This window comes from Vipera berus (genome assembly GCF_964194415.1).
Source record: "Vipera berus genome assembly, chromosome: 1".
Taxonomy (NCBI): Eukaryota; Metazoa; Chordata; class Lepidosauria; order Squamata; family Viperidae; genus Vipera; species Vipera berus.
In genome coordinates, this window is record NC_138202.1 from 114,260,631 (window position 1) to 114,321,578 (window position 60,948).

Here is a 60,948-nt window from a genome sequence, read left to right on the forward strand (position 1 = left end):
CCTCTGGAAACAGCCCTGATTTGCAATACAATCCATCACTGGGCCAGCAGTCAGATCTTGCTGCTGGTAGAACAAATTCAAACAGCGCCAACGACTTTTAACGGTCTCACCAACAGTTCCAAAACCACTAGAAACTCGCCAGGCCAGCAAAGATTGTCGGTCGTATGTCGAATGTTACCTTAGTTCCACCATGTTGCTCAAACACATTAAAATCTTCCTGATCATGTGGCCTATAGCCCTTACTATCCCTCCCAAAACTATTTGCCTTCAAGAGCCAATGCAGCCGCAGCCATTCCAGGCACCGCCATCTTAGATGCAGGAAGGAAGGAAGGAACAAGAATCAAATTTCAAAACAAATATATTAAAGAAGAATGAAAGGGTGAAGAGGAAGGAAAAGACTTACCAAGTTGTTAGATGGAGTTAATGAGCTCCTGAAAAAAGAAGCCCACATTTAAAAAAGAGGCAATGTATGAATCAGTATATGAGCATGGTTAAGAAAGAATGGCAATAAAATGATAAGGAGAAGTATAAGGAAAGTTTTTTTTAAAAAATATTAAATATTTTCACATAAGTAAAAAATAAATAGGAAATTATATAGAATGAAATTAAGAAAGAAAAAGAGAGAAAAGAAGTAGAAACAATATTACAGGTACCAGCAGAAAAAAGAAAAGATATATAGGTAGGTACTATTATAATATACAGCATTCCGTGCGCCTTTGGCGACTAGTCATGCCGGCCACATGACCACGGAGTCATCCTTGGACAAGCGCTGGCTCTTCGGCTTTGAAATGGAGATGAGCACCGGCCCCTAGAGTTGGAAACGACTAGCACACGTGTGCAGGGGAACCTTTACCTTTACCTATATATAATATATATATAGGATTCAGCTTTCATTTTTCTTTACAGTTACAAACAACTTCATTATCTTTCCTCCCTCTTTAAAGTTACAACATATCCCATATTCAACCCTTTTTAATCAGCAAATCCATAAATCACCAATTCATTGTTTTTCAATTTCAGCAAAAAGTCCATAAGAAGAAGTATAATCAATGATTTGATGCAAGCCAAATTTATTTGTATTTTCTTCTGTTTCTTATCTCATACTTTAATCTGTTCAGCTTACTATTTCTTGCTCTTTTTTTCCACTTTGCCTAACACTGCTTACCCTGAAAGGGAATGGCGTTTGGGGCATCAATGTTACAATAGAAATGCATTGTTAGAATCTTTCAGGCATACAGATTATTCAGTTCTTAAATGTTGGAAGGTTGTCTCCTTATCATATAACAGGTAGCTTGGCATCATACAAATTGTGTAGCATTGGACCCTTTGTATACACATACTCTCTTCGTCTTCCCAGCATTATTTAGTGGAGGAGCTCTTGTGTACAGTTCTTTACATTTTTGCTGCCTTTCTGTATCTTAAGGGGAATATATCAGTGTTATTTCAGTCAGAATCACTGCATGCATTGAATCTTACTACAGGAATCTTAATGCAGGGGTATAAATAATAGAATGATGATAAAAAATAATGCTTTTCATGCAGACTTGACAATCATCTCCAAATATTACTGATTTGTGTAGTTGTTTTATTATTATTTTTGCTTTTCCACTGCATCCAGGTAGATTTGCTGCCATGAAACTCACACACAGAATTCTTATTTTTTTTTACCAAACATGGAAAACTTCAAATCTTGTCTGTGAAAATAACGCCCATGAATTTTTGCCAGATGATATTTCTTGGAACAGAGCAGACAGCACAGATTCAAAAGCTATACTGCCTCCTGTATGTAATACAACAGAGCTGCAATATATCTTTCAGCTGCTAACAAGGAGGGATAAAAAATACTATGGGATAAAGTTTTTGTTATTCAGTAGTCCCGTTTCATTCACAGAATTTTATAACCAGAAAGGCAAACCTCATTTTCTATTGAACACCCTGCTGTTTCACCCACTATTTCCTTCTTCTTTGGAACAAAAATATCTGTTATCGAAGGAAAGACGGCATTCCCACTTTTTGATAGTAAAAATCCACCACCAAAAAGCACCTTTGATCACCAATGCATACCTTTTCTGTGGACCAGTTCTATAGCCCCAAATCTCCTCCTCCCAACACATAGACATTGGGAGAGAGAAAGAGACAGCTGATGGGGGAATGATCATGGTATTATCTAAAGGTAAAAAGCTGATTGGTAGACAGATCAATCTTAGACCACGTGGTTGTAGTGATTTCTTTTGGAAGATTCCCTGCTGGCAAATTCCCCATAAATATAAGGAGTGACCAATTCTATGACCAACAACCCTATAAATTCTCTTATCAAGGCAGATAATTTGACATATATCTTCAAAAATGAAGGGTTCGTTTCAAAAATTATACAACACAAATCCATCTTCTTTTAAAACTTTCCTTTTTTTTCTTATAAGGCTACAGTCTACATTGACATTAAATACAGCCAATGTGGTAAAAACAGATTTTTCTGCTGACTCTTTGTACAGATTCTCCACATGAAATAGTGACTGCGATCCATATAGTATAATTTTTTATATATATACTGATAGGATGTTTCCCCCCCCCCCAAAATTTGGCAGTCTGTAACAAAGAACCATGATCTCAAGCAGAAGCTGTTAGATTCAAGTGTTTTATAGATCTTCTAGAACCAAGCCAACTGTAACTTTAAAATGATTATTTAGGTGCAGAAGGCAACAGCTCCAAAAGTTCAAAAGAATTCTTAATTTAATTAATTCAATATAGATATTTAATAAGAATGTTTATATTCTCGAGAACACTAATAATAATTGAAAATGCCAACGATTCATCAAACACAATAAAACAACACAAACTCTAGGTTCTCAGCAGGGTGACCAGGTACTCCAAAGTGATCCACTTTATACAAGGTTGCAGGATGAACATGAATGTGACAGCTGCAGTTTTACCAGTGCGAGCGGGACAGCTTGCTTTACTGACGCTCCCATCCCTTTTATGCATCCTGAAAAAATGCAGGATCTGCTCTGCCCCTTTCCCCTTATCTTCATTTCAAATTGTTTATTTTTCAAATCCCGCATCTCATAATAAGGAGCTGATTCACACAGAGTTCCTATTCCTCTCCTCTGTCGCAGATACATTTGTCCAAGTTATAAAAACACAGAAACTTCAAATAAGTTCTCCATAAAGAATAACCACAGAGGAGCTACTTACAATAACTTCTGTCCCCGCCCTTCAAAGCTGAGAAGATGGGCCTGATGTGGATTACAGCAAGGTTCTTTTGCAACACACTTAACACTCCACCTCTTCCCACCTCTGTGGCGTGTGGCTGATTGAACCTGACAGTGACCTGGTGCACTAAGAAGCCTGAAACCCACTTGGGAGCCACAGCTGGTCACCTGGTGTCTTAATCCCACTCCCATTACAAAAGGCACTCTGTGGTCTTTTGCTGTGCTCTTTCCTAATCTTCTGAGTAAGCCGTACGTGTTTACAGAGGCAGCAGCCTAGGAGAGGGGAAACAGGGGGTGGCCCTTCAGCTGGGGCTGCTCCTGTTGGCTGATTCCTGGCACAGCCATGGCCTCCACAAGAAGAAAGGCATTTATCACACTAATTCTTTCCTGTTTGGATCTTTCTGAAATGTCATGATTTTTAAGAAACCCCAGGGATTAAGTAGGGCTGGAATTTTCCACAATGTTTATAGGGAGTTTGTCATATTGGATGCAGCTCAACTCTCATGGGTGCAGACTGTGTCTTGCTGTGAGGTAGGACATTGTGGCCTCCAAGATCTTGAACCCAGGTGTAGGCTTATCTTGATGTGCCATCACTTGGTCAGTATTTGCCACGAGGATTCTACCCAATCATAGAATTGTAGCATTGGAAAGGACCTGAGAAGTCATCTAGCCAAAATCTGCTGTTCAAAGAGAGTTCTACTGTGTTAATTCTATAGCTATTCATAAACTTTTTCTTCACTACCTCGTGCAAAGGAGAGTATACCTTGGCAGCTTGTTCAACTATCAAACCCCTTACAGTGCTTTTTGGAAGTTTCTGTTTATATCTGTATGATTTCCAGCCATTTCTACCCAGTAGAGAGTAAATCTTCTTCACCTTGTATTTGAGAAGATGTGATAGAAGTCCTATCTGAGGAACTGGTTCTGTGAAATCTATTTTGCAAATGGAAGAATCTACATGTGTCTGTCTTTGTGATTATAGTATCAAAGAGAATATATGACATGCAGCCCAATCTTCTTGATGCTCTTTCCCCTTAAAAACTGTATTCTTTATACTGGCTAAAACATTATCCCCCCCCCATGGATTCTGCCATCTCCCGAGGAAGGAGGAGTGCATGTGGATTCAGCCTGCCTTAGGTTATTTCAAAGACCAAGGGAACCTTTTGAACTGGGGGAACAAAAGAGGGTTAGAGAAGAAGGCATCTGGTCTGTTTCTTCTTTTAATTCTGTAGAGGAAGAAGGCAATAACCATAAAGATTTGAAGTTCCTTTTTTCCCCCCACGAAAGGGATGACACGAAGTAAAATGATGGGGGCTGACCAAATGGGGTTGAGGGAAGGGGGGTTGAACCGGGTACCCTATATAAAATTTCAATTTGTAAAACAATACTAAGTCCTGTCTTGTATTTCCACAACCAAGCATGTCCTAGTAAAAATTCCTTTTGGACTGGAACTGACTCCAAGAATTTTTGTTTTCCTAAGACGTGGATTGGGGTGGGTCCTGACACTCAGCTTCAATACATGACATCAATAACTGAATCCTACTGTGATCTGATTGGCTCATTGCCAAAACAAGATGACACCTGATTGGCTCTCTAAACACTCATGCTCATTGGCTACAATCAGATGAAAGAAAGCTACCTGATATCAACCTAAGCAAGTTGTGCTTCCTTTTTCTGGTTATTTGGCTATAACCTTTCATAGAATACAGTACAGATAATTGAACAAACTTTGTTGCATTACATTCTTAATTAAATTATCTTTCCATTGATATATAATTTTATGGTACTACTCCAATAAAGTGATGTTATTAGCAATCAAACCTCAAAAATACACTTTTCCCAAAAGGTTTCCACAATTTTGGCCACTACTGTAAGGGTTGATGTTGTGATATTGTCATGCAAATGTTGAGATAGACTCCTAATCAACAGAGCAGATTCACAGAAACATGCTGACTCTCACAATGCATCTGAAACGGTTTAGATTTTTTTAAAAAAATAGTCTGTAACTGAAATACAGATATTTGCCTATCTTTTGGCTCAAAATCTGCTTCCTTTCATACTTTTTTTACATTTGGTAGCTGGGAACTGAACTACCTAAATCAGTGTTTTTCAAACCTGGCATCTTTAAAATGTATGGACTTCAACTCTCAGAATTCCCCACATCTTAAAGTTACCAAGCTTGATAGACACTTGACAGATGATGGTGGTGCTAGTGTAGACTGGGAAATCCTTTGCTCAAAGATGGCTGAAAATAGCCCTCGACCTTTAGTGGGTTAGGACACTGAGCTTGTCAATCAGAAGGTCGGCAGTTTGGCGGGTCGAATCCCGAGTGCTGCATAACAGAGTGAGCACCTGTTACTCGTCCCAGCTTCTGCCAACCTAGCAGTTCAAAAGCACATAAAAATGCAAGTAGAAAAATAGGGACCACTATGGTGGGAAGGTAACAGCGTTCCATGCGCCTTTGGCGTCTAGTCATGCCAGCCACATGACCACGGAGATGTCCTCGGACAAACGCTGGCTCTTCAGCTTTGAAACGGAGATGAGCACTGGCCCCTAGAGTTGGAAACGACTAGCATGCATGTGTGGGGGAACCTTTACCTTTACCTTACCTCATGCTCCACTAAGCAAAAGGTTATTGCTCAGAATACAAAATCACCAAACTTTCTTCAGGGAATTCCTTCTTTCCTGTCTATTTTAGCTTGACCACAAGGGGGCTCCAAAGACTGTTCATAGACAGTTTCAAGGGAAAAAAAAGATTATTGGGGGAGAGCAAAGGATACTGGCTTAACCCAGCCTAGTTTAGCAGACGCTGAGACTAGCCTATGATTTGTAGTGTGTTCAGAAAAAGCGCTATTGTGATTACCACCAACTCATATGGCTTTAGGAAGTTTTCAAACTCTCTAGATTAGTAGAGGAACAAGGGTGGGAGGGTGCTGTTGCTCTCCATTTGCTAGAAGAAGCATGCAAGCCTTTCGGCTGATTCAGCAGAATCAGTCTCGGGTGCCTCCTGTGCCCAGAGACCAGCATAGGTTTTAGCCTAATTAATGAGTGTCAAGATGGAAGAGGAGATATTCCATTATAGCTGCAGGTTTTTGGTCTTTGGCAGATGCAGAGATGCAGAGAAGATAACCATGTTCCTTGTATTTTCTTCCTGCCTTGTTGAACTTTTATCTCTAAAAAGATTTATTCTTCATAAGAGGCCTTTCCAAATAAGTAAGTAGGGTACTATTATCAGGCAAGAATGCCTGATAATCTTCTTTGTTTCCCTTGTGGACTATTTTTGGATATGTAAAACTCTGCTATGTTTGGCCCCATTTGTGAAATCTTGCATAGTACAGGAAATCTGGTGATGCTGAGAAAGCATGCCAAATAATGGGTTCAATGTGTAATTGTAAATAAAAAGATTTGAGTATAAGTCAAACTCAATCCCTGCTGTTGTTTTCTTGGCAATAACAGAGAAGTGATTTGCCTTTGCTTTCTTCCAGGATAATTTTTCAATTTCCAAGAGTAGTCTCATTCTCAGCCAACCTTTGGAGTCAGGGTTGGCTCAAGAAAGACTTCTGGTTTATTTTAAATACCTCACAAACAGCTGTATATACTTTAATACAGTACATGTCACCCAGACTCCTAACCATATTGTTCAACTCACACACAGAACAAAGCAATATTATTGTCTTGAGTTTCATGGATTTCTTGAGAAAAAGTCCTATTTCTGCCTTGCATAGGGGACGCACCCAGGACCAGATGACTAGAACTAGGCTGATGAGATTTCACCTAATCAGTTCTTGTTCAAACATGAAACTAATCTCATCTCACTTGCAGCTTCCATGCAACTTTTTCTTTCTCTTCCTTTCCTTCCTCAGTGACCTAAACCAGTGCAGTGAAATGCATTAGATTTGAACAAGGTCGATGTTTAAATGGTTCCCATTAATTCTGGGGACCTTGGCCAGCCATACTTTGCCAGTTTTCTTCAAAGGGATGTCATGGAGATAAAATGGGACAGAAAGAACCATGATTTGACATGCTTGCCCCTTTCTTTGCATACGGAGGACAGGGAGTTTTGGGAGGGCCATGTCTAGAAATCTTTGCTGAACATGTCTCCAAGAAGCATCTGATGTCCTCTGGCTCTAATCTTAAAAATAGGCTGAGTTGGGACTGTGCAAATACTTGGACATTTTTTTAATCTACTTTTATTTATATATAGTATTTTAAGAATATAAGCAGAAAAAGTACACCTAGATTCCTCTGCAAAGCTAACTCTATAGGGAGCTCATTGTAATTGGATTCCTGGAAGTGATCACTTTTATATGGCTAGCAGGGAGCACTGCAAACTCTACAAAGCCAGGAACCTCAGTGTGCAGACCCATCCCTCAAGGTTGACTCAGCCTTCCATCCTTCCGAGGTAGGTAAAATGAGGACCCAGATTGTTGGGGGCAATTAAGCTGACTTTGTAATAATGCCGCTTGGGGTGTGTGTGAAAGCCCTAATAAGCAGGCATATACATAGAATGAAGGCTACTGCTAAGCTTGTAAGCCGCCCTGAGTCTTCGGAGAAGAGCAGGATATAAATGGAATTAAAATAAAATAAAATAAATTATCTGTCAGTTAACTTTTAATTGCACCGTGATGCCTATAATTAAATGGGTTATGTTCTTCCTATGCACTTTATGGATGAAGGGAGAATTCTGAATTCAATTTGAGAATTCAAATCTAAGCATATCTCTTTTTCCTATTGTAGCATCTCAATTTGTCATGAAAGTATGGTAATTAATGCTGACTAGGGCAGTGATGGTGAACTTTTTAGAGACCGAGTGCCCAAACTGCAACCCAAAACCTACTTATGTATCGTTGTGTGCCGGATGGGTGTGGCCCATTGGGTTGGCGTGGCTCAATGGGTGGGCGTGGCCCATTGGATTGACATGGCTCATTGGGTGCGTATGGCTGAGGTGGTAATGGCAGACTGGGTGGGACTAAAAAGTTCAATCAATTCCAACTTTGCGAGATCTTTTTTTCCCCAGGAGAAGTTGAAATTGATTGATTGATTGAGACTTTGGGGGGGGGGCTTTGCACATGGCGGCGGAGGCCTAAAACGAACTGGGGCGATGGCGCACATGCCCACAGAGAGGGTTCTGCATGCCACCTGTGGCACACGTGCCATAGGTTCACCACCACGGGACTAGGGCATAATGCTGTGATTCTTCTTTCATACCCTCTCTTTGAAATGAGATCTTAGTTTCAAGGCTCTCAGGAGGATTCTTCATGAAACATTTCCAACCAATTGGGTAAACGTTCAGAATTGGATCAGGAGATGTTTGAGGGAGTAAGTGCTTCTATTTCCAAGTCCTTTATTTTTATTTTATTCTCTCTCTCTCTCTCTCTCTCTCCCTCCACCCCTCCACCTCTCTTGACAACTATACCCTTGCTGAAAATTCTTTTCTAAATAATGTTGAGATATAATTTACAAGACTCAAAGTATGACCAATTATAGCAATCTTCCTTGCTATGGGAAAGATGAAGTACGGTACCCGTTCTTACCCACTGCCTCCCTCTTGTGACAAACATATCTGTCCTTGGTTTTGGCTTCAGTTTTTAAGGCTGGTGAGCCAGCTGCATGAGATGGTGGGGAGAGATAGTGGGCGACAGTATCCTCTTGGGTTCCATGACCTTTCATTTCTGCTGGAAGATAACAGTTATGAATGATGTCTGATTTACTCTGGGCTCCGTAGACTGGCTGTTTGCCTTTTGGGGGAGAACACTGTCTCTTTATCAGAGCTGAAGAAACATTCAGAGCTGATTTGGTCACCTCTTACAAACTGGGGGAGCGGAGAGGAGGAGTATCATGCCATCTACTTCTTTGCCATGAGAGCAAACTAAATCGTACTGATCCTCCAAGCAGCAAAGAGCAAAAGGTTCTAGTCCTGCCTTGGTCAGGAAAGCTAACTGGGTGACTTTGGGCCGGTCACTCTCTTTCAGCCCAACTCGTCTCACAGGATTGTTGTTGTGGGAAAAATAGGAGGAGGGAGGAAGGGTAGGTGCATTTGCTGCCTTGACTTATTTATAAAAAGAATAAAGGCAGGAAATTAAATAAATAAATAAATAAATAACTGCCAAATACACATTGCAAAATAAGCACATATATAGCATCCCTTCCAGTTAGCAGCATTTACTGTGACTCAAAGACTTTGGCTTGATGCTACCACAGTTGTCCATCAAAGAGCTTAGGACTGGTGCTCTATCCTTGACTCTTGTCCTTTGCCTTTTGCCACTTAATGGCTAATGCGGTTAACTCATTCTGTACCATTGTCTCTGACACTGTTGGAATATCCCAGTCTTATGTCCTGTGGAACTACTCATGTTTCATTTAAGGTCAAGTCTGCTAGGCCATTTTTCATTTGGACAGGATGATTCAGGGTACGACACTTTCAGTGGGCATCTATTCTTTTGAATTCCTCCACCTCTTCCAACTTGCCTCCTCATTGCCACTAATTATCAGCTTGGGTCTGCTTTCCAGATCTTATTTATCAGCAGTTCAGTTCTCATGCACATAAAACTAAACTGGCTAACCATGTTTTGCCTTGATTTATGGAACTAATCCAGTGCACATTGCCCAGAATCACTTGATAGTGAGATGGGTGACATATACATTTAATTAATAGTAATAGTAGTAATAATAATAAATATCTGAGGTCCTTGGAAAGGATTTGATAGATGGGATGAAAATACCAAAATTCAATCTAAACATCTGGTTGAATGTGTGAATAATATTAATGATGATGATGATGATGATGATGATGATGATGATGATGATGGAGCAGCTTACATCCTGTGAGGATAACTTTAGCACCATCAAACAACAACATCTGCTTATCTCACATCCTTGGGAAGGACTCAATAGGTGGATAAAAATGTCAAATCCAGTTTAAACAGCTGTGCGACCAACCATGATAATAAGATAGGATTGAGGGATATCTAGAAAACTGGCCTACTTGATAGGCAAAGTGGCCATGCAAACACAACCAGTTGCATCTCCAACTCTTTTACCTTGTTTTACTCCCTGCAGATTAAAAGATAGGAGGAGCAGAAGCAGGAGAAGGAGAAGGATCAGAGGCAAGTCAGCCCTGGCAAAGTCCTATCATGCTGAGACCATAAAAACCTACACTGAAGCAATAGTAAAACTAACAAAAAATAACAATGTCCAGGACATTATCATATGCTAACAGACCTTGGCTAGTCATTATCATAATCCTTTCTTGAGAAATCCAACATGTTGAATGCTTTTCGGTAGATGCCCCATGATTTCCTATTAAACTACTTTAATTTTCACAATCACCTTTGTAGATGCCTTCGTAGAAATAATGGTCGCTAAAACTTCTTTTAGTAGCTGAAATGACTACACATGTCCTTAAACTCTTGCTTCTAGCTGAGTTTGCTAATTTTTAATTTGCTGGACTCCAAAGATCTAGGAAGTTGTACACCGATAACTAAGACTGGGAGTTACTTATTATACAGGCTAATAAATGACAGGAATGTCATTTATCTGGTGATTCATTCCTCATCTTTTTGACTAGTCCTTGAGGGAAGCAAAGACTGGAGTCATGTGCTCTGCTCGCTCAGAGGAGCTGTGTGGCTAAAGTGCAGGGGTTTATTGCATGTGGAAACATCAATGTGCATTAATATTTACACCAAGATCCTGGGTCCCATAGAACCTGAATGCATCTTTTGATGAGTCACCCTATTCAGTCCCATGAACTGATCTTTACCCTGAGAATAAACTGTTGCTTTGAGCAAGAGTTCCCCAGTTCTGTATTCTCCAGTTATATTGGAAGCTGGTTCCAAGAATGTTCAGCCAGGAGGGCCCCTGCCTGGCCAGGAAGGAATTCTGAGAGTTGCAGGCTAACATATCTGGAGAACAGCAGATTGGGAAATGCCATTAAATCATAATCAACCTAGAAAATGTTGAGGAGTATTCAAAGAAGAGAATTAAGCCAAACAATAGGTAGCATAGGAAAAGAGGGGTGTGCAAGATAATAATTGCAATACTGTACACATACACCTAAAAGTGGAGAAGGAAAAGGTTGTGAAAGGTTATGGGAGAGAAATACTCTTATCATTTCCAAATAGCTTTGTGTTGAATTGCATCAGATAAACATTTCCCAGCAAGGGTCCTGAGTATGTGACCTCAATGTACAACTCATCTCTCCAGCACTAACTCAACAAAATACTAGCGGTCAAGCTCTTTCCCACTAAAACACAAACACACACATCTTCCCATTAACCAAAGCTTTTCAAATTTAAGGCATCTCCTCAACTGCAATCAGGCAATATACTATCCTATTTGTTTTTCATCATTCAGCTCTTATGAAAATGTTGGGCAGGTCATTTCTCTCCCAGTCATTTTTGGAAAAGTATGTTGGCACACCTTTGTGGGCTGTCAGTTCTTCAAGGCAAGTAAAAAGCATAGTAAATAGCTGTGTTGATTTTTCTGGGCATCCACCTGTTCTTCAATGGCTTTGGAGAGGTGCAGGAATTGAGTTAAAAATGTACATTTAATCTGACCTAATCTAAAATGGTCTAAAATGAATCATGAGCCAAAGACAAAAAAATGTTTATAGAATGCGTCTTCCCCAGGAATAAGGGGAAATTTGAGGAATAAACAAATCTGAATGAATTTCGATCTCTATATTCATGGACATTTTTTTTTATGAAGTAGCACTGTTGCTCAGTTTTAGAAGTGGTAGAAGGATTTGATGGCTTTTGCTGTTATAGCAATTGCTATTTAACCTTTTGCATCAGAAACCTCTGAAAGCAATCTCTCATCCAGATTCTGTGTTCAGAGAAAACCAGCAGTTATCATGTGCGTGCAGAGTTTGGGGGTTTGGGATTATTGTCTTCTGTACATTGGGAAAGTTCTGACTAACCATCCAAGCCACGTAACGCATCTGTTTCCACCCTTAACCTACTGCCCATGAGCTTTCAGCCTCCAGAAAGTCTCAAATCCCTGCACTCTAACTTCCCTCATTTGAAGATTCCCATCCCCATCCCTGGACGCTGCTCTGCTCACTTCTGTGCCTCTAGACTCCAGTCTCTCCTTCTGAGCCAAGCTGAAGAAGCAATACAGCTGAGGGACTGTTGCATTCCAGATGGTGATGTATTTGAGAGAAGGAACCACAGTGCCTGGAACCAATTTAAATTCCACTCCTATGTTATTGCAGTTGGTGGGCTCCTCCAGCTGTACAGTTGTAACTGCTATGGAGTACATTTTTTAAAAAAATAAAGCGGCTTCCTCAGTAAAAAGAGCCCTTTGCCTTTTCTTCCTAATGTTTGCTAAGGATTTCTGCCTGGATAATTTAATAAATAATTTTAAGAAAACAAGTGAAGTTTATAAAATTAGATTGCTAGCCTGCCCCAGCTTTTTACCCTTCAGTTATGTTAGACGACAAGCTCCTGTCTGGGGATTATGGGGTTGGTAGGCTAACAGATCTGCAGAGCAACATAAGCGATTTAGGTCACAAAAAACATGTTAGACTTTAAGATCCCAAACACTGTTTCATTATTTTTTGCTAACCATCTGAAATATTTTTATCAGGATATTTTCTATCAGCTATTTTTCTATATCACAGAATTGTGTTTCCTGCTGCTATTTCTAGCTCTGCACAGTTGTATTTCATTGTAGTGTTTAGTTGTTATTGTAGCTATTTGTTGAGTGAGGGCAAAATAGATCTCTCCGGTACATTTCCACCAGATCTTAAAAATTTCCTGGGTCTATAAAGCAAATATAAAACAATTTTCTATCATAAATCAACAATATCTCTGACTTACTTGTTTCTTTTTCATTTACTCTTCTATTTGACTGCCCAGCATAGTCCATTCTGCCCCTGTTATTCCTCCAAAAGATAAATAGACTTCTACTGTATTCTGTTCTGTTCCGTTTTGTTCCATTCCACTCATTTACACATCCACAAACAATATAGTAAGAAGAGTTCTCTCTCTCTCTCTCTCTCTCTCTCTCTCTTTTAGTGTTGCAAATGGGTCTTCTCCTTTGCATTTCTACTGGGACTACTTTGTAACTGCTGTTATCATATTTCTCCATTTTAACATGATGCTATTGAGGGCTGTTTCAAACCTTACAATTCTATATACATAATTGCAATAACAACAAATTTGCCCATTTCTCTTTCTAAGTGAATTTTTTTTCTGTACTTTGTTCTAGTTTCATTCTTTTCAGTCTATTCCTCTAATCTTTCCAGATTATTTTGAACTTTATTACTGTCTTCTTGGGTCTTAGCTACTCCTCTTAATGTTATCTCTATTAATCATCTGGAATATAAACTTTCCCATCCTCCTCTTAATTAATATTTCTTTGATAATTATAAACCTAATAAATCTTAAAATTCATTGTGATGCATTCCTGATCCATCCTCCTGTTAGGCAGCATACTTAACTGATAGGTCTGGTCAACACATACTGTATATTTCCATTCCTCATAGTACTGAATCACAATTACTGTAACTGTTCTGTCTCCTTGCCGGATGCTGCTTCGTCCTTCAAGGAGGCACCATCTCATTTCCTGTTTGGCAACATCTTTTTTTCTTCTTTGAAAGCCCAGAGGCCTTTTCTTTTGGAAGACTATTAAATCTGTTTCCGAATTCCAGTAGTGCAGAGTATCTTTTATGCTGTTTCTGCATGGCACTCTTGTCCACTCATTAAACAAACACTCATTTGTTTTATGGAAAAAACTACTTCATTGTCAGTTCTTGTTGAATGTGTCTTTATTGGATCTATGCTATCTGATGAGTTGAAGTTTGTCTACTTCCTGCTCCAATTTCTGTACTTTTTTCTTCAGAGTCTGCTCCAAGCTTGGGCTTTCTACACATAAAGGTAAAGGTAAAGGTTCCCCCGCATATGCGTGCTAGTCGTTTCCAACTCTAGCGGCCGGTGCTCATCTCTGTTTCAAAGCCAAAGAGCCAGCGCTTGTCCGAGGGCGTCTCCGTGGTCATGTGGCCGGCATGACTAGATGCCAAAGGCGCACGGAACGCTGTTACCTTCCCACCGTAGTGGTCCCTATTTTTCTACTTGCATTTTTACATGCTTTCGAACTGCTAGTTTGGCAGAAGCTGGGATGAGTAGCAGGCGCTCACTCTGTTACGCGGCACTCGGGATTCAACCCGCCAAACTGCTGACCTTCTGATCGACAAGCTCAGCGTCCTAACCCACTGAGCCACCGTGTCCCTTTTCAACACATACTGAATATGATAATTTATTTTCAGGAGAGCATCTAAACATCTCACGTGCATGGCAAGTCACGTTCATTCATCTCCACTGCTGTCTCTCCATTAATACAGATATCTTTTTATTTTCTCAGGCAGTCAAGTCAACTAAGGACCAGCTGCCCATTGGAAATTAACTTTCTTATGGACTCCTTAAACTTCACGCTCATATTCTTATTGCTGTTTGTCTTTCTGTTACTTTGCTCAGATATTGGTTCCAGAAAGTGCCATATCACAAAACATTTGGTGCTTTGGGGAAGAGGCCTCTGGCTTCTGTGTACAGAAATCTCCTATCCAGGGTAGGAGGAGCAGCAAGTGAAACCAAAAAAAATGTGTTCTGTGGGTTGGAAATTTGATGGAACCATTATGGGCAGAGTCACAGTTAAGGCAAATGAAACCTGGTCCCCTTTGGCTGAAATAAAAAGTCTGTCTGACTTATGGAGAGAACAGAGCAAGGCTTGTTCCTCTTATTCCTCTCTTACCTCCTCTTTAGCATTGAGAGCCAGCCCACATTCAATCTTCCCTCTGTGTTCCTTCTCTTTCCCTTCCATGCTTGAATTCAACAAAGGCATACCCAATGTTCATTCTCCAATTTTCCCGGTACCTCAGTCCTTTCCCCTTGCGTCTCATTAGTTGCCATCCTCGAATTCAAGTCTAATGCATCCAATTCTGCCCCTGCCCCTTTCCCTCCAAAAAAAGATACATTCAGCAAGAACTGACAATGAAGCAGTTTTGCATAAACTTTTCTCCAGCCACCTCAGTGGCTTGGCCTTTTCCCATCTCCCACCCTAGAACATCTCTGACACACACATTTTGAATTCATGCCTAGATTAAACATATATTTCAATCCAGGCATGGATCACCCGCTGCCTTTCCTGTGCATAGAAGAGATTGTACAGAGAACTTCTAAATGGTCTTATCTGCTAGGATAAATTATTAGTCTAAGGATGCCCTCAAGTTCTGAGCATGAGACGTTCACGGCCAGGTTTGTGAGAAAGGTCAGAGACAGCTCAGAGCAATATTTGATAATTCCAGTTTCAGGAATAATTCAAGAGGAAAGTTGACAGATCAAAAAAGAGTGTGGGCAGAGCTACAAGGATAATAAAAAATCTGCAAGGCAAATCATATTACCAGAAGTTGCGTAAACTTTGCATGTTTTGCTTGCTAGAAGAAATCCTAGGAGATGTAAGTTTACAGCTTTCAAAATATTTATGATGTCAAAAATGAAAAAGGAGAAACATTTGTTCACTCTATCTACTGCTGCTGGAATAAAAAACAGAAAAGAGCAAGGGTAGTTTTGCAAATAAGCAGTTATTTCTCTATTTTAGAGATTCTTCCATTGAGAGCAGTTTGGAAAGGAAAGGTTAAAAACATTTCTATAGTTTCATGCACTGAGCACACACATTTATCTGTGAATATAAAAGATTTGGCTGAAATATAGTTAGTTATTTATCAAATTTATATGGCCACCCATCTCACCAGAAGTGACTCTGTGTGGTGTATAATGGGCAATGTACAATCATGATTTAAAATATAAAAAGGTAAAGGTAAAGGTTCCCCCGCACATGCGTGCTAGTCGTTTCCGACTTTAGGGGCCGGTGCTCATCTCCGTTTCAAAGCCGAAGAGCCAGCATAAATAGTAGTGGCGAAAAGTGTGGAAACCTTTTGGGAAAAGTGTATTTTTGAGGTTTGATGGCTAATAACACCACTTTTTTTGGAGTAGTACCATAAAATTATATATCAATGGAAAGATAATTTAATCAAGAATGTAATGCAACAAAGTTTGTTCAATTATCTGTACTGTATTCTATGAAAAGTTATAGCCAAATAACCAGAAAAAGGAAGCACAACTTGCTTAGGTTGATATCAGGTAGCTTTCCTTCATCTGATTGTAGCCAATGAGCTTGAGTGTTTAGAGAGCCAATCAGGTGTCATCTTGTTTTGGCAATGAGCCAATCAGATCACAGTAGGATTCAGTTATTGATGTCATGTATTGAAGCTGAGAGGAAGACATTTGTCAGTGTTATGTGATCGCTATCAAGTTGATTGGGGTTTTTTGTGTTCTTTCATTTAGTGAGCTTGTAAAACATAATAAAATTAAAAAGTAATGGTGCAAAGAGTTGACTGGTTACCCAGAAAGCAATGTAAAATAGTATTATTAAGTGAACAAAGCTACAGTTATAAAAGAAATTAGAAGAAAAATTTGTGGTAACTTAACCAAAGACACGGCATTTCTACTGTACACTTTTCCCAAAAGGTTTCCACAATTTTGGGCACTACTGTAAAGGTAGTCCTCAACTTACAATTGTAAAGGAGTTTGACAAGTACTGTTGTTAAGTTATGATAGTCATAAAGCAGGACATCATGTGGCCAGACCTGATTTTACAACCTTTTTGCAGCGATCATTAGGTGAACACCACAGTCATTAAGCAAAGCTATTGTTCTTTCACTATGGTCATTTTTTCCCCTGGAAACTGAAAGCAAAAGCCAGTTTTTGGAAAAAACATAATAAATTGTAGTCATGTGACTGTGGGGTGTTGTAAATGGCCTTAAACGCAGGCTGGTTGCCAACATCCAAAATGCGGCCAAATAAGTCAAAGATCACCTATAAAATCTTTCATTCTATACTTCATTTACATAGGGAGGAAAAATCTCATTGTACTCGATACAGCTTTATTCTAAATCCCAGAAACAAAACTATTGCTATTTTATTTGCACATTTTGATGGAAATAAATACCACTGACTTCAATATGGCTTACTGAAGATGCTCAGGGAATTTCCAGGTTTGAAACATAAAATCTGAAAATGCTAAAGCTGTTGAGATGCTAGTCTAGGAAACATATGAATGCATCCTAAACTAAGTTAAGAATGATTTGTGAGGGTAAGAGGGAACCTAACAAAGGGGCAGTCCACATTCCCCTGTAAATCTCAGATGGAAATAATAGAACAAATAAATAATTATGACCCCTGGGTTCTTATTTCTGTCCTTACTAATTAGCAAATTGACTGCCATGACTTTAATGTTTGTTCAAAGGCAATCTGAATCTTGTTCAAGAGGAGAATTTAGGAGTGAGGGTACTGGTAATAAACCTTGTGTTTAACATTTCTTAAAAGATAGATTCATGAACATGACATGGAAGTTACAGTATTATGTTAATTCCATGATAAATGTTCAAAGAAATGCAAGGCTTCCTTGCCTTAATAGCCAGCTCAATGTTTTTATTTGCTTGTGTTTCATGGAATGACATTTGGCAAAAAGACTTTCAAGGACATCTTGATATGTGTCTTCCACCAAGCCTTTGCATGTAGACTCATATCTCTCTTTTCTGCTTATGACTGTTTATTATCCCATATTACAACATTCAAGAGCAAAAGAAAGATTATGCCACGTTATCTTCAATCTAATTATTATTAATACAGCATAATTGGGAGTATATGGCACTTTCCAGTTACGTAGCAAAATAAATAGATCTTGTTACAATTGGGAAGGAGAGGAAAATAATCCTCTTGGAATTCAAATGCCTTAAAAGTGAATGATATGTTTTTGCTACAGTACAATCACATTACTACTGGAAGCTGGTTTCAGCAGTAGGGCAATCACCAAAGAATTGTGGCACTCTTTTATGTATGTCATGAGTTTATGAGGGCAACAATCTTCAAATTATGCAATTTCTTTTCTTGGGTGCTGGTCATAGCCCTAATGGAGACAGGTCTCAGCTCTGGGACATGTTCCATTTTATTTTGCAGTATCAGGGCTCAGCAACTGAACACATGCAGGCCAATGACACAAGATAAATGCATGAGCAGAGTCCTTCCCTTCCCCCCACCCGTTTGAATCAAGGTTCGGATGTCTAGGAGAGTTAATACCAGAACTTGCAAACACACGCTGGAACTCCTGCATGCTTCTGATAAATTAGAAGTTTGCTCTCAACTTCCAAGTAGGGATGGGGAGATAATCTTCAGAATACAGGCCTGAACTTTGAATTCCAATATTTAAGCCAATTAATGTTGACTTAAAATGCAATTGCAAGGTGGTTGATTTAGACGTACACATGTTAAGAAACGTGTCAAGTGGAGCTGATTAATCTGCTAGTTTGGAAAGGTCCAAGGTATTTTAAAGCAGTTTATGCTGATTAAAAGTGCTCCAATTAGGAAAAGGAAGGACACTCCTCATTTTGTGGTGGCATTTGTAGCTAACTTTTAACATGTTTTTTTTCTAAATATGGCTTAAGGAAACACTTAATTTTAGCCTCCTCTCTGCCCCTACTATTTCAATGTTCAAAGGCACCAAATCCAACTTCACCCCCTTCCAATTTATTTAAGTAGCAAGGGAAGAACGGTGCGGCTTTTCAAAAATTTTGACTGAGTTCCACACAAACGTACGGATATAACAATAAATATCGTATCGATCCGGGCCGATCTACCATCAACGTGGCCCGACCTCTTTTCTCATTAGCTGTTGAATTTATTATATTTTTGTCCCGCCGTATTCCAGAAAAAAAAACTTCTAACATTAGATCTTCCCACCGGGTATTTCCTAAACCTAAGAAGGCATGAGGAGTGGCTTCGCCAGAAGGTAGAATCCCTATCCTCCGATCTAAGGGAAAACTAGCGGCAGCGGCCACGCAAAGGCAAAAAAGAGAATCGCCGGCACTCCGGCAGAGCCTCAAGCTCTGGCCGAAGAACTGCATGGAAGTGAATAGGGTTGGGGTCATGTGACTCGCCGCCGCGCCGGGATGTGCACGTGCATCCTTGCGATGGGCAAAGGGAGGGAGGAGAGGTTTCGGTGGGATCACGTGTCTTTCCCGGCTCTCCTCCCCCTCCTCCTCCTCCCAGCTGCGGAGCAAGCCAAGCAGCTGGCTGGGAGGGCTTCCACCAGAGTCCAGCGACTGCCGCAGCGCAGCTGGGAAGAAAAGGGGGAAGGGACAGGCCGCCAGCTTAGGATCGATCGCCGGGTTCAAGCACCACCTCGGAGGGGGCGATGGATACCCTGTCCTACTTGTGAGGCACGCGGCGCGCTGGCGCCTTTGGAAGTGCCGCGAAGCCAGCATGTGGACTGGGTAGGAAGTCTCGAGTCTGCAGTGAATGTCCGACTGGGGTGGCGATGATGATCGCAGTGGTACTTTACGTGCCTTTTGTCCTGTCGGTCTTCTTTCCCCCCCCCTCGGGGGGGGGATTGAATTCCCGTAATCTGCTTTTGCAGCTCATCCGCGGAAGAGCCTCCGCTCTAGGTTCAGGGAGCCCCGGCTGAACAGTGCGGAGGCAGGGGCGGAATCCAGAGGCGAGAATCCCCCGAGCGGCGGCTGGGAAAAGCTGACTAGAGGAGAGGGGATGCGTTGTTGGCTAGCGGTAGCTTGCATTTTACGGATAAGAACTTGTGTGAGTCTGGTTACGGGGATTAGTCCCTCCCTCCAAGACAGTTCCGTGGCTGATGTGTAAATTGGAATAATTGTGCGCCGTGCTCAGCGAGGGGTCTAGATTCGAACTGGTGTAAGGTACAGTTGGAATGATCCAATTTTACCCCGTAAAGCAGAATAGTCTGGAGAATGCCAGAGGTGCTTCGACTCTTAACACCCAGAACTGGTACATGCAGTCCCAGTAATAAGCTTTAGGTTTGAAGTGTTGCATTCTGAAATTCCGTAAATTCCCTGCAAATATACCCAAACATATACCTGCAGGTATATGAAATACCTGTCCAAGGACTGATAACAGCAAGATGGGTTCAAATGTGTGTGTGTGTGTGTGAGAGAGAGAGAGAGAGAGAGAGAGTATGGAAAACATTTGGAAAGCCTTCAAACCTGATTGTCTGCTATAGTCCCTCTGCTTTTTCCTCTTCCTTGTCCCCAATACCTCACAGCCACTATTGGCTTCCTATTCTTTGTACCAACTAGCCACCCACCCAGGAATCAACCTGGAAAGTAAGTGCTCTGCTGGACATCCACCTATTGCTGTACAACAATTTAAAGTGCTTGTCTGCGGTTCTTTTGTGGAGCCCCAGAAGTACACCTCAGAGTAAGATGTACTACACCTTACTGATGCTTCCGTGCGTTAGAACTGATAATTATCACTTTAGATCCAAAATGACTCCCCCCCCCCCAGATCCAGTTCTGCAGAAGGGTACAGTGCTTCTTTTCAGCTTGTTTGCTAAAGGTTATTCCTATGAACTGGAAAAAAGGGGGAAAGTGGAGATGAAAGGTGGGCTGATGATATTGTCTGGATGCATAATAAAAGTCTGGTGTCTTTATGGAGCAGAGCTTAATTGCTAGCTTCCAGAAACAAACAGCTTTGACATATTCATACCTTTGTGCTCAGGACTGTAAAGGAAGAATTAACGCCAGGGTGAAACCTTTTGGGGTAAAGACTAGGAAGACTGATTCTAAATCTAGCACTTTTGGCTCCTCATCTACTTTTGTCTACTTACTGTCTTTGAAAGGGCAAAGGGCCGATTCAGATGTGATGCAGAAAGATAAGTAGTAGGCAATTGTACTCTTCTTTTTCTTGCAATAACATTTTGGTGTTTGAGTGGGCAGTGGGCACATCAAAACTATACATTTGGTAAAGGTTCCCCTGCACATGCGTGCTAGTCGTTTCCGACTCTAGGGGCCGGTGCTCATCTCCGTTTCAAAGCCGAAGAGCCAGCGCTTGTCCGAGGACGTCTTTGTGTTCATGTGGCCGGCATGGCTAGACACCAAAGGCGCACAGAACGCTGTTACCTTCCCACCGTAGTGGTCCCTATTTCTCTACTTGCATTTTTACGTGCTTTCGAACTGCTAGGTTGGCAGAAGCTAGGACGAGTAACAGGCGCTCACTCTGTTATGCGGCACTCGGGATTTGACCCGCCAAACTGCCGACCTTCTGATCGACAAGCTCAGCGTCCTAACCCACTGAGCCACAGCGTCCCTTTTTTACATTTGGTTAACTTGGTTCAATTGTTGCTGTTCCTTTGAAGTCCCAAGAACATGAGTGATATGTGTATAGATGTTGAGTCAGCCAGTGATTATAGGCTCTCCTGCCAAGGAACATATATGTTATTTCAGAAATCCCTGCTAAAGTGATTGTGTGTAAACATTTTTATATATACTGCCCAGCACTTTAGATTTTGTTCCCAAAGGCTTTCTAGTTTTAGTTAAGATGTCGGTGGATTTTCCATTCAGCATTGTGGTATCAGGCTGATGATGTGGTGTAGCAATGAGTGAAATATTAATGGAAATCAAAGAGAACTTCATGAAGTGGCTTGATTCTCTCATTAAAGCAATGTAGAATGCCAGGAGCATAATAGCCTTATGGGTGTTATTTCTGTGCTAATAGCCAGTGTTGTTTCTGTTATATGTTTATGTATTCAGAGAGCTCTAACTAGCCTGTGTGAAAGCAACAAAAAGAAAAATGATGAAGTTGTCTTGCAGTCGCTCAGTTAATAATTTCTCTCCAGGTTTACAGTATGTAGAAGGAAAATTCACTGCACATTGGAACATAGATTTCATCTCTTTATTCTGGTGTCAGAGGAGATTTCTTTCATTGAAGAGAGAATTCCTGCAGATTTCTTTGTTGGGCATATTCCTTGCAGAACTCTACCAAAAGTCATCTGAAGGCATTTCATACAGGAAATTGCTCCGTCAGACCAGCTCTGCAGGGAACTCACTGGGCCTTTTGCAAAAAGTGCAGATCTGGCACATTTCCCTCTCCCCTCCTCCTGTTTTGGCAGAATTAGATTTTTAAAAAGATCTTGCTAACAACTTCCCATTGTGAAGAGCCTTTATGAGACAAGATGTTGGTCTCCCTCACTAAATTGATGGAATGAGCAGCCCCTTAGTTGGGCTAGGATCAGTGTTGCAGGGAAGAGCATCTGTAACCTTGAAGTCTGGATTGAGGGCTACCTCTTCAAATGCTTCAAATTAAAAGACTGCTAAGAAAATGTCTCATGATATCCCAATACTTTTTGTATCATATTGCCCTCTTAATCCATTTGATTTAAATTTGGGTTTCTCCCCCCCCCCCTTCACAAGAGCTTTTTCTTGAAAAGAGCAGCTACATTGGATTACTATATAGCAACTGATCTTGAAAATGAGAACCAGATTGCAACTTTAATCCGGACTAACAGTGGCAACTGCACTGATTAATGGTTCTGAAATTTACCCTCAGTGTGGTTGCTTCCAAATAATTCAAATAAACATAAGGTGCTCGAGTTGAGCAAAATTACTGGACAGTGTAATATTCCTAGATATTGATATGGCTGAAAGCCTATTTAACTCCATGCAGGTCAGAAGTGAAATCTGCAAAGTAGGAAGAAAACCGGAAGGACTATTATGTAAGCTATGGCAAGAAATGGACAACAGACAGCAAAGAGTCCTTAGGGAGAAGGGCGGCATATAAATTTAATAAAATAAAAATAAAAAATAAAGACCAGAGAAAAGAGTTCTGGCCATTTTTTTACATTGTTAAAGTTGTGGGTAAGTATTTAAACCTGGAGTGTTACCTATATGGGTAATATAGAAGGTTAGAGTTCTAGACTTTGGAGAAACTGGTCTTTGCCAGGACTAAAGTAATGCCAGATCTGCAATAATAATTATTTACCTGTTCAAGGTCTTGTCTTTGATTTCCCAGGAATGCTCTTGTGGGTGGGCTGTAGTTGGGGAATGAGGTTTATTGCAAAGGCCCAAATGTATTCTAGATGATGTATTTTGAAAGGCAGTACATGAGGGCATGCATTCAGGATGTGGCAGCATTTAATGCACACGTTCATTTATCCCTGCTACATCCTGCTAGCTGTATTATGACTACAGCTGATAGGTATTATATAAAGGCAATTTTTTTTCCACTTGCCTAATGCTGGTAGACTACCTCAAAGGTGTTTTTACAAAAGGCAGCTGAGCTTTCTTTGTTTTTCTTGAAGATGTTTTGCTTCTCATCCAAGAAGCTTCATCAGCTCTGACTGGATGGTGGGAGGGATGGAAAGATAAAAGAGTTTGAGGTCAGAATTAATTCTTCCATTACACACACACACACACACACACACACACACACACACACACACACACACACACACACACACAAACACCCATATAGTCAGAACTGATGAAGTTTCTTGGATGAGAAGCGAAACATCTTCAAGGGAAAACAAAGAAAGTCCAGTTGCCTTTTGAAAAAGCACCTTTGAGGCAACCATGACCTGGATCAGGGCTTTTCAACCTTTTCACCTATTGTACCACTTTTAGGATATGGCAACATCCGAGAACCACCAGTCACCTAGCAAGGTGTCAAAAACTTGATGACCAAAAAAAAAGAGGAAAAAAGTGATGAAGTACAGGTAGTCTTCGACTTACAACAGTTCGCTTAGTGACTGTTTGAAGTTACAATGGCACTGAAAAAAGTGCCCACCAAGCCACAACTGAGCAAGACACCTGCCTGCCTGCCCGGCGGCGCTCTTCCTCCTGTCCGAGGTTTTCATGGTTGTGAGCATTTCTGTTGAGAATTGGTAACGGGGGTGGGGTGGGGGGGTGTTTGGTTGTTATTCCCCCCCCATCTGCTGGGTGGTTGCAGCAGGTTTTGGTCACTTCACATGACCCTGGGACACTGTGACTGTCATAAATATGAATCAGTTGCCAAGCATCTGAATGTAAATCAAAAGACCCTGGAGATGCTGCAACATTCCAGCTGATTGACGCTTCTTCTGGGCTCAGAAGCGGCAGGATCAGCGCTGAGCTCCACTGAGCCCTGACAGCCCCGAAGAAGTGCTGATCGTGGCATTTTCGCTGAGCCCTGACAGCCCTGCAGCTCCAGCCATCTCTCGCTCAGGCTTGTGCGGTGCTGCCACCGGTTCAGCTCATTCCCTAACCCTCCCCTGCTACCACTTTTCTAGGATGGTCACGTATCATCTGCCAGGTGCCAATGTACCACAGGTGGTACCTGTACCACTGGTTGAAAAGCCCTGACCTGGATGACTGAGAATCTCCATAGACAGTTAGTAGACCATGTCCCAAGCTTATTTCTCAGCATCTCCAGAAAGAACTATAGAAAGTAAGGAAGTTGGAGATTCATTCCTATATGTTGAAATCCCCATGCATTTGAGGAGAATCTGGTTTTGGGCAGGGAGTGATACTGATACTGAACTAGATTGATCAATAATGAATTGTTCAATCTGAAGTTTGAGCTAAGCATAAAAGGCAAAACTAGAAAAACATTGTTTTCTTTTGTTCCGTTATGTTTGATTCAGAGATTGCCTTGGGACAAGTCCCTGTCATTTTCTTGGCAAAGTTTTTCAGAAGTAGTTTGCTCTTACCTCCTTCCTCGGACTGAGAGAAAGTGTCTGGCCCAAGATCACCCAACTTAGGTTTTGGGCCTAAGGCAGGACTAGAACTCATGGTCTCCTGGTTTCTAGCCTGATGCATTAAACACTTCACCAGACTGGGTGTAGGGAGAGGGAAAGTGGCATGGAAAATGAAAAAAAAATGAAAGAAAATCAATGAAAGGAAAAACACAGGAGCACTTCAATAATAATAATAATAATAATAATAATAATAATAATAATAATAATAATAATAATAATAATAATAATAATAATAATAATAATAATAATAATAAAATGCGCAAACTGATTACAAAGCTAGACAATCCACTGGGCATTGTAAAATATGACTTGTCTGTGTCCTAATAGTCGTGGGAACATAGGGTGGGAAAAGTTGATATCGCAGTTGTAGAGAACCAAAGCGGACAGCTGATTGATATCGCTGTACCAGGAGATGCCAGAGTCGAAGAAGAAGAACTGGAAAAAATTACGAAATATCATAACCTGGCCATTGAAACTGTGTGATTATGGATGAAATGTGTAACAGTGATACCCATTGTCATCGGGGCACTGGAAACTATGTCCAAAAACTTTGCAAAACACATCAAGAAACTGCAGCTTCCTGCAATAACTCCAGCAATGCTACAAAAAACTGCGCTACTTGGAACATCTTACATTTTAAGAAGATACCTGGTTGATACCTAGGATGCTGTCAGCAACCCGTGTCAACCATCAGCGCCAGTCAATTAGAATGTTCAGTTGACTGAGGTTCATGTGTTCAGTTGACTGAGGTTCATGTATAATAATAACAATAATCTTATTACCGGTAATTTATTAAATTTATTACATAAATTTATTACTTTTTGTTACATAAAGGTTTTCCTACTTCCTCCTGTCTTCCAAGGATTTGTGAAAATTTTTGCATTCCCAGAATTTTCATAAATAAGCTATCCAAAATAGGAAACCTTCAGTTTGCTGCCTTAAATAAAATAAAGTTCATACTTTACATTTTATTAAGGCTCAGTAAACCTGAAATTTTCTGATTCCTGCTCATTTATCTTTGCTGAGTTGTCACTAAACAACTCTTTCTAACAGAACCCCAGCCTTGAAATATTTGTAAATGTCTTGTTTTCCTCATGAAAGCATTCAAGTGTAGTTACAATTTCTAAAGATTAGGTAAGAAGCAATTCATAAGCATTTCCAGAGAACTGGCAGTAAAGAAGTGCTTGTGGGAATGAAAGACTTTTACTGTAATTCATCCCTTTCTTCCTCTGTTCTAGGAAATGATTTAGGACCTGAAATATTTTGCTCAATTGACAGTTGTTTTTAAAGAAATTCTTGCTGACTGAGCTCCTTTAAAACTAGGCAAGCAGAAGTTTAGATGTTTCTGTTTATGAATGAATGGTTGCCTTCTTCTGCATGTAAACTGTATATGTCAAACGTGAGTGAAATGTCATTGCGAGCACATCATGCTGCATTAAGTTTTTAATTAACTGTTATATATGGAAACAGAACAGCCAAGTGGTATGTCCATCTTACAGAATGTGTGATGATAGAAAGAGAGAATCAGCAGTTTTGGAAAGATTTGGGATCTCTTAAACTTGAGAAGCCAAGATATTGTGCCATGGGCTAAATGATACATTTTCCCCCATGTTCTCCTATGGCCTATGCTAGCCCTAGAATAATAATTACCTAAGGATGTTTTCAAATGTGCTGTAAATGCTGACTCAGTATGTTTGATATCTCTTAACCACACAGGAACCAAGACTTGCTGATTCATTTCTACTTTTTCAACTGGCAGACCGGACTCTGCCAGGATCACCTGTTATCCTAATGGAATACAGGGGCAGTTGCATAAATAACATAAGTTATTTGGTACTTTTCTGTTCAATTTTCTGTTTGCTTTTAATGCAGCACATTAAACTGATCATAATGAAATTTCTTGGACAAATATTACTTTGCAGAATCTTCTGAAACATAAAAAATATGTTTTTCCTGCAATTATTTAAAGAGACAGTCTTTTGACCACTAGTGATAGATGACCATCTAGTAAACTTCCAATAAATTTAAAAGGAAGTAATGTTTGTTTTTCTCAAAGAAGCTCTATTAAGTCACTTCTTTTAAATAATATAATTCTTCTTTTAAAAGATCATCTATTTTACTCTAGACATTTATATTCAATCTATGCTACAGAGAGTGCTAGATGGCTCACAGCAATTAAATTCAACTCCCAGCTTCAAAAACAAAATAAGTCCCTACCATTCTTCATCTTCAGTGGGGTTTTTTTTAAATGTTATTTCAGTTATTGGTAGATTTATATCCTGTTTTTCCCCGAGGACCTCAAGGCAGTGTACATAACATTCCCTCCCTTTCCCACAACAACCACCCTGTGGGGTAAGTATATTTATTTATTGAAATTCCCACATTGTGGCTGCTGCAGAATTTCTCAAAACCTTTCAAAGCTTTAACTAAATAAGACAGTAATAGGCAGAGATTATTGGTTTGGTTCCAGAGAAGTATTGATAGAAAGCAATTTCTCACTTCTCTCTTCTTTCCACAGTCACCCAAATCCTCTCTTGAGAATTGGTAATCCCTCAGTGGTGACATAGGAGCAGTGGATGGATTCAGCCAGTTTGCACCAGTTCAGCAGAACTGGTAGCTAACTTTTTGTTGCCCAGAATGGACTTCCGGGAGCGGCATCCACACAGAGAACCAGTTGTTCACATATTTGAATCCCACCACTGCATAGGAGATTGAAGAGTGCGTACAAGGAATTGGTGGGGTATTATCTATTCTATTAGTGACATCTAGCCTGCCACATCCCCTTTGGGGCCCCAGCCCAGTAGGCACAACCATGTCTTCAACACCTTTCTAAAAGTCAAAAGAGTGGGAGCAGATCTCACCTGGGGGCATGATGTTCCAGAGCCTGGGAGCCATGGCGGAAAAGACTCTTCTTCTGGACCTAACGGGATCTGGAGCATGTCCCTTCTGCCAGAGTGGGTAGGATGGGCTAATGGGTTAATCTTTCCAATAAAATATCCAAATACTTTTTATATGTTAGTTTATCTTGGTTCTACAGGTTGATGAATATTTTAATTCCGACAATAAAGTCTACACTGCACTCATAAAAGATTATTATTTTAAGTCCAAGACAAAATCTAGTATGAAACAAAAGTGTCTCCAGTTAAGTCCCATATTTCTACTACCTGTGTTTCCCCAAAAATAAGACTGGGTCTTATATTAAGTTTTGCTCCAAAAGATGCATTAGGGCTTATTTTCCCGTTAGGTCTTATTTTCAGGGAAATATGGTATTAAATGCTTCCATCTGGCTGACATTCCTAACTGGGGCTTATTTCTGTGGGAGAGCTTATATTATAAGCATTCTGAAAAATCATGCTAGGGCTTATTTTCCGGTTGAGAAATGAGATGGAGTAATTTTGTCCCACATTCTCTCCTTTCCCCACTTTACTGAATTCTAAAAGGGCTTTCTAATGGATTCTTAATATCTTGTTTAATTAATTTTTGAATCAAGGGTTTCATTGATCATTATTAAACAAGGCCCTTAACTCTGCTAATTGGGTGGCTTCATAACCCAATTTAAGATTTGGGATTGCTAATATCTCATTAGTCTTTTCTGTTCTTGTTCATGATCGGCTAATTTATTCCAAGTCCTCTATAGCAAATAAAAGTATTTAGCCATTTTCTATCTTCCTATTAGCACACTTCTATTAATCAGAAATTGGATATAATAATTCTTTTAATAATTCCTTGCATTAAAGTAAATGCACATTGTTGTCCCTGTTAATTCTCTCTGGCAACTAAAAACATATGAAAATGTTTAATGTTTGCAATCTGCAATATTGTACAGGTTGGGGGTTATCTTTTTTGTTATCCAACAGATGATGATTAGTTAAGGATATTTGTAGTAGTTATTTATAGCATCATCAAAGCATCACTTTGTTAATAAAGAAAAGATAGCTGGACAGTGTGAATAGTGTGAATAGCCTGTTTTACTCTACTCTGCCACAGTGCAGGTGGGATTTGATTCTTTATATTAAAAAGATCTCTGCATATAGAAAAATAGGTGTCAGGCAAGTCAAGTATCCTTTCTCATCAATATACAGTTTGCTGCAGTGATATGGGGGATTAGGGAACTGTCTGCATAGCAGCATCAAGATTGTCTTGATTGCCTAATGCTCCTGCACTGATTTTCTTTTCTTTTCTTTTTGCCTAATCCTATAATGTTTTCCAAATCTGTGACATCTGTCTGGGTTGGGTTTAGCTTTTTCCGGTGGTATTAGTTTAAGTCTTCCTGAGAGACTTGTTTATTTATTAACCATTTTCCCCACCATGCTTAATTATTTTCTTAGCTAAAATGTTAAATAGTCCCTGGTTTATTTAAGTTTCAGGGGGAAAAAGTTGTACTATTGAGTTTTTTGCAGTGCTGGCACTTTCTTAAAAAAAAAAGGATTGGTTTGGATATGCCTGCCCTGTATTTTACTTTTTCAGATTATTTGGCCAAGTTATAAGTCAGTGTGGAAGCCGAAGTTGGGATCTAGATTAAAACAGGGAATGAAGTGCTAAGATTTGGGGAGAAGATCTTTCTTGATCATGTGAAAATCTTTTGGGATTTTTGTTACTCGGTTTCTCAAACTAGGTTTAAAAGAGATGGTACAGGTAGTCCTTGACTTGTGACCAATTGCTTAGTGACTGTTCAAAGTTCCAGTGGACCTACCTTGGGGTGGGGTACTTAAGATCTGGATTCAAAATTCCAATGGTTTCCACCTCCCTTGATGTCACATGATCTACACTTTGGGCACTTAGCAACTGGGCCGCATTTTATTTATTTATTAAAATTATATGCCACCCATCTCACTATCAAAGATTTACAGCTGTTTGCAGCATCCTGCAGTCACCTGACTTGTTTTGTATTGATTTTACTGAAAACTGGCATTTACTTCTGGTTTTCAGCAAAAACTGCACCATAACAAACCACTGTGTCGCTTAACAATTACCATGTTTGCTTAATGACGGCTGCAAAAATATCATAAAGTCGGGTTGGTTATATGACCAGCCTGCTTTACTACCTATGTGAGCTATAACTGATGGGCAGGCTCTATTTCAGTCATAACATGAGGGCAACCTGTATTGCTATTCACCCATCTGCATTTCAGTTCCGTCTGGTCAGTTTTAAGAGTTGTACCTTGATAAAGAACTTTTTTTTCTGGACACTAAAGTTTCCCCTAACTTCTTTCTTTTTGATAATTGTTTTTTTTACAGACTTTGTTAGAGAGACCCATTTTCTCCCTCCAGAAGTGATTGATTGTCTCTACAATCCTTTTCGATATGATTTATTAAAAAACAAACAAACACCACCTGTTCTGGAATGGATGTGCAATCGGACCTCTAAAGCTGAAGAACTTGAGGGCTTTCATCCCAACCACAGAATTTCATAGAGCCCTTTGTTTTCCCTTTTTTCTAGATCACTGACCAAAGAACAATATAAAGTCAGGTACAGGACGTGTCAGTAGCTTCCCAGCTTTTGCTGCACATTGTTTTTGATGCTGAGAGGGACTTTCCTTGATTCCAGGAATGGTAATTCACATTTAACAATAGACAGCTGATATACGGTTGGTGCAGGGGTGGGGAATATTTTTGTGAGCTAGGCTTCCTCCTCCTTTTCGCAATAGTTTGGAGGAAGCATGGGAATCATATCATCAGCGGGCGTGGGGCTAAACTATGCCTAGTGGGGGCTCGAAGCATTTTCAGAAAGTAAATTGGCAAACTGCTCTGCTGGAAATTGGAAAATTGCCTGCAAATTTCATTTGTTTAGTTTTTGGCAGGAGCTTAGGGGCTGAAAAATGGGCCAGTAGGTACTTACACGTGGTGGAATGAGTTTGATATCAATAGCTGTGTGAAATAAAAATAGACATTTGGGCACTTGCAAAATTCAGGCAAGCTGATTGCGTGAGACAACAATGAGCAGGACCTGATTAGTACTCCAGCTCTTAACTTTGGTATTGATATTGATATTGATATTCCTTTTAGCAGCCTTCAAGGTGGGGAGAGGAAGCTCCTGGCTCTTTAATCATAGCCAAAAGGCAGGTCCAATTAATAAATGCCATTTATTTATGTTCAGGATCAATATCCATCTCTTCACTTGTCCTTTTTAGAGACTTTGAGCCTAAGTGTCTCGGTGTGATGCAGGTGGCTTTCTTCAGGTTCCTAGACAGGCTGTTGGCTGCCTAGTGTGCTCTTTTACTTGGAACCAAAATTGAAGAGTAAGACAAGAACTGGCAAATTAAACATCTTACTCTTAATTTGCAAACTTCTTTGCAAAGATTCCTTTATTTGTTTCTTGCTTTACATGGACTTGAACCAGTCTGATTTAAGGAAACAATTGCCATTGCTTGATACATATATCGCATTTACTCCTGATCTTTTTTCCAAGTTTGATGTGATCAGATCTTGGCCATAGGCTAATTGCTGGCTAAAACTTGAGCAATTTCATTCCCAGGATTAACCCACAGGGATGTCTAAACAATGGGTACACTTCTGTGGTTTCCTGTTTGGATCTTTTCCATAGTAGTTTTTCTTCTCATGTGTGTCATATTTTCTTTGAAATAAAATATAGGCAAAAATTATAATGCTTAGGGCAGGGATCCCCAACCCCCAGTCCGTGGACTGGTCCCGGTCCGTGGTAGGTCCGGTCTGCACAAACAAGCAAAGCCCCATCCGTGGGATGCAGGCAGCACACAAAGCCATGCACTCTCTGGTCCGTGGAAAAATCTTTCTCCACGGAACCGGCCCCTGGTGCCCCAAAGGTTGGGGACCTCTGGCTTAGGGTCTTTATCCTCTTTAAATATACACAGGGATTTTCAGTGGTTCTGAGATGTTTTAGCAATAGCAATAGCACTTAGATTTATATACCACTTCATAGTGCTTTTCAACACTCTCTAAGTGGTTACAGAGTCAGCATATTTCCCCCAACAATCTGGATCCTCATTTTACCAACCTCAGAAGGATGGAAGGCTGAGTCAACCTTGAGCTGGTCAGGATCGAACTCTTGGCTGTGGGCAGAGTTAGCTTGCAATACTGCATTTTACCCACTGTACCGCCATGGCTCCATGATCTTTTTATTCATTATACAGTTGCTGGTCTCACATTTATGTGACTTTGGACTGCTTACAATAAAACAAATAAAATATATAAACTTTACAATATACAAAATAAAATGAGTCTGCTCTGCTGCTGGAGAGCAAGGGCAGGAATGTTGCCACTGTATGACCTAGGTTGGTGCATGGGTGTGCATCACTTGGTCTCCTTCATAAGCATGGCTGAAACTTTTATTTATTTATTTTTATTTATTTTAATTCCATTTATATCCCGCCCTTCTCCGAAGACTCAGGGCGGCTTACAAGCTTAGCAGTAGCCTTCATTCTATGTATATGCCTGCTTATTAGGGCTTTCACACACACCCCAAGCGGCATTATTACAAAGTCAGCTTATTGCCCCCAACAATCTGGGTCCTCATTTTACCTACCTCGGAAGGATGGAAGGCTGAGTCAACCTTGAGCCTGGTGGGATGCGAACCTGCACTAATTGCAGGCAGCTGGTGTTACTTAAGGAGGCATTAGCCCACTGCTAATATATCAAGACTACTATTGTTACCTATGTTGGAATGATTTGATTGATTTCTACGTTGTGGTTTGTGTGTGTGTATATATCTGTGTGCATGCTCTTGTATCCTGTTGATGTTGAGCTTCAGAATGTCTTTTCAAATAAGATAAAAGTTTTTTTTATGTCAAATGCCCTCTGATGTTCAACTTCAATAGGAGCCAAGAGTATGCATGGAATGCACGCAAAGCTAAGCTCAGTAATCTTACCAAGTCAGTCAAAAGTCTGAAGAGATCTCTGATTGGTTGATGGCTTTGTTGTGATTTTCCTCTTGTATCTTTTTAATGGTCAGCTGAAGAGTACATTGAAAATAAAAAGAATTCTGGGTTGATTTGATTGATTTGCTGAGCTTTGAGTACATTCTTCTAATGTTATTCTTGATGCTGAGTTTTCAGAGTGCTTTGAAATTCAGTCTTCATTGGCATTGCAAATATAGTTATTTGTGTGTACACACACGCACACACATACACACTGCATATGGTGTGTGTGTGTGTGTGAGAGAGAGAGAATGTTTGCTGTAATGTTCATGTAAGCTCTAAGCAACAGTGGGCCTGTTGTGAAAAACGAGAGAGTGATGCTTTTTTCCCAAAAAAATAGGTGCCGGAACTCTCATCTTGGCAGGCGGGGGGGTGGGGGGGCAGTGCTGCTGCAGTCACAGGTGCGAAGGGTGTTGGCGGCGGGCTCCCCTCCCTGGGGCCGGAGCTGGCGCGGCTGGTGCTGTGGGAGCAGCAGAGCCCACTCTATATGGCGGGGCTGCGCAATGCGGGCAGTTGAGGTGGTGCGCGCCAGGCGATGTTTTAATGTTATGATTTTAAAAATATATTTTTTCTATTGTACGTTTCCCTAAACCTCGCAATGTGGATTGCATACAAATATTATATAATTGGTAAATAAAGGTAGAACATATGTTAAATATACATCAAATGATAATATGCTTCCCTACAAAGTCAATTCTTGCTCAATGATACACCAAGGAGTTAACTCGGAAAGGCAAGAGGAAAATCTAGAAGAGGTCTGTGCAGCTCTTCAACATCTTCATCAACGATTTGGATGAGGGGATAGATGGGGAACTCATCAAATTTGCAAACAACACCAAGCTGGCAGGAATAGCCTATACTCCAGAAGATAGGCTTAAGATACAGGAGGATCTGGAGAGACTCGAACACTGGGCACTATCTAACAAAATGAAATTCAATTGTGAAAAAAGTAAGGTTCTACATTTAGGCAGGAAAAATCAAATGCACAGGTATAGTATAGGTGGTACCTTGCTCAATAGTAGTAACTGTGAGAGAGATCTCGGAGTCCTAGTGGACAATCACTTAAATATGAGCCAGCAGTGTGCTGCAGCTGCCAAAAAAGCCAACACAGTGATAGGCTGCATTAACAGAGGGATAGAATTAAGATCACGTGAAGTACTAATACCACTTTACAATGCCTTGGTAAGGCCACACCTGGAATATTGCATCCAGTTTTGGTCACCACGATGTAAAAAAGATGTTGAGACTCTAGAAAGAGTACAGAGAAGAGCAACAAAGATGATTAGGAGACTGGAGGCTAAAACATATAGGGAACGGTTGCTGGAATTGGGTATGTGTAGTTTAATGAAGAGAAGGGTGAGGGGTGACATGATAGCAGTGTTCCAATATCTCAGGGGCTGCCACAAAGAAGAGGGAGTCAAGCTATTCTCCAAAGCACCTGAAAGCAGGACAAGAAGCAACGGATGGAAACTAGTCAAGGAGAGAAGCAACCTAGAACTAAGGAGAAATTTCCTGACAGTTAGAACAACTAACCAGTGGAACAACCTGCCTCCAGAAGTGGTGAATGCTCCAACACTGGAAGTTTTTAAGAAGAGACTGGCCAGCCATTTGTCTGAAATGGTATAGGGTTTCCTGCCTTAGCAGGGGGTTGGACTAGATGACCTCCAAGTTGGATGTCCCTTCCAACTACTACTACTTCTTCTTCTTCTTCTTCTTCTTCTTCTTCTTCTTCTTCTTCTTCTTCTTCTTCTTCTTCTTCTTCTTCTTCTTCTTCTTCTTCTTCTTCTTCTTCTTCTTCTTCTTATTATTATTATTATTATTATTATTATTATTATTATTATTATTATTATCTTGTAGAAAGGAAAGGCCCACACTGATAAATTAAAAATCTTTGTGGTCTGCAAAGGAATGCTGGTGGGCTAATCAATGATTTGGTGACTAGAGGAGCATCTACAGTGTTGGAGCTTGTGGTCATGGTAAGCCATGGAGGCACTAGGCAACATGACTTTCAGGGCAGTGGTGGTGATTTTATTACTTTAAAAAAAAAGTCTGTGCTCTGTCCAAGGGTGCTTGGTAGGCTGCATGTACAGGCCTGGTCTAGAATTTATTTTGGAGCATTCAACTATCTAGAGCAGGCATGTCAAACTCATTTTGTTTGAGGCAACTTTTTATAAAAGAATTGCCATTAATTTGTTTTAATAAAATAATTTAAATCAATTTTCACTTGATTTCAAATTAAATGAATGAGATTATTTTTTTAGTACAATTGCCAAATGCAACAAACTGGTTTTAGGTATATGTTACTGGAAGGAAAAAGCAATCCCTGTTGCGTTACTGATCCCAGAGAAACATTTGCACGTATGCAGGTATCCTTAGGGTGCCATAGTTATGGATGAGAAATATTGGTTGCAAAGTTGGCATTTCTGGATGTAATACAGATATTTTGGACTTATTTTTGTTTCTTTGCATGTTTGATATTTTTAAAAAGGCATATGCTACTGACTACGCTTATGCACATATATAACATGATCACTGCTTGTCCAAAATTTTACTATACAGATAATACCCCCACAAATTATTTTAGCCTTTTTAATAAAATGTTGTTATTGATGTTAAGCTCACCAGGGAAAACATCATATATTGTTATGTATATACTAGGTTATTTATTTAAAGACTGAAGTGCAACATAACTAGATTCTAAATAATCTATTTTTCAAAACACACAACAGTCCAAACAGTAAAAGTAAAGTCCAAATTAAGAATATTTCATTCTTAAGAATTGTTTAGATTCAAAATAGTTTTCAAGAGTGTACAAAAGATACTATTTTTTTCTAGAATCAGCTAAACTAGACATATTACATTGAGAAAAATGTTTCTCATTTCTTTCCTGTTACCTTTGATTTCATTGCAGATTTTTTTTTATTTAAAAAGTTTTACAATACATTTTGACTTTAATGCCCCCCTCCCCCACCCCTATCCCTCTCCCCCACTCCCTCCCCCCCCCCGACTTCCCAGAGCTAAATACAGGGCATAAAATCAAAAAACAAACATAAACACCCCTATGTTATCAACAATAAACTATAAATTCTATCTCTCTCTAGCTCATATAAAATGAGTACAAACAGTATTAATATTACAAATAAAGTAGAAAAGAAAAAGAGGAAAACAGAAAAAGAGCTTTACTCAAAATAGATTTTTTTAATCCCAGTCCTTATTCATATTAATTTCAAAAAAAAAAAGGAAGAGAAAAAAAAACTTTCACCTGCTATTTGCATTCTACCACCTTTCTCTAATTTCCAAACAAATTCTCAGTTACGCGCCAAAAGCGCTTATCTCTATTAATCTTAATAATCTCCGACCAAACTAAACTATAATCAAAAATAGTTCTTGCATGTATCACGCCAAATGTCTCGCAGTTCCAAATCATCCTTAAGTTCAAATAAAAGTTCAAATAAAAAGAGTATATAAAAAAAAAATTTAGGCAATCTCTAAGACAACTTGTTGTTAATTAGGAGCTTACATACCCATTCTTAGTTCAACACATACTTTAAATCCATAACCCTAATATACTTTTCTAGCAAGCAAATAACATCAATCTTAAATTGTGTAAAATATTAAAAAAGAAAAAAAAACTTTCTTTCTCCTCTATAATAATTTTACTCCATTGACATTCTAATCTAAAAATTTAATCAGCAATCTTAACGCCCCAAAACTTTTGGAGCACCTCTGTCATGACCCCCAAAACTTCTTTAGACCGCTCTCCTGCCACATCTTCACTGTAAGTACACTTTGAAGATTCCATAACTTTCTGCTGGTCTTGCTCTTGCTCTCGTCTCGCTCTTCTTAGGGCGGCACGCGTCATCTTCTGGCCTCCTGCAGCAACCGATGAGACTGCTTCTGTCTTTTGGAAGGTAAAATTAGATAATAAAATAATCTATTTCTTATGTTAAAATCTCTGCAATGAATCTCGTCTCATTCATTGCAGAGATTTTAACATAAGAAATAGATTATTTTGTTATCTAATTTTACCTTCCAAAAGACAGAAGCAGATGAAAAATGTGAGGTTCTTTCCTGTTGGCTTTTCTGAATTAGCTGTTTTAGATTCTAAAGGTTTAGTTCCTAAAGAAGTAATCCTGTAAATAATTTTAATGTCCTCCTCTAGTGCAGGCTCTTTTATGACTCAAGGAGTTCAACTCCCAGAATTCCTGAGCCAGCATGGCTCAGCTTGGAAACCTCTCCCTTTCCCCTCAGCATGGCTGGCTCAGGATTTCTGGGAGTTGAAGTCCACGAGTCATAAAAAAGAGCCAAGATTGCTAGCCCTGCAGTAGGCTTAGGAAAACCAATAAGGGAGCTGGGTTGTTTTTTTGGGGGGGGGGCAAAAAAAAGGTTCTGGAACGCCGTTCTAAGCATTCTATGAGAAAAAAAGCCCTCTGTGTGTGTGTGTGTGTGTGTGTGTGTGTGTGTGTATCTGCATAAAAATGTTTGTGTACAATTTGAAAAGTTATTGTCACAAATATGGAAATAGATAAAAATGCATTACTATGCAAGAAAAAGGTTTCTTTGACCTATATATTAGTGCAATGTATCTTCCTTCTAGTGCAGGGGAAGGCAACCTTGGCTCTTTTATGACTCGTGGACTTCAACTCCCAGAAGTCATAAAAGAGCCAAGGTTGCCTACCCCTGTTCTAGTGGCAACTGTAGCAACTTCCACATCAACCTGGTTCCCTGTAATCTAGACCTCTCTTCTTCCTGGTTGAAGTGAGGAAGAGCTGTGTTTCAGTGATGATGGTGAACGAATCCTTGAGAGAGGAGGGGCTGCCTTCCTCTTTGATGTGCTCTTTCTTAATGTGCTCTTTCTTAAGGCATGACTCAGATATACTAAATAAACTACTGACTTGTCTCCAACTCTTTCTGAGGAAAGAGATAATTGTGGAGAAAATGCAAAAAGCCTTGAATGAAACAGATTATTTGGAACTGTTGCAATATATGGTATAGAGCCAGCACTGGGTTGCACTTGGAGGGACCTGGTTAGAGATAGGGCAGTCTGCTTCATCTCTCAACAGCTTTTGATACAATTGATTGCTGTATCCTTCTGCGTGGAGAATTTGATGTTTGCACTCATTTCCCCCCAAATTCTGTCAGTGCCGTCCAGATGCCTAGAAGCTGGATCTGGAAGGGGAGGAACGGGGAGAAAGTCACCATGACAGAATAACATTGGACTTGAAGGTCTGCTGATTCCAAAGAGATGCCATCTTTAGTTCTGAATGTGGTTTCATTTCCCATCATTGAACTGGTTTGTAATTTGGAGGTGCCAGGTCCTGCTTGCTTGACAAGCATCTTGTATAAGGAGCGAAGTGGGTTATATCCCTAAAATGCTGCTTTCTTTTGTGTTGACAAAATACTTACTCTGTGCTGCTGTACCAAGTTTATATTCTTTTGATGAGCATGAGTGTACCATAGCTAATTGTCATTACCCTTATTTATGTTCTCAGCCAAGGAAAATACATTGAAGAGATTGCTTCCTGGAGAAATATTTCTAACCCAGCCTTCTTGTCATGTGATAGCTAATTCCATTTGTAAAACTCATTGGCAGAAAAGAAGCCAATTTTAAGGCTTATTTTTAAAAAAGGAAGAAAACCTGCTTGATTCTGGATTTGCTTTCTCTCCCTTCCTCCCTCTCTCTGTGCAATTATGTAATGGAACTCATGTGGGACATTTTTGAAAAAAAAAAAAACAACACGAGGGGAAATAAGGGCCATATGGAGCCAGGGTGTCTCTCTGTGTAATCCTGAACATACTTTCTTACAGCCAGGCCCGTATTGAGGAAGCCAGGCCACAGCTCCAAAAGCAACTAGTGGTGGGTCAGTGGAAGCCTCTTGCAACAACTAACAGAGGACAAGAGTTACAGCCTCCAGAGACTTCTGTCAAGTGCCTGGCTGGTGGGGATGAGAACCAGTCGGTGGCACAACTGAACGTCTCCCGCTTGCGCAGCTCCTCGGTAGAAATCCGTGAGAAGGGCTCTGAATTCCTGAAGGAGGAGCTCCGTAGAGCTCAGAAGGTAAGCATGAGGTTAAGAAGAGATGGAGAATTTGACTACTAGCCTCAGACCCACCTGTCGGCAAGCATAAGGCCTAGGCTCAGATGTTGCATTTCAGTGGGTCCAAAAGCTTCATCTGAATTGCTCATCAAGTAATACTGAATTGTTGTCCATCTGCATTAGGAAATTGACATTTTGTCCTGCCACTCTGCTTTGTCTTTTGTGAGCTACATTGATTCCATTCTGTCGAAAGCTACTTCATATGAATTCATGAAGTAGACAGTTGATGAGCAGGTAAAACGCTAGAATACTATTGGGAAATTAAAAAAGAAAACCAGATAGTTTACGTTATTCCATCTTTGTTTCTGCTAGGTTTTTACTGCATAACATATAATTCCCTCCATACTCTGTAAGTTCATACATATATTATTCAAGCCCTTTCATATTCTGATTTTGGTGATTTTCTAAACAGAGCTTGGACAAATGTCTATTTCTTAACTTGGTTTTGCGAATCTTACACTTTTATAGAACCCTTACTGCTTCCTATTCATAAATGATAAGTTCCTTTTGAAACAGGGATCACTATATTCTACTGCTTCTAGATGCAGAACTGACTGACTACAGGACCAGAGTTTTCCATAACAAACTGAATCAGAACTGGAATTTGGGATGACACAGTTCCCACATTGCGCTGTCTCTGCAAACAAAAGTTCCAGTCTGTTGCTTCTCTAGATTCCAGACTCTGATTGACAGCTGGTTTTCTTTCACCTCTTTCCTGCTCATAGGATCTGGCTCTAGATCATAGCTGAGGACTTTGTATAGTCAGCTGAGAGTCTCATGTTGCCTTTGGTTGCCCATAAAGGTAAAGGTTCCCTCGCACATACGTGCTAGTCGTTTCCGACTCTAGGGGCCGGTGCTCATCTCCGTTTCAAAGCCGAAGAGCCAGTGCTTGTCCTAGGATGTCTCCGTGGTCATGTGGCCGGCATGCCTAGATGCCAAAGGCGCACGGAATGCTGTTACCTTCCCACCGTAGTGGTCCCTATTTTTCTAAGCCCAAATTAGGATATGCTATTTAGTGGGTTTATTTTCTTTATGCTCATATATTTGACAACCTGAAGTTGAAGTGGTAGGAAAGTGAATCCGGAGTTCCATACTTTCTAAGCCACGTGTCCATGTCCAGCTTTTGCCATTGCCTTCTTCAGTTAATATGATTTTTGGCAAAGCTGGCCCATTAAAATTTTTGGTTAAAGTTCGTAAAAATACTTTCAGGGGTGGACAGCTGTTGACAAGTTTCAGAGTATGGTAGATCTCTCTGTGTATGTGTGTGTTTGTATCTCTAAACTAGAATGATTCTCTAAACTAGAATGATTATGGAGAGTCATTATTTCTTGTGTTTTCCCTTTGCAGGAATTAAAGTTGAAAGATGAAGAATGTGAGAAACTTTCCAAAGTCAGGGAGCAGCTGGAACAGGAACTGGAAGAGCTGACAGCAAGCTTATTTGAGGTACTGGCACTTTCTTAACTTGAACTTGGCATCCAAATCCTGAAGATGGTAGTGTGGAACCTATAGAAACCAAGTCCAAAGCTGAGCTTAAGTAGTCAGTGTACCTCTTTGTAGACATCTCTTTGGTCTATAGAATCCATGCATCTCTTCTCACCCACAAAGTATGTTCTGATAACCTTTGAAAAAGCCATAGTTGTTGAAAGAACAGAATTCCATGTTGTGGTTTTTTTTGGACTGTATTATTTCAGATTGTGCACATTTTAATAATTTACCACAAATATATTGACACATGAGATTCCTGGAGTTGTACTTTATATGGTCAGGAAAACTTTACTGTGTAGAGCAGTGAAATTTGTATTCCACTGGAAGATGTTAAATCCAGCAAAAGCCACACCGTGTTGTTGCTTTGATTATGTAGGCCAGCACCAACAGGAACTGGGTGTTTGCATAAGAGCACTCTCTCTCCTCAGTTAGCAGAGCAACCATTTCTCTTTCCCTAAAGTCAGCAAAATCTGAGCTGGTGCATTTTCTGTCTCATTACCCTGATGTGTTGTATTCCTCATAGGAATGGAAATTTCTCATTTTGTATGGATGAAGAGCCTTTCTCTGTTGGGGGATGAGGCTATCCACCCATGGCCCTGGATTAGAGAGCTCTTGCCATTGAACATTAGCTGGGGATGAGTAAGGAATTTACTTAGTTCCTATATTTCAGGAAATTTACCCGGTTTGATCTTTCTGAATTCTTATGAAAACAGAAATGCTGAAATCTGAATTTTAAGGTAGCGCTTTGGAACTAAAAAAAAAAGGCGGGGGGGGGGGAGGGGGGAAAGATGTGCACAATATTTTTTAATCAAAATTGCAAACTGGTACAGAAGTAGGCCTAACCTCTCTTGGGCTGGAAAAATGAGAAATGGAATATATTCTAAATGGATTTGCCCTAACTTTGAACAAACGTGAGAGAGGTTGAGTTCCTCAGTCCACATCTAATTCGGATAGTCTTCACTGAACAGCCACAATTGCGACAGGTAACTCCATAGCTAAGTGACACAGTCTTTAAATGAGACATCACTTGATTTACATCAGCTCCACTGTGGACATCAGGCGAATCACCTATGGTTGTTAAGTGCGGTGTCACGTGACTGCACCTTGCAACTTACTGCTGTCTTCCCCATTGAGTTTGCTTGTCAGAAGCTGACTGTGAAGGTTGCAAATGCTGATCAGGTAACTGCAGCACGCTGTAAGTATAAGGACCAGTCATAAACCTATTTTATCAGTACTGTCATAAGTTTGAACAGATGTTAAATAGGGGAGTCAATATGCGAGCATTGCCTGTATGTAAGCGTGTGGTGGAGGGGAGCTTGTTCTCATTGATTTTCAAGATCATATTGACTGAAGCTACACTAGGATAAGACATGGTGGGTGTTTAATAAAGTACTGTATGACTTCAGGTGAACGTTAAGTATAAATTGAATACTGAATGCTTTATTTTTAGTTTGCTTTTAAGAATATTATGTTGTGCTCTTTCAAAGACATTCTCAAGAAAAAGTATGAAAATAAAAGTAAAACATGCAGAAGGAACTCCAGATGTTATAAAAGTAGTTTAAAATTGCCAGTCAAACATAAAGCTCTTTGTGGCCTAAATCATGTGAGGGCCTAATTTTTTTGTATTTGGTGAAGGGAGTAGACTAAGAATTAGGACTGGCTAAGAGGATTTATATCAGCCCTATCCTCTCTAAATTCCAAAGTATTCTATGGCAGCTCCATTTGGACCTGACAAATAAAAAATATGTCTCAGTCCAGTATTTTTTTAAAATAAAATCTCATATTTAAAATAGTGGCGGTAATTTGATTGCCAAAAAGAAAAAGGCCCTGAGGCCCTTTAGAACAGTGGCTCCCAACCTTTTCTATACCCTGCACCCCTAAAACGCTTCTGATATATTCTTGCACCTCTTACAAAAGTTCGAAATAACGGCAACAAATTATGCATATACACTATATTTTTGAAAACCCAAGTTTTTGTACCCCCCTGGAATATCGTCTCACACCCCCAGGAGGTGCGAGCATCCCTGGTTGGGAACCCCTGCCTTAGAACATACAGTACATGTTTCCAGCAGGGGAAAAAAAATTCCTGTTTTGTACGGTTATCACACCTATCCTCTCCAGTGCTTTTTATGGTATTGCAAACCACCTGCACAGCTGCCACCAATTTGTAGCACGTAAAAGTAACAGATATGCAGATAGAAGAGAAACTGCAAAAAATAAACTTGTGGAGAAGAAATTTGATGGAATGTTTTTTTAAAACAAAATCAAGATTTAATCTCAATATTCCAACTTTCCATGTTGGCTGCACTCATTTTCCGCATTACCCTTTCCTCATGAAGTCTGCAAGACTTCTGCAAGTCTCACCTGTCGCCATTGATCTCAAGAAAAGACTGTGCACTTCTGCTGTATTTGATTAAATGTTCCTTATTTTAATGTGCTGGTCCACCATGTGTCTGTGTTGGTTCTTATGGGTGGCAGTTTGGGAAAAGACATTCTTTGAGGGTTGACCCCTCTACTTCATCTTCTTTAGAAGTTGGTCTTACCATTTTTGAGAACTTGATTGTCTTGGACAAAAGTGTGTAACTCCTTTTGTTTTGTGGTATCTGCTGTAGGAAGCACACAAGATGGTCCGGGAGGCAAACACCAAGCAAGCAGCCTCAGAGAAGCAGCTGAGGGAGGCCAAAGGGAAGGTGAAGAAATCCATTTCATACATTGCCTCCATCCGTATAATCATGGTGACCACTAGACCATATCTACTAAGCGTATCCCAAAGTCCATGAGCCTGACACTGAAAGAAAAGTGTTTAGATATGGACTCTCCTCATGATTTGGATAGCAGACCTGGTTGCACTAGTTCCCAACTGTGTGGATTGTGTGTGTATATGTATACAAAAGTATTGGAGCAGGGTTTTCTTTCAGATGTAAAGGTAGTGGGAGTCATTTGGATATAGAATATCCGTTGCAGTTCCTTTCTCCTTCCTGGTTGGAGGCAACAGGTTAGAAAGACCTTTTACGTGGCAGAGTAGTCGAAATCAAGCTGTTGCACAAGAGCAGGAATCGAGCCATACAAAAATGCTTCTGAGGTGTATTTTTCAAATGCATTGTCAGCCTGTTGCCCCCATGCTGATGACTGTAACAAAGCCCAAGCTGATGGGACACGTTTCCTCTCAGTGAATGCTCATGGGTTGTAATGATGAAGCAATAAAAAGAATGCAGTAGAGTTTGTAATAACTTCAGAAAACTGAAAACTAAACAGCTAAACATGAATGCACTGCAGTCAGAAAGGGAAATTCTCTAAAAGTCAAAGACCTGAATTTTGCTGAAGCAGGAGACTTGGCTCTAGCTGTCTGAAAACTCATGTTATTTCACCTCTTTTGAGAAAATGTTTTCCATGTTATTCTGGCAGTTCAAGTTCAGAAACAAGTCCTGCTGAGTTTGCTGGGGTTTGCTTCCAAGGAAGGGAGCAGAAGGTTGCTTAGTAGGTCAGAGCAAGACCATAAACAGGTGTACCCCTATGCCTTGATACTAGAAAGAGTTCAGAGAGTATGCAGAAAGCAGTGAAAAGATAAGACAACCATGTTCTGCCTGCTGAAATGGAGGCTGATTTAGCAGCTAGAGGAAGTCCTTGGCTTACTACAGGTTGCTTAGTGACCATTCAGTTACAACAGAACCTCGAAAAAGCTATTTGTGAGCCAGATACAAAGTCAAAATGTCTGCTCCCCCCCCCCCCACAATGACTGCATTTTGGGTGCTCGACATCTGACCTGCATTTACAGCCATTTGCAGCATTCTGTGATCACCTGACCATGATTTATGACATTTTTGTTGGACATGTGTATATTTCTGGTTTGTGGTAAAAAAAACCCATAATGAACAATGGCTTATCTACCATAGCATTCGCTTTACGACCACCACGAAAAATCATAAAATTGAATGCAGTCATGTGATGACTTGCTTAACAACCATCATAACTTATGACTGAAATTGCAAGCTGAATTATAGCCATAAGTCAAGGACGACCAGTATACATTCAGAAACAATCTACGGAAAAAAAGGACCAAGTAGCATAATACATCGCCTCAAGGAACTGGAAAAAGCCTAGCTGTTGGATCCATTGTGAGATTTCTCTTAATACCAACACTTTTAACTTCATCCCCAATCTATCCACAGTAATTGAAGCCAATTAGGTTTCATCCCATTCTCTGGAGGAGCAGAAAATGTCTTTGCTTCCAGCATGAGAAACCTTTCAGGTATTTGAAGAGTCTTGTTCAACCAGTTTGTGCAGGAGAGGGGACACCAGAGATTACTGATACATCACTGATACTTCAACTTCCACAATCCCTTTTTTGATAACTTTAGAAGAACTTGCTGAACTCGAACTTCTTGTATATTCAAAAACTCAAGAGCACAGCTAAGGATTTGTGAAAAGGATTTGTAAATTATGAACTGCAGAAAAAATGCTGCCATTTTTAATGTGATTATAGTGCCATCTGCTGGCAAAGCTAAAGCAAATCACCTGAAAGATTTTGTGTCAGATGCTTTACCCTGCCATAATGTGAGAAATACAGGTAGTCCTTGATTTACACCCACAATTCAGCCTAAATTTTCTGTTGCTAAGCAAGGCAGTTGTGAGTTTGCCCCATTTTACGACCTTTCTTGCCTCAGTTGTTAAGTGAATCACTACCATTGTTAAGTTAGTTAAGTGAATCTGGCTTCCCCATTGACTTGGCTTGTTGGAAGGTCGCAAAAAGTGATCACATGACCTTGGGACACTGCAACCGTCCTAAATACATGCCATTTACAAGCATCTGAATTTTGATCATTTGACTATGGGGATGCTGCAAGAGTTGTAAATGTGAAAAATGATCATAAGTCACTTGTGCTGTGGTAACTTTGCTGTTGTAACTTTGAATGGTCACTAACGGTCACTCTCTCATTTGAAGATTAAGTTGACTAGGTTCTTAAATAAGCATTGTGACCAGAAATATATAGCATTTCTCAGATAAATTTCACTACTGTCATTTAATTTGGATTCATTCTGAGTTCCTCACTAGTATTATATACTGAAACTACAAAAAACCAGTTTGGGGAAGTGGTGAATGTGCTGCTCTAGAGACCAGGTAACTGGATTTTACTCCCACCAAGTCCGGTGATCTTGGGCCATTCACTCTCTCTTGGCCCAACTTACCTAACTTGGTTATTGTTGTAAGGGAAATAGGAGGAGGAAGGAATATTATTACATTCTCCGCTTCGAGTTATTGCTCTGGATGCGGGTTTTATCAAAACTGTCACCATGTGGCAGATTTCTGGACTAGCCTTGGACACTTAATATCTGCTACTAGACAGAAGCAATAGACAATATTGTGCACTTTGGAGTTTGCCTAGACTCACAGCTCTTGCTTGAAGAGCAGGTGGGAGCCAAGGGCACAACTGTGCAAAATGTGCCATTTGGATCCTTTCCTGGATCAGGGAGCACTGCGTACAGTTTCTCATAGTTCAGTCACCCCATTTGGACTATTGCAATGGGCTCTACAAGGGGCTGCTCTTGCAGAGCATCTGGAAGTTGCAAGATGGGTCCACAGTGCAGTGGTGTAAGCAGTTATGGGTGTACCTAGTTATACCCAAGTTACACCTTCACTTTGCACATTGCACTGGTTCCCAATAGGCTGTTCTGTACCAGCCTGCTACTGGCCCTGCAGAAAAGGCAGGGACAACCCCTTTTACAAGAAGGCAAGAGGCTGGAATTACGCCTGCCAAATTTATTGCTACAAAAACAAACGGAACAAGACAAACCAAGAAACAGGAGCTTTAAGAAACAGGAACTATCCAAGCGGTTGCCTTCAGCAAACCAGCCCTCCCACACATTCTCCTTAAATACAGTTCAGGGCATGGCCTCTCTCTGCCTCCTTCCGAGGTGCCCCATTGCCTTCCTCTGTTTACTCCTGATTGACTGCCTCCTGCGTCGGGCGTCCTTGAACAGGGCCAGCTGTGGGTCATCTTCATCCACGCTGTCAGGCTCACACAGCTGGGTCTCCGTGGTGACCAAGTGGGAGGGGCCTGGCTGAGGGCTCTCATCAGCAAGATCTTCAACCCCCTCAGCAAGGTCTTCAACACCCCCCTCCTCCTCTGAGTCGTCCGACCCAACTGCCAAACCCACAGGCTGACCCTGAATCACAACACAGGCTTGCAAATGGAATTCAAAGCATTCTGTTTGCCGCCTGCCTGGCTTGAGGCCATATTTGAGAAACCATCTTTCTCTGACTCTACCTGCTCCATCAAATCTGAGAGAAGGGGCAGGCTCTGGGTGCAGTCTATTAAACAATGTCAATATAATGAGACCCAGTAAATGTATGTTTTAGATCCTGTGCTTGCCCTTTGGGATACTATTCCTCCCGAGATTAGCTTGGTCCCAGCCTTGCTAGGTAGGCTCTTAAGACCTGGCTGGAGGCAAGAGGTCAGATGAGCTTGTAAGATATTGTTGATTAAGGCTATTGGTTCTCCTCAGCTGCTACTTTATTGTTTCTACTTATGTTTATTTTATATTATTATACTGATGACTTTGAATTGTATTTACTAGCCAGAATTGTTTACGTAATAGGGGTGGACATATAAACTAAATGAACTAAAATAAAAAAAATTCCTGGGATGAGGGAAGTAAGGAGCTGGCGCAGAGAAGTTTTGTACCGATTCATTCCTATTTATTGATGAGTAATTACTTAATCTTTAAGTGGAGAAGGGTGATCAAGAGTGTGGTCTTCTTTACATAAACCTGTTTTGCCAGTATTTGTATAAAGAAAAATTATGCAGCAAGAAAATCCGATATTGGTATGTAGGTAACTAATATATGCAAATATGTATGCATCCTTTTCTATTTAGTGGATCTGGTAGTTACGATGTACAGGGAAAAATCTTTATAAAGCCTATATGTTTAACATTTGGGATTGTGCAAGGAAATAAGAAAAAACATAATTTAGAGGTTATAAAGCTAGTAGCTCCTGAACTCAACTTCCTGTTTGCTTCAAAGAACAGCCATGACTGATTGGCTGAATGAGCCATTAAATGTTCTCCTGGACATGGCATAATCCTGGTACCAAGTCCTTTGCTGATCATTGCTGATGGCTTTTTGTCTCTTGTCAGATTGACATGTTGCAAGCAGAGGTGACAGCCTTGAAGACGCTAGTGATAACGTCAACTCCTTCCTCGCCAAATCGGGAGTTGCACCCACAGCTGCAGAGCCCTGCCAAAACAGCTTTCAGAAAGGGACACGGACGCAACAAAAGCACCAGCAGCACCGGAGCAATCACAGTTGCTGGCCAGAGTGCACCCCAGGAATCAGTCAACAGCGAATTCAAAGAGGTGGGTAAATGTGATTGGTCAGCACCTAGCTTGAGCCCCTGGGAGGAAGCAAAATGTTATTAGCCATGCTGCGTTATCTGTGTGATGGGGAAATGCAGTAAGGTCAGGGATGTAGTAGAAGAGTTTGTTTTATCTTGCACTTACACAACCTGCTTCACTGCAGAAAGTGTTGAGGAAACTTTTATTGACTTACTTTGATTAATTCCTTGATTCTGGTTGGGTTCTTTTGATATACTAAGTTAGAGTCAAAGAAGTACCGTAAGCAGTAGTTATCATGTATGACTAGGCATGAATGAGCTTAAATATAACTGGAGTCAAACACGAGAAGTCTCTTGTTAGATCAAATCTCATAGCTTCTAGCTATGTTGGACCAGAGTTCCCAGCATTGCTGGGGAAGCATAATTTGGGAAATCTGAGAGTTACGATGTCCCAGTACATCTGGATCAGGCCAGAATTAGATAGGATGGCCACCTTTATGTACCTTCTGGGTTGGGATATTTGTGCCCAAGGTCTTTTGTGACTGAGGTGGTCTTTTTTCTAATCTTCTGTCTCTCTCACACCGTTTTCCTTTCTCTCCTTGTCTTTCTCCTTTTTCCCCTTTCTCTCTGCCCTTGTCACCTCTCTGTCTTGCTCTCCCATTCCTCAAAGTCTGGGGTACCCACTCTCCTCTCCCTGCTGCTCTGTATCGTCCCTGCGAAGGCGATCCACATCACCTATGAGCCAGGCTGGCAGTTCCTGGCAGCAGACTCTTCTTTCTCCTCTCCTCTCTCGCGGCAGGTAATCTCTCTTAAGGTGGGGTGAAGTAGAGTAGCTCTGCGACTAGGAAGGTAGGCTCAGATATTTGGTCACAGCAGGGCCAACAAGATTGCTTTGCTGGTGAAGGTGGTCATAAAGTCTGAGGGAAGCTGTTCTTCTGTACAGATACAGTAGTAAAGAGCCGTGTCCTCTTTTTCATGTTGACTAGATTCACTATCCATAGCAGTTGTTGCCAGAAAGGGTGGGACTGCAACACCAAGGCTGGTAAAAAATATCTTGATAGTTGCAATCCCAATCAATCTGGCTTTGGAAACTGGTTTCACTGATCTTGAGGAAGGGTCAGTTCTGGGGACAAGAAATACTTTTTGGATGCACTTTTAACACTTCCCCCTGTTCAGTTTTTTTCTTTAATACTAACAGTCATTTGTGTGTGTTTTTTCTCTCTAAATGTTTTTTCCCCTTCTCCCATACGGGTGCTCTGAAGTGGTTTCCTGGTCTCAGGTGAGCAGTCTCTGTAGCTTAGTTACTGGAACTTTTTATAATCTTTTTTTTAAAAACGCAGCTAGGATGTCAGAATTCAGTTATTTCTGATTATCATGGTTATGCCTTCTATTCTGGAACTTTCTAACCCTTTCCAGCATTTGGAACAGGACATGCTGGGAGAGGTTGGCAGCTTCCTGAAAATCTGAAGGTACTCTCGTCTTTTGAGGATATACTGTATTTTATTTAAAAAGGATTGCCTTTATTTAAAGAGGAAACATGGAGGTACCAAATTTTGAGGATTTTGAGAATTGCCTTTATTTAAAACAGGTTGGGAACTATGGCCCCTTTATGACTTGTGGACTTCAACTTCCGGAATTCCTGAACTGGCGTGACTGGCTCAGGAATTCTGGGAGTTGAAGTCCACAAGTCATAAAAAGGCCATAGTTCAATACCCCTGATTTAAAACAAAGGTCTGGTCTATGGCTGCGGCAGTTCTGCGGGCCAGGTTGAAAAACCGAAAAGCCAAGAACAGATCTTTCCCACAAATCAAATATGAGCTGCTAACTGGTTTACTTTTGGAAAAAAGAACTCACAGGTTTATGGAAGACTGGATGGTCAGTGGCTACCAGTCATGATTGCTGTATACTGTGTCCAGTTTTGGAATCATAAATCCCAAATGTTTATAATTGCTAAAAGCAAAATTGGAAAGGGACTGTGCAGTCACGTCCTATTTGTCTTGGATTTCCCAAAAGCACTAGTTAGATCTTTGTGGGAGTAATCAGCACTCAAGACTTGATTCATCACAGAATGTTTTAATTTTTTTTTGTTTTTAAGGGGTAGCTACAAAAATCAAGCAGCAGTGTCCTCTCTGCCTGCTGGGGTGCCTGATCTTCTTTATTTGCTTGATTTAATATTTATTTATTTACATCTTGGATTACTTATTTGTCAGGTAAATTTAGTGCTACTGCAACTGAAAAGACTCTGGTCTTGTGAGTCTTTCCCCTGCCATATGGATACATGGCTAGAAGAAAGGATTTCTTGTATCCTGCCTTTCCTACCTAGCATGTTTTATTTTGTAACAGCCACAGAGTCTTCAGAACACAGAATGCTTCAGTTGTTTTGGAAGTGGGCCCTTATTCAACACAACCAAGTAGCCATGCAGTCTTTTGGAAAAACCTCATTTTTTTTCAACTTTGGTGAAGGGATGCTTGCTTGCTGGGACTGGACGTGAATTCCTTTTGGTGAAGGGGGGGGGGCAACTAAGCTTCGTATTGGATTGTCTTTCCCTTCTTTTCATGGGAAAGCCATGCATACGGTTATCTTTCTATTCAGTGGTACAAAGATGTGTGATTTAAAACACATATCACTTGTTTGGAAGAGCTTAACATTCATATTGGCAATAGTAATAAAGTTCTAGGGCAGGGGTAGGCCACCTCGGCTCTTTTATGACTCATGGACTTCAACTCCCAGAATTTCTGAGTCAGAAGTCCATGAGTCATAAAAGAGCCGAGGTTGCCTACCCCTGTTCTAGGGGAATATACAATTGAGCAGTCTAAGGATTTCCTGCCCTTCTTCTGGACCTGTTGGAAGCAACTGATGTGTCATAAAGAGGAGCAGGAGATTTTGCTGAGGCCCCACCTTCTCTTTGCTTGACATACTGCTTGATTATGAATGCAGATCACAGTCCATGCGAGAATGTGAAGAGGGAACAGATCTTCACCTCTGGTATGGCATGTGAGCCCCTGTATGTTGAAAATTTTATAGACTAATAAATGATGTTCCCTTTGGTTACATTGTTGGGGTACCACTGTAATCTACTGATACACTGTCTCCTGATGATGCTCTCTCTGTCATGCTCCTTTCTGCAGTAACCACAGCAAGAGGCAGAACTGCCTGTCGCTGGCGCATAAGTCACATTTATTCTGCTTCTTTGCCTCATCATCTGCCTAATGAATAGGAAGAACATTTTGGTTTTTGTAAAGAAATATCTACTTCCTTCTTTGTCTCTATATATCGGTACGCATGTGTTTTTCTCTTCTTAGTTTTCCTCAACAGACTTCTGTTTTGTGGTTTTCTGTCGCTGCAGGTAGATTCCATCTTGTTTGCAGAATTTCAGGCTTGGAAGGAGTCTCCAACATTGGATAAATCGTGTCCTTTTCTCAAGAGGATTTATCGTGAAGATGTAGGCCCTTGCCTGGATTTTACCAAGCATGAAGTCAGTTTAAAGATGAGTTATTCAGAGTTTTCTAAAAGATGAAGGTGCTCCTTCCTTGTTGACATGAATTCCTTGTGTTTTTTTTTTCTTCGTTGCAGCTTTCAGAGCTGATTCAAGCAGCTGTGGAGCAGAATACCCTTACCATTGAACCAGTGGCTATCCAGGCATTGCCTGTAGTGAAGGTGTCAGCCATTGAATGCGGTGGACCAAAGTAAGATTATAACAGCTGTTCAGCTGCCCTTTTTTTTTTACTCCTCCTCTTCTTACACCGATGCACCATTAGTCTCTAACATGTGGCATTACCAGTTGCCTTTCTGAAACAAGGTCTTCTATTTGGTTGTTCACAGAATTTGTTTTATTGAACCACTGTGTATTCTTCCTTTCAATTTGTACTGCTTGGCCCACAAAAACCCAAAGAGAAAGCAAAGGAGGGAAGGGCTCAGTAATAGGAGAATCGGATTACACGAATGTACAGAAGTATAAAGATTATACAACAGCCAGCAGTTCTAATGGACCTAAATTGAGCTAGAAAGCACTACAGGGTGTGAGGAAGATAGCAAAACTGGAGAAGGTTGTGGCAATTCAAATATTTGTAGCTCAGGGTTGAACTGTGGGGTCCTTGGTGCTCTCTGAGCTTCTTTGTTTTCTTGCGGACATTTCATTGCCCTACTAAGTAACATTATCAGCACTGATTATATTACCTAGTTAGGCAGTGAAATGTCTGCAAGAAACAACCAAACTCACAGAGCACCAAGAGTGATATAAACCGGCTTCCTTTTCATTGTGCTTGATTTGCACATATATCAGAAGAATTGTCCTCTGGGCCAAAGTTTAGTAAGGGACTTCATTTTGCAGTTACAAATATCTTGTTGTAGTGTGTAAGAGGACTATTTCCTTTGCTGTGTTCTGATTATTCTTTTCTTGGACTCCAGCGGTTTTCATTCACTGTTCTACCATCCTTCTTTCCATAACTTTGTATAATCTGGTATGTTTGAAAAAAGATTTGTACAAATATTTGAATTGTTAGTGAATTGCTGTACTATTCTGTACTGTACTATTACAGTTCTTTTTCTGTGTGCACATACCTGCTGGAACTTTCTTCCTCTGCTTCTGACAGTAAGTTAGTAAAGCAGGTAAACACAATTTAGGTTTTCTTGTGTGCCCATGAAAAAAGAAATTTTAGAGTCTTGGTGCTGGTATCTCTCAGAAAGACCCTAATTGCTGGAATTACTTTTCTGAATTTACATAAGGTAAATCCCAAACCTCGTAATTGGGATTGGTGTTGCTGTTTTATGCTAATGTCGTTTTGTTTTCTGCTTTTTAATGTTTTTATATGTTTATCACTATTAATGTCAGGCATGAAAGACCATGTGAAAGTCCAATTAAACTGATTTATTGCTAAATAGTCTATCCACAGGAATCTTTTCAATTAATGGTTAGTACCTGCTTTGAGTTAAACAAGGGTCCACAACATTCAAGGGAGAGCGGACTTGATCCACTTGTGGCTACTTAGGGATTCTAAGCTGATCCCTCTTTTAACTTCACCCCCAGGTTCTGCCACGCCTTCTCCTGCAGTTAACAAGCCAGATTCATGAACTTGAGATGGGCTGCCATATAAATTGAAAAAAAATGAATGAATGAATGAATAACAACAACATGATGAAAAGCAGGGCTTATCTTCTAGGCATGGGAATCGGACATTGAGCCTGAGAGATATGATTAATTATTGCTGATAATTATCCTCAGCCACCACTTTTTTCTGCTTTATTCTTCTTACATATTCTCATTTCTTTCTTTTTGTATTATTATATTGATGTTTTTGAATTGTGTTCATTGCCCAAAGCTGCTTACTAGAAATGGCAGCCATAAACATTTAAGTAAATAAATAACAAGGATGGAGAATATCACCTAGACTGCAGCCATATCCAGCTGCCTCTTCACTTTTTTCTTAAGAGCCACGTGATATTAGAAGACAAAGCTTCAATAAATGCCCTAACCTTTGTGAACAGGAGATAGGAGATCACTGCTTCTGTGTCATTCCTCCCGCCCAGAGGGGAACATTATGCAGGATGAACATGAAGCATTGCTTCCCACTTTATCTTACAAAGTGATTTGGGTGATGAGGGGCACAGAGAGAGAGACCAAGAGGGAAAATTTGATGTCTATGACTTTTATTTGCACTCAACACTGGGCAAGGGATTTAAACTGCCTGGAGTTACCCAATTGCTTTCTCCCATCAGACTGGATGGCTACTACGGTGGTGCATCTGTTGTGCAATGCCCCCACCATTGGCATCAGTGCCAAGTGGCCCACAAGAAGGGGCATTTGGTTACTTTAGATCCCAATGGTATGGACCAGTCTGCTGGGCTAGAAATAACATATCCTTGAAACAGATATTCTCTCTGCTGCATTTAGACTTTAGGAGTAGTGCAGTCCAGAATTCTGCTACTCTTGAGTTTCTTCTTGTAGGTTTCTTGGAAGGTATAGGATTGTAGCTTAATAATTTAGATGTTAATCTTCCCTCAGTTTGAGCTGTGCTTTTTACACGCACACCACCATTAGTCCAAGAAGAATGAATGTTGCCATTGCTAGCCTAATACTAGTTTCAACTTCTTATTTCTTCTCACAGTGGGTTCCGGTCCCAAATTATAACGTAAGTTATTTTTTTTAAGCCAGTGAAAAGGTATTTACTCCATTATTAATAAGCTACTAACTCAAGTTGTTACTAACAGCTTTGCAATTGGTGCTATCAAATAAATGGTGAGCATCCAGGATGCTGACAGCATACCATATAATCTTCAATTACAACTGTCTTTGAAATGGTTCATCTTTATTTCTGCACTGCTGGGTATATAAGCCCAGAGGGATATTTTTGTCTACTAACTGTCAACTTTCTCCTGTAATATTAACTTTACTTGGTTTTCTGTGTTGCTGGTTACCTCCCAAATCCTATAGCTAGTTTTTTCAGATGTCAAATTTTAATGCAAGAAATGTTGAATTGCCTACAAGAGGCTTAATAGTAATAGATTCTTTTCTTTTCTCTTTTAAATTAAATTACTTATAAATCTACAGAAGGAAGAAAGACAAGATGCAACAAATTCTAATATTCTAAAATGCTAATCTTCATAATGATAATTGAGTTGATTTACTGTGGAATAGGAAGAGGTGACAGAATGGAGGCAGAATATTTGTAAATGCATCTTTATAATTCTTCCATTTCTTAATATTTTATTTATAGTAAGGTCAAATTCTAAACTTTCTGCAACCTCTATAGCAGCAACATGTTTTGAGGTTGAATACCCCAAAAACACTTTTCAAAAAAAGCTGCAAATAGAAAAGTTTGAATTAACAAAGCTTGATTGAACAGAAATACTTAAAACAAGAAGCAGGAGGGCTGTAGAAAGACAAGCAGGCTGAGGAATTCAGGGAGTTAAAAACAGTGGTTTAGATTGTTCACAGTTTTAGCTGACAGAATAGGAAGATCTCCTAGTATGAAGGTGGCAAGTTTACTATCTACTTCTAAGGTGTAAATTGTACTGAATTGAGTTGAGCTGAGTTGAACTTCTTTGTTACTAAGTATGCTTAGCTTTATAGCCTTATTATCTTTTAGGATAAATTCATAGTACAGAGAATAACTAAAAAGAATGACAACATACTATGAAATCCTTTAATTTTAGGATGCAAAAATAAAGGTCTTTGCTTGGGTTTGCATCGTGGTGACCAGCATCATGTTTTGTTCCCTTTAGTCAAGGCCTCTAGATGACACCCTGCTTGACTTTTTCTACTCCCACCTTCCTTTTTACAGGAAATGTGCTCTGAGTGGCCTGTCCCGAGCCTGCAAGCATCGCATCAAACTGGGGGATTCTGGGAATTATTACTACATTTCCCCTTCTTGCAGGGCCAGGGTAAGTTCTCATTAGTAATGTGCTTAGCAGAAAATAATCTAATCTTCAACTGGACACTACAAATGTGAATACGTGCAGGAGAATTGTGTTCACCTTGCTTGCATTTGTTTCGCCTTGCTCCATGCCTTTTTTATGTACCTTGCATCTGACACCAACAGAGTAATCTATCATCTTAAAGACCAAAGAGTTTACTATTGTCTGTCCTATTTACATTCATGTTTTCTGTAAATATTTCTAAATGTGCTTGTAAACAGGTGTAATGTTTGTCCTTTTGTTCAGATTACAGCCGTATGCAACTTCTTCACTTATATTCGATACATCCAGCAGGGACTGGTGAGACAAGATGGTAAGAATTCTCCTCTTTTTCTCTCTTTGAGATGTGGAAGTTGAGCTCTTCCCTTTGTAGCTAATTCACAAGGTGCCCAACCAACTTACGTGATTATAAGCAGGACCACCAAATCACTCCAAGCATTTTGAAGTTTTATAAGGGAACATTCAAGAGAGAATTATTTTCCCCCTTGTAAAAATCACTCAAAGCAGATAGAAAAGAAAGGTAATCTAGCTGAAATAATGTGTTCATTTAGATTATTTGAACTAATCTAGGTAATCTAATGTGTAATGGATTAAAAAGATCATGTGCATAAAATCAAACACAAAACTCTAGAAATAAGTTCAGGAAGGTATATATGATGTTAAGGTTCAAGTTGGGATTTCATCTTTGCAGAATTTGGACTATTTTTAGGACAGCATATTAATTTAAAATGGGTAGGGTTTCAACATGCAGATGCCTTCCATTCAGTGAGGGGATAAATATATGGTTGTCATGGGCAGAAGGAATAACCTTGTGAACAGGAGGAAGAGCCACAACTAAGACAGTGCTTGAATAAAAGAAATCTGAGTCCAGACCTGAAATGTAATTTGAGAAAGTGTCGGGCTGATGGTGGTGGGGATCTCTTGCTAAAATATGAAGTGGCTTTTCCGAAGGGGAAGGAGAGGTTCCTCAAATGATGCTCATAACTCCTGATCATTTGGCCATGGTGGCTGAGCTGACGGGTGTTGAAGTCCCAAGATCAGGAGAGCACTACATTGGGGAAGCTAGCACAGAGCAAACAGATTTGCCTTCTGCTACAACGATCTCTCACTTGCTTCTCTGTTTAATGTCTTCCTTTGACCCACAGTGGAATTGATGTATTGGGAAATCACGAGGCTTCGGAAGGAAATGTCCATTGCTAAATTGGGCTTCTATCTCAGCGAGATGTAAATGGAAGATGATGATCAGGAAGGATTTTTGCCTTCAGTTATTCTCCGGACACCCAGAAAATCGATGACAGAATGTCTGCTCATACTCCAGATGGCACAATATTAATTGAAAATGTAAGAAGCACAGGCTTTCCCTGTTGAGTGGCAGTCTCAGTTTCATGAGAGCAACTACTCCGGGCATTTTTACCGAGTGAATATGAGCTCTCTGGCACTATGGAGTGAGGCCATGTTGGGACTCCTTCCTTTTTTCTATGCATTTCTCCTCAGCTAGTATATAATATTCTACTTAAAAGCCATTATATATACACACACATATAAATATATAAAAAAATATTCCTGAGGCCTCGGCTGCACCTTGGGCTCATTACCTGCTTGCCACTCTGAAATCTAAATGCTGTTGGTCATTGCTGCATAATGGAGAGATAGATAAACTGCTGCTCCTGCTTTCCAAAGGCATGCACCTGTTGAAAACAGCCTTCCTCGAGAGCTGCAAGGTGCAGATTCCTCCAGTATTTCTTAGGAGCTTGAAAGAGAGAACTGGGAAACGTTTGGCTTTTGATTCTGATTGTAGCTCAGGGTTTTCCTGTGAGGGATCCACAGACCCTTTGACAAACTCAGCAGGCTGACATTAAAGCCACTCCTGATCAAAACACCAGTCATGATGGAAGGATGGGGAAATGACGTCATGGATAGCCATTCATGACTAATAGACTTCTTTTTTTATGCCATGGGACATTCTAGGCTTCTCCAACTTTTTGCATTCAACATACTAGTCATGAATCCATTGCCATAATCTTCCTTAGCTCACATTTCTGCTGTACTCCTGGTTCTCATTTAGAGGCTTGCATCTAGCTAAGTATTTTCTAAACTCAAGCTTCTCCCCCCCACTCCCATTTTATTCACATCCAAAGATTGACCTCAGACATTGAATTTTCTAGCAGGTTATTAGAAGTTACACACATTCTGCAATTTTTTAAAAGGTGGGGGATATTTGGATTTAATTGGTGAATTTGATGCTACAGCATTGATGAGGATCTCTCTTTTTATTGCACTTTAGGGTATAATAAAAGCTCACGATGAATTTTTAAATCAAAAGATCTAGATGATCTGTTGGGTGTTAATGAAAATGCCTCTCATTTTCTCTGGTTAAAGAAAGGACTAGCTTTTTCTTTTGGATAATACTTTGATACTTCTGAGATGAGAACAACTGATACAAGCTTCCTAGAAGACATAATTTCCCTTGGTAGCCTTTCCCTCCTACTTTCAGACCGGGTGATCTAGTTGGTGGTTACTCATTGTGGAAGGCACCTGCTATTTCAGCTTCCATCCATGAATAATGATAATGAAAATCAGGTTTTGTTGGTAATCCATGAATTCACAAAGCCGCCTCTACAATCAGAGTCTCCTGCTTGGTGAATTAGCAGATCAATTCAGCTTGTGTTACTGAGAGATTGTGCCATTGGTTCCATTGGGTATGTATTCCTGGTTGGCAGCAGATTTTTACATACATTGTGGCTTCCTTTTGTCTCCTTATGATTGCACCCGCATCTGGGATCTGTGTGGACTTTACCAGATTTTCAACTACCATCACAAGAGGAGGAAGCCAGGACATGACACAGTGGCTAGAGTTTATCAACTGGTCGTTGGTGGGGTTGTTAGGATTATGTTCTGAATGCAATTTGAAGCCACATCTGACAGAGTTGCCTGTAATCGCTGAATTGGACCCTACCATTTCTATTCTTCGGGAAGTAATGTTTTCTTCAGTTTGCCTTGAAATTAATAGCTTGACTTCACTAATATGTTGCATTTATGAGCAACAGAGCAAGCGTTCTTTGGGATGTTACTGGAAAGTATTGACTTGGGAGTGTTTGATAGTGTTGCATATCAAAACACTATTTTCTTGACCCACATTGCTTTGTTGTTCACTATCCCCTGGCTACTATCCTAATCATTTATAGCACCACTTGAGGGATAAAGATTATACATTCATACAGGAGATAGAACCTCTTCTCTTAAAGGATGTATTTGGGAAATATGCTGTTGAAATTATGCAATCAGGAGAACAAGTAATAACACACCTTTTTCCTGCTATGAGATTTCTGTGCATCATAGGACAGCTGCACCCAGATGGACAAATTAGCCAGAGTTTTAGAATTGCTTCTTTTACAACAGAGACTGTTGCCTTTTTCAGCTCGCCTCCCAGATACCTAAAATGATGACCTGAACTGTATGAGTATATGAAGAACAATCTTTTGGTCCAGAGAGGCAGTTAGTCATGTAGGATCTTGCAAAGACCTCAGAATAAAATTGGTAAAGGATCTATTTATACTCAGTGGTGGGCAGGTATCTGATTGCTTTTCTGTTAAACTACAACCAGAAGTGAAATTGTTTCTAGTGACATTTGCTTTGAGAATATTGACTTCTGCAACTTCGCCTACAAAGTGGTACAAAAATTGACTATTAAGCATGCGCCCCAGAGCAATCTGAGCTCATCTGGAAGACAGCACGATGGCGGAGGTTGCACTAAGGCACTGTGGTAAGCAAGGAAATGATTAATGGTGGTGGAGGACAACTGAAGGGTTCCTTGTAGAGATGGTGACTGCCTTATGAGAAAGTCCAGTTTGTGTATTGAAAGGGAATTTAGCATTCTTTTGAGTACATAATGAACTGTTGTGAAGAAGGGTATCCTCTGAAATTTCATCTGCAAAAAGTATTTCTCATGTCAAATTCACTGCAAAGACCTCCAGTTTATTTCATGCTGGCTATAGGTTTTGTACTGTCATTATATACTTATCAATATCTGGTCCTATAAGAGATGAAGGAAATGATTAGATCAAGATGGCTTGACTAGCTGCCAGTTTTCCCAAATTACAAGAATTGGTTGCCTGAAAAGAAAAACAACAACAACAATACATATTACAGGCAGTTTTGAATCTTTTATCCTGGTTGCATTATTATCTCTTTGTTACTTCTGTGTTCCTATTCTAATAACATATGCTGATTTCTATTTAATAAATAGACTCCGGTGTTGACATGAAGCTGGTTCTTACTGCCATTGGACTGATTTCTTTTGAAGTCTGCATGTATTCCAGTGATAAAATAAACAAGGCATTATGAGCAGTATTGATTGTGTATATAGTAGTGTTGAAGCTTTAGTAGTGTTTAAATAATGAAATCAAAATTGCATGCAAAATGTTCTTCACCCTAAAAGGTAGCAGTATCTCCATTGGGGTCAGAATGACCCATCAGTTGAAGCATGACACATTAGCCATGGAAAGGATGCATGTCCTATTCAAACGGAGACATCAAAGACACCTAGCTCCAGAGCCCAAAACAATCCCTTTTGGCTTGCCTAGTTAGTTCACAATAAGACAGACTACCAGGGAGTGAAATAGAAACAGTACCCACAGGTATGTCATAACAATACCTTGACAATATGCTTCATTTTAGCATAAAATATGGCTTTGTTTTGAATCAGAGGAATGTTAGAGGGACAGTCTGTACAGGTTAACTACTTTTTCTATTAACTGCCTTCCTGCTCAAAATTCTTCCCATCAGATACTCTGCTGTGGCATTACTTAGGTGTCACCCTTTGTAAATACACATTGGCCATCTGGATGAGTAAAACAAGAGCTTTTTGTGTTGTGGAAAGAGAAAAATGATTTGAGACAGAAAATGTGTCATTCAGAACACACCCCAAAATACAGATAGGTATTTTCTTCTTTAGAACGGGGCCTGGATTGATATTGCTCAGGCCTAAAATTTTGCTTCCTAGAACACAAATCCTAAAAACAAGGAAAACAGATCTGTGAACGACTTGCCCATTAAAGGTTTTCAGTATGAATTTGAATGTAGCTGTTCCTACCTCTTGACTAATATGCTCTGCAGAGCATAGTCTGTCATCCTTCAATTTTATGCTCCTTGGAATATTGCAAATTTTGAGGTAAAAAATAACTTATAAATGCACACACTGCTAGACAGTTGATTGGGGATATATGGGTCTCTTAGTGATAAGGAAATGTGAAGAAATTAAATATTTATTCATCTATGTGCTGCCTAGTTCAATACATTGCCCTGGTGAAGATTTGATTTCCCTAGTTTTCTTCAGTTATTCATGTGCTGTATATTTAAAACTAATGTAGACATGGGGTTTCACACAGCCTGATGAATTAACTCATATGAAACAGTATGGATTAGAAAAAATCTGCCTCCCTAGCTTTAATTGGATTTTAGCTCCTGGTGTTATTTTTTTTAAAAAATCTTGCCTGTACATAATCTGTGGGCTCTGGTAATTATGAAAGAAAGTGCAAACTGTGATGAGCAATTGGCATTTTTGAAGAGCCTGAAATTGCTTTTCTTACTATTTAGAGCAGGGGTCTCAAACTTGCAACGTCACATGACGTGTCGCAACGTTGCCGCAATGGGGTGGGCGCAGTTTCGCCATGATGCATCCGGCCCTTGGGCCTTGCAGTTTGGCACCCCTGATTTAGAGATCCTTTCACTTCCTGTTGCCCCTTAAATGCCCTGAGCTTCAACGCTGATTACTTAGTTGGGTAATGAAACTTCTGCAAGAAAACAAGATCAGAGAACACCAAGGATCCCACAACTCTAATAATCTCCAAGCCGGTGGTGTTTAAAGCAGCTGGTCTAATATATCAAAAGGATAATTAAGTTCATTCATTCATTCATTCCATTTCTGTATT

General features: G+C 40.1%; 1 protein-coding gene across 7 annotated transcripts; it reads left to right on the forward strand.

Annotated features, from left to right (window-relative positions):
* The first annotated feature begins 19,320 nt into the window (after positions 1-19,320).
* RAB3IL1 (RAB3A interacting protein like 1) lies at positions 19,321-59,368 on the forward strand. 7 transcript variants are annotated; one of them, XR_014025842.1, is made up of 13 exons: positions 19,321-19,533; positions 38,498-38,747; positions 40,134-40,229; positions 42,884-42,961; positions 47,408-47,626; positions 48,275-48,403; positions 50,952-51,080; positions 51,179-51,291; positions 53,710-53,733; positions 54,886-54,985; positions 55,265-55,331; positions 56,164-56,359; positions 57,819-59,368. XR_014025842.1 is itself a non-coding variant. In XM_081322978.1 (13 exons), exons 2-13 carry the CDS (start codon positions 30,348-30,350, stop codon positions 56,244-56,246), a joined length of 1,287 nt encoding a protein of 428 aa, XP_081179104.1. In that variant the 5' UTR covers positions 19,349-19,533; positions 30,238-30,347; the 3' UTR covers positions 56,247-59,368. The 7 variants fall into 7 exon arrangements, 6 of the variants coding, with proteins under 6 accessions (XP_081179103.1, XP_081179106.1, XP_081179105.1 ...); XM_081322978.1 differs by adding an exon at positions 30,238-30,350 and having other exon boundaries at positions 19,349-19,533; positions 38,502-38,747; positions 56,164-59,368; XM_081322977.1 differs by having other exon boundaries at positions 56,164-59,368.
* Positions 59,369-60,948: the final 1,580 nt, after the last annotated feature.

Bases quoted from the DNA above. Each gene is read 5' to 3' on its own strand.
- RAB3IL1 (XM_081322977.1), top strand. The intron at 38,748-40,133 runs GTAAGCATGAGG...TTCCCTTTGCAG, and splicing joins AGCTCCGTAGAGCTCAGAAG to GAATTAAAGTTGAAAGATGA. The intron at 40,230-42,883 runs GTACTGGCACTT...TATCTGCTGTAG, and splicing joins TGACAGCAAGCTTATTTGAG to GAAGCACACAAGATGGTCCG.